Source organism: Sorghum bicolor, chromosome 5 (assembly GCF_000003195.3).
Source record: "Sorghum bicolor cultivar BTx623 chromosome 5, Sorghum_bicolor_NCBIv3, whole genome shotgun sequence".
In the NCBI taxonomy this organism is placed as follows: domain Eukaryota; kingdom Viridiplantae; phylum Streptophyta; class Magnoliopsida; order Poales; family Poaceae; genus Sorghum; species Sorghum bicolor.
Genome location: NC_012874.2, coordinates 5,730,394 through 5,802,482, shown reverse-complemented (window position 1 = coordinate 5,802,482; position 72,089 = coordinate 5,730,394). Strand labels below are relative to the sequence as shown.

Below are 72,089 nucleotides of genomic sequence, written 5' to 3'. Positions count from 1 at the left end.
AGCATAGACATTGCAGTTCAAACAAATTTAAGTTTTAGAAAATTTTGCGACATTAAAGCCAGGTGGTCTTGCAGGCATTGTGCCGATGCTAGGCATGTGCGCTGAAGACAGTCTGGCTGAAGGCACGTCCACAGCCTCCTAGACCTTGCATGAGCAGGTGCTGCGGGGAAGGGGAGTGGGATGGGGAGGGTGCTCACCACTACCGGTGCAGGGGGCCCACCCGCCATACCTGGTAGGGTACGGTGTGCGCCATCACCGATACGGGCCCCGGGCACATGCACCGTTGTCGGTAGGGACCCGCATCAGGATGAAAACGGTCGAAAAACTCCTAAATTGTTTTCTACTTTTACATTTGAAATACGAAAACGAAAACAAAAACGGTAAAGTCGGACACGAAAACGAACACGAACTTACGAAATATCGAGAATTTCGAAAACGAACCAATTCGATCGGATTTATGTCGAACACGGTCGATATATGAAAACTCAATACGAAATACCGATATATAGTACCAAGTGCATGACTAAAAGTATAAATAGGATCAAGTTCAAGTGCATATAATAATTAAAAAGTGCATACTCCTTAGTCTTAGGTATTTAATACAATAGCCCACATATAAATACAAGTCTAGAATAAGCAATTAATAGCTAACATGAACACAACTAGCCACTAGTAGAAAGAACGCAGATGCATGGTGAGTAGTCTATAATTGGGCTGTGTGACTCTACAGTTGGCTAAATTCGGTTTAAACCAAATTTTGAATTCGAAATATTTCATATTAAAAGTAGAAAAGTAGAAAACGGTCGAAAAATGTCAAAACCGTTTTCTACTTTTATATTTAAAATACGAAACATCTAAAATACGAAAGCGAAAACGATATAGTCGGACAAAAAAATACGAATTCGATCGGATCAAATATAGAAAGCGGTTCGGTTCGATTCGGGATATTTCCGTTCCGTTTTCATCTACCCCTGCATGTGCTGTCCGAAGCCATCCCCGCTTGTGCTGCCTGGAGTAGTACCGTCTGCACCATTGTTCTTGGCACAAGGAGGTGAAGGCACTCCAGCCAGATCTGGAGGAGAAAGAGGGATATGGTGGCGGAGAGGCGAGAGAGATAGGATAGGAATGGGTGACACAGTGCGTCCATGAGTGGGCACGGCCAGATCCAGATGGGAGGGGGACGAAAGACTTAACTCTTTAGTTTAGCAATATTTGATAATTTTTTGGGTCCGATATCTTTTAGGAGTGACATGTTTCCTCCCAACGAGTCTCTGGTTACCAGTGACACGTTGTGGAGAAGAGTCTCTAATATGTTGTCATTAGTGACGCATTTCGTTTCCTTACCATAGATGACACCTAAATGACGTATTTAGTTTACACGCGTCACTGATCTGACATAAGTGATACGTTTCAATTGAAGGTCACTGATTTAGGCGTCTCCTTTGTGCTGTTTTGTTATAGTGTACTCAGTTCCTCAACGATCACATCTTTTCGAACCATACTATAAACTGTGTATTCTGGATGCCGCTGCAAGCGCTGTTTCTTTATGTTTCTGATGTTAAATAATTAGACAAATTCCAGATTAATTTTCAGATTAAAACCAGAACATAAAACATGACTAGATGATGAACTAGATTAAGCACGTAAAGAATACTAGCATGGCAGATTAACAAATCACACATACTAGCAAAACAGATCATGATATCGCATAGCATGAACATGATGACTAGTGTAAACATAGTTCATACACTAGATAGATTGGACATATAAATGACAAGATTAGATCACTAAGATTATACCTGCTAGCTGTAGAAGTACTTGGTGGTGGAGATGCAGACGAGGATGGCGTAAGATTGAGGTTGTCGAAGGCGAGCTCGATGTCGTAGCCATCGAAGGCATGGTCGAGATCGTTGACGTTGATGAGCGGCGGTGGAAGACTTCGCTTGAGTTGACGACGAATACGCCGGGATGTACCACCGCCTGACATGGATGGAAGATGGCCCATGGTGAAGGTTGGGAGCAGTCGCGCGAAGAGTGCTTCCTAAAAACCTTATTCGCCTTCTCCCGCTGCAGGATTGCAAAGACGAGGGTTCCGAAGACCTGCTCTACCGGTCGCTGGTGCATGCTGACGATCGGGATGGAGAAACTACAGCGACAGTGCAGTAGCAAGAAGAGAAAAATACTATTTTACTATGTTAAGATTTTCTAATTGAAATTCCCAATTGTAGTTTTTGGTCTGTGTTTTTCCAGGAGGATCGGTACGTATATATGTGGAGGAAAACCCTCTATCTCTACATCAACTAGCAATATGATACTAATTGATGTTGCACCTCCCACCTTTACTCATGGACTTAAATATTAAAGCCCATTAGGGAATACATGTATTAGGCCTTTGAGATTTATTAGAATTTCTTCATATGGAATTAGGGGTATTATCCATATAAATTCTAACATCTGATACCTTACCATGTGGTTGCTTCTTTCCACGCTTTTCCTTTGGACAATAAAGCTTCCGCGCATACTATTTATTATTCCTGCTTTCAGAAAGGCGAATATGTTCCTTGCTTGTCCATTGCATCCACCTCAAATTAAATAAAAAAAATCCACCTCATACATTAGCTGTTCCTTGCTTGTCATGCATGGCATATAGTTCGTCGACGAGCGTGACCATTGTTTTCTCTGCAATCACCTCACCTCTCATTTCGTATCTTGCATGCATCGATGTACAATCTTCTCAATAGAAAGTCACAGGTTGATGCCAGTTCTCGTCTGAATCCTGCAGGTATGTACCACTTCCGTGACTCATTGTTCAAGCTAGAGTTTTTTTGTTTGGTACTTTTGACTCATCATCTATATATACTATCTTGGTGATAGATGCTGAGCTCGGTGTTCTATGTGGTGTTCTGGACTTAGCTATGGTGGGTGTTTACCTTTCATAAAACAATATAGCGGTTTCAGCATTATGAAATCTTTTCCTCAGCAGAAAGTCGCAATGCCAGTTCTCGCGTGAATCCAGGTACGTCCACTTCATTGACTCATTGTTCAAGCTACAGAATTTAACTCATCTAGTTCAAGATAGACACCAATATTAATGTCTGTGTTCTTTGTGTTGTTCTGGACTTGATTATGCTGTTGTTATAGATTCCAAAAAATAGGATAGCTTGTGATTACGAATATGGAGGGATAAAATGCATGTAGCAACTACTGTCCTCTGTCCAGCAACGGTTGTTCCTCCACCACCCCATATAACAGCGCCCTCACTATTATCCTGCCACCACTACTATACTCAGCACTTTCAATTGTACACTGCTACAAAAATGATTTTCGGAGACAGCTCCTTTTTACATGTGAGAAAATCGATTGTACCACTACTCACCAGCTCCAAGAAAATCACCACCAAAAATAATTCTGAGATGGACAGTATCTAGAAATTGATTTCTCAATGCAGGATTGAAAAATTATATTGTTTACATACACAATGTAATTTAGTAATTACCCAATGTTTCATCAACTGCATTTAGAGCATCTCCAAAAAAAAAATTAACTCATCATCTGTACCATTATTTAGAGAGCCATTTAAATGAAAATCACTATCTATATCTCTCCAACAACCTTTCTATATATCTTGTATGTACTCTGGAGCACCATTTTCACTCTCCGTGGGTAGCGAGAAACTCAGAATAGAGAATAGCTATTTGGAGACTAAAATGAAGAAGCTATTGGCTTTTTTCACCAATCACCAAAATCTACTGTGCATCGGTTATGGTGTCCTCAGGTGTATTATATGTTTAAGTTGAGAACATAGCTTCAATAAAAATGTGATATATCTTTTGGACTTGTTAGGCACAACACAACTTATTTTTAAACTTGTGTTCAACCTCTCAAACCGTACCCTTGTGGTTCAGAAAAAATGGGCTCGAGCCTTCTGTGGGTCAGTGGGGTAGATAGTAGGTTAATGGAACAAAACATATCACACACGGTTTTTCCCATTCAGACTGTGTGGGATTATTCTTTTCTTTCCGAATCTTGCGTTTTTCTCCGATAAAAATTCATAAAATTCCTACAATTTAAAAGCGCGCTGTACGGAAAAAAGTCTCGAACAGTGTGCCTACTCTGCACGACAGCTGGCCAGGAAAGCACGTCTGTAATGACTTTTTTTCATAGTGCGGCTAGTACGGGGCTGGTGGGAAAGATTTCGAACAGCAGAGGGCGCGGGCGATTCAGCTGCAGAACAGGAGCCGAGGATGATAGTCAATAGGGAGGATTTGGGAGGATGTGGCCACATATGCTTTGGCCGTTGGGCTTTGCCTGCAAGGCCTGATGCAGTTTTGCTAACTAGATCAAGATGGCAACAGGGCCCCGTTACCTGATTTCCTACGAGGAATTCCCCTATTAGGGGATGGGATCACAATACTCCCCACGGGGATTCTCACGGTCCAAACATTGTCCCTGTCGGGGATGGTGGGGACTGGGATGGTTGTGCAGTCCCTGTCCCCATTCCCCGTTCCTCGTCCCGCTTCAGGTGTCTACCGGTGCTATCTAGCTAGCGAGCAAGGCGAAGGCCCATTAAGGGGCCATCTACAGACAGCATGTATATATACGATGAAGAAACACTAACCTCATTACTTCACACTTCCTCCTCCCATGGCACACCACATGCTAGCCGCCACTCTGTGTCTCCATGACTCTACTCCCCTAGCACGCTCCATGGCTGCGCGTGAGCCACCAAGTCCACTCCTGTTGTCTTGCTGTGCCATCTTATGACAGCCGCACTGCCGCACTGGTTGGTGATGCCCACCGACCGGCTCTCCTGCATCCAGCAACTCACAAGCTAGAGGCCATGGTACCCCTCAAGCAAGTGCAATCTCGTTGCCATCGATCGGTTGTTGGCACATTAAATTGCTAGATCCGAAAGTGACCCCAATGATTGTTTGGGTCAAGGTACCAAGCGCTAGATCAATTCCATTCCCTGTAGTCATTTTTTCTTTCTACTGTATTTTCTTTGGATTGAGAGAAGAGAACTGGCAATTGTTCTTGTTCTGTGTATTTTTGCAGATGAGGACGAGCGGTGTCTTTTTTTTCTTTGGATTATGTGAGTTTTTAATTTGATTTACTTTTATTTTTAATTAACTTTTGCTCTTGCTACTCTAAAAAGTGCAGTTTTGTTACGGAGACAGAATCTCCGTGGGGATAAAATCCCCGTGCGGGGACGGGGATGAGAGGAAAAATACCCCCGCAAGTGTTGACGGGGACGGGGATGGGGAGCAATTCACCGACGGAAAATTCTCCGTTGCCATCTTTATAACTAGGGGCATAGAGCTGAATGTTAGTATTGCCGGCTGTCCTCCAACGGCATATGCAAATAATTTTGACTTATAATAAGCATGGAAAACTTTGAATTACCCATTATTGATGATTTATCAGTAATTGTTGACTTTAAAGAATGATTTTTGGAAAAATATAAATACATAATTTATAACTTAATAGTATACAAATCATGGGCTACTTTAAGTTATACTATTAAAAATAGCAGATATGAATGATTTAGATCTAGATTTATTGGATTATTAGATTATTGCAACATAATTTAAATGCAAAGCTAGGGTTTACTCTATGTTATCTTTTTGTAATGGTGGAGATTCCCTCTATGATAATTTATATTTGGCTTCAGCATTGGCCTCTAAAATAGGGCCCCAAGTTTCTCAGTACATATTCCCTCTACTTTCTGGACTCTATTTTTAGGACCAACAATAGTAAGGGCTCCGACACCTGAACCAGTGGCGAAGCCACGTACAAGGCAGTGGGTGCACATGCACCCACAAAAAAAATTAAACACCATTAAGTAAATCAATTTTTCACTATAACTATAGCTAGAGTTTATGTTTTTATAAGAGAAATGCACCATCCTTTTATTTGCTCTAGCTTCGCCACTGACCTGAACCCCTATTTCATTCTCTTATATTTAAATGTGATCTCAAACTTACAAAGGAATAGTAGCCAAATTCATGATTTTAAATAGTAAAAACATAAATTTCAATTTCAATTTGTTGAAATATTAAACTCGTATAGGTACATAGAATTGTCTATCACACCACATTGTAATAAATTACAACAAAACTATAATGGATGAGTGTATTTGCCCTCCCTCTTGAGTGCCTTTAGACTATTAGGTTCTGAACCAGGTTGGGTACCACAGTTTTTAGATAGAGGCAAAGATGGATGGCTGGAGGCAGTGGCATGATGGGAAGGAGTGAGGCGCATATCCGAGAAGCATCGGATGTAATCGCGCAAGGGCTCGTTTTTTCGGTCCCTTATCCTCTCGAGATAGTACTTGTTTCCCGGCTACTCGCAGGTGGCGATGAAGTTGTCGATGAATGTCTGCCGCAGTTCTTCTCATGAGTCGAATGAGTTTTCAGGCAAGCCGAGGAGCCATTGGTGACCAGCTTGGTCGAGGACGACCGGGAAATAATTTGCCATGACATGCTCGTCCCCTGTTGCTGACCGGACCGTGATCTCATAAAGGGTAATCCAGTTCTCGGGGTTTTCCTTGCCGTCATATTTTTTGAGCTTCTCGAGCTTGAAATTGTGCGGCCAGACGACTTGCAGGAGATGCAAGGAGAACTGTTTTAGGCCAGGAGGACCGTGAGCTGCATCGTACTCAATGCGGCGCACGTTTTCGTGTGCCGCTTTATCATTGATGCGTCTGTTGATGCGCTCTCGGGCGTCCTTGTGATAGAGGTTATGTCGTAGATCACGGTTTCTTCCCTGGTCTACCTCCTGGTCGTGTCCGCGTCTTTGCTCGCGGTTGCGGCCAGCGTCCCGACCACGGTCGTCGCGATGAGCTTCCTTCCTGCGGTCATCGATGAGCGAACTGCTGCAGTGATGCCCGCCAGGTCGTGTAGGAGATGGCTTGAACTCTTCTAAGGAGATCTGCAGTCTGTCCCATTGCAGCAATTAAGTGTGCCCGTATGTTAGTCCGAACACCCTAGTATTCTGGGGTGTCTGGGAGTCGGTTGAGGTTTGCCATGGCGACAGCCACGTTAGCGCTTGGTGTCTTGAACACTTGCTGGTTCCCCACCATGTCGAAAGCGTCGTCAAGGTTATTTGGGACCAGCTGCCGCAGTTCTTCATCTGCTCGTCGTTGAGCACGATCAGCATTGCGCTGCTCGCGCTGCTGCCTTTGCTCATCATTTTCTTCGTCGATGACTGGTTCGTCGTTGCTGATATTGAAAACCAAATCTCCTCGTCGAGGTGGAAAAACCGGGAAGCGGCCGGAGGGTAAGGCAGGAGATCCAAGTCGTGAACTTCATCCTCGTGGCGTAAAACCTCGGTAGGGACAGAGCCTGTACTTGAGTTTGTGCTTGCGGTGTTGTCTTCTGGCAAAGTACGGACAGAAACCATATTGACGAAGTGGCGTGCTGGGTGCATGGGTTGTCGTGATGACAGGTCCATCTTTCTGAATAGGGACTGAGTATGGCGTGAGACCTGGTCGGCCGCGTTACTCAGACCATGAGGAAGACTCCCGTTTGGAGAGGTTGTCTTGAACTGAACAGTTCGTCTTTCGGGAGTGGCTGTTATCATCAAAAACGTCCCTAGCCGTTCGTGCGTGGTGGCACGAGTTGGTCAACGGGAGTCGAAAAAATTCGGTGTCGGTGCTCGAGTGCTCTGGTCTGAAATTGAATCCATCAGATCGGAGACTTCAAGAAGTCTGTGGTTGGCGCGATCGATGGCTTCAAGTAGATCGGAATTGTCGTCGTTTTCCCTTGTAGCGAGGAAGCAGAAGTCGAGTTGTCGGAGTCGTAGTGATCGTGGTCGGCGTGATCTGGACCACCACTTCCGCCATTTCAGATTGGATCTGATTCTCTTCTAGAGTCATGGTCGTAGGGCCACCAGCGTGAGTTGTCCAGGTGATCTAGTCGACGGTGAACGTGAGGCCTTCGGCCACTGCAGCGGAAGCGGGGACGATGACCATCTTGTTCGTCTAGAGAACTGTACGCACACCCCCTACCTGGCGCGCCACTGTCGATGAAAGCTAGTCGGTAGTCTGCCTTGGGGTATACCCACGGTAGTAGTTTATCGGCAGACAGGTGCGCAAGCTACGAATTCGATGGTGACGCAAGACATAGACAAGGATTTTATCCAGGTTCGGCCGCCATGTGGGCATAATACCTACGTCCTGCGTCTGACTATATTGCTGTGTGTTGAATTGAATTGTCTAAGGGGGTCTCTTGCCTCTCTTTATATAGTCCAAAGGGCAGGGTTACAGATTTGGAAACTAATCCTAGTCGGTTACAATTGCCATAGATAATACGATATCAATTCCTATTCTAACCGACGAGAATCTTGTTTGATCTCCATGTCTTGTTTCCTTGCGCGAAACTCCGAGCAGTTGGATCAAAGCCTCGAACTGTCTCGTGATGGGCCAAATCTCCTGGCCCAAGTCCGTAAGGGTATAGGGTTTTATACCCCCACAGCGGCATAAGAAGGAACGACTAGTAGGAAACATGGCTTCAATATCGGTTTGGCAAGGGCCTTTAGTCCCAATTGCTTTAAACCCAAATCCAGACTAAAGGTCCGTGGAGACTTAAAAAATAATGCCTCACACCCTTGCGCCTCGTGGGATTTGAACTCCACATGCACTACTTCGTGCGTATCTTTCCAACCCACATACGCAGCACATGTGACTCTAGATGGGATGCTTCTATTTTGAACTAACCCATTAGAGGATCTTTTGTCCAGGTTGGTAACAATAACTGGGATTAAAGGATTTTTTAGTCTAGGTTGGTAACACCAACCGGGACTAAAGGGTCTACATTAGTTTGGGTTGATGTTATTAACTGAGACTAAAGGGCCAAGGCTCTTTAGCCCAGTTTGTAACACCAACTGGGACTAAAGGTCCTCTGATGCCTAAGAAACTTGTAACCAGTAGAAATAATGCTCACATTAGTCCCGGGCCCAATTCGAACCGAGAGTAATGTGCTGAACCAAAAGTTTGTTCTCTATTAGTGAACAACACAAGAAATGGAAAATACAGCGCGGGAAAAAATTTCACCTGGAAAAACTTGTATAGTAGCAAGCTCAACACAATCCTAGCAAAAGGGGCAGTGAAAGATCTGGACAGCCATAAAGAAAAATTAGAGACTCGAATTGAGACTAATGAACTATTTTTTGGGACCCTAACAAGTAGAGCACTATCCTATTTTGGGTCTATGTTTGAGATGCTATGTTATAAGGTCCTATTTAGATAGACTAGGACCTTTATTAGTCATGGCTCAAAAATAGCTAGCTAAAAATTATATTTACCTATTTGGATCTTGGTGTAACATAGGGAGAGAAAGGAGAGAGAATATAATATAGAGGTAACTTTTTGATACTTGTAGCACTTTTAGACCCTATTAGTTGGCTTTGAAGGACTAGTGAACTAACAACTTATTGAGACTTTGGCTAGAATTTAGTCCACCCATTAGCCCTCCTGTTTGGATCTTCAAGAGCTAAACTTTAGCAACTAGCTGTTATCTCATATGATCCAAACAGGACCTAAGTCATTCTTCTCTACCTTTAAAACCGAACCCTTGTAGACAGGACCTTTTTGTGAGATGGGTATGTACTTCCAAATTTTATATTTTTCTAAACCATGCTTTTTCTCTAGCCTTTTTCTGACCTCTGCAAACATATCTTAGATGTTTCATCAAAGAACAGATCGAGATATCTGTTATCTCAATTTATTTAACCACAAAAGATAATTAGATCTATAAAGAAACAAAAAATTTTATGATTCAGAAAACATTTCAGGACAGATGAAATTTTTATACAAGATATGTTACTCCCTCAAGTACATATACGTAACCTTTTTGTAACACCCTAAAGTTCTTCTTTGAAAATAGAGATAATTTGATTTAATTATGTATTTTTGTGCTCATAAAATATAGGGAAAATAATATTTTTTATTAAATTAAAATTTACCCTAAAGTTTAGCAACATTTGTGTGCATTCATGCTGGTGCATTTGTATTTTTGAGATGAGTGGTTTTGACTAAAAATTGAAAATGTTTTCAAACTAATTTTAAAAGTAGATTTGAAAATTGCTTTGGAAATAAAAAAAAGAAAACCTTGCTCTCTCTGGTTTTTGGCCTGAGTGGCCCAACTGTTCCTCCCGGGAGTTCGGCCCAGCGCGCGGCGTCGGCCTAGAAGTCTTTCCCCTCAGTCGGCCCCGCGCGCGAACAGAACAAATCAGCTCAGCTGGCGGCCCAGCAGGGAGCCACACGCGCAACAGCAGGCCACCCACGGCCCGTTCTCGGCACAAGCTGCGCAAACCTCCCTCCTCCTTTCCTCTCTCATTGACCAGCCAGGCCCACTAATCAGCCACACCCCCTTCTCCTACCTCACGCCGTGTGGGAGCAGGACTCTATCTGGGCATCAAATCCGCCTGATCCCCATTTTTGCAGGATTCATCGCATGGGAGCAAGCCCGGCCGCCATTTAAAGCTCCGTGACCCCCGTCCTTCGTTTCATCTATGCGCCATTTTCTTGCCCTAGCTCCGCCCTAGTTGTCGTTCGGATCTTGCCATGATCTTTGTCACCACTGGTTCTTTGTTGCCGAGCACCACGTCGAGGTGACAAAGCTCATGGTGCATTCCACCTCTCTATTTTTCATCTTATTGCTCATGTGTCATGGCCATGGTTCACAGGAAGGCACCGAGCTGCTCCATCAATAACCAGGACTTCTCTGCTTGCTCCGAGCCAATGTTAATACCCTCGGTGACTTTGCCTTAGTCTTCTCTTTCTCCCTGTGTCCTTCCCGTGTTGAGTCGTGGCCTCTAGGGCCGAAATCACCATTTCCGGTGAGCTCCTTTCCTCTCCGGCAATGGTGCCGCCGCCAGGGGCACTATTACGGCAGCCAAAACTCTCCCCAAACCGCCCCATCTGTCGGATCTCAAACCAATGAACGAGATTAGAAGTTACCTCTTCGGTCGATGTTTTTGTAAAAAAGACCCTGCACTCTTTTATAATCAAACCCACCGTCCTTAGTGCTTTTCTAGAATACGCTAACTGAGTTTGAAAACATATTCCATCCCGGTTTGATTTCAAAATACGCTTTCACAAAATTACAGAATTGCCACTAAGATTCTTTTGGTCATAAAATGCTCATTTTAACTCTGATTTGACCCATTCAACTAGGTTCATTTTCACATAAACTATGTGTTAGTATCACTGTTCAACCAGTTTGAAACTTTTTAATTTTGTGACCCTATTGAATTAATTACTTTTTAAAGAAAATCTTAGAAAATTCATATCTTCTCTGTTTTAGTTCTGATTTTCATAATCTTTAAATCTTAGAAAATTCATATCTTCTCTATTTTAGTTCTGATTTTCATGATCTTTACGTCTATGTAATAGTAGGGATGCGTAGAATAATTTTATAATCTTTTCACCTTGGTTTATTACTATTGGTGTACCGTTGTAATCATAGCTTTGTTTGCTTCATGTATGTTTGGCTCTGGTTTGTTTGTGTGTTGATGTTTGGTGATCGATTATAGATGGTGAGCAGTATTTCGGTGATCAAGACTTATACCATGATGAACAGTAGGTCAGCAAGAGCAATTTGATCAATGCAAATATGGCATTTGGGTTTTCTTTTTGTGACCATGATCTTGTGACTTATTAATGTTTAAGCAACAAACGATAAAAGTGACCTTTTAGGAACTTGAGGATTTTATGTGTACGTGATCACCCAGGATTGACAGTACAACCATGAGGGTTGTATGGCTCTGGCTTTAGCTTCGTATGAGGATCTTTTCTAGCTTGTTAGCGGTTACTTTAAATGGCGTAAGAATGGCTAGACATGTTGGGTATAGTGCGGCCTCTGTCCTTGTGTATAGGCTACGTGTTACGTGCCATGGAAGGAGGGCTCTATATCTGCCTGCCGAGTGAATCTAATGGCCCTAACTTGTTAGACGAACCTTTGAAAGGCTTCATAGTGAACCCTGCCGGCTTTCCTTGGTAGTGAGCTAAGAGGTTAAAGGGCCTCGGGCGAAAGGGTAAATCATGACTCATGAGTAAAGATGTACAACCTCTGCAAAGTGTTTAATAAACTAGTATACTAGCCATGCTCATGGACATGAGCGTTCTTCGGGACATTTACATGAAGGATGATGATTCTTGTTATGTTAACATGCTCATTGTTTTTTATGCTCTACATTATTTATGTCACTTTGATCATGAGTTTTTGGGATGTATACAACCTTGTTGCTATATTTGTGGAGTTCGACATGGACTCACTCTTGCTATTTCCTCGCAGGAGGAGTATTAGACTTGTGATCAACCAGTCAGTTTGGATCTGAAGTTAATACCCGAAGTTTGGAGTTATCTTTCATTGTTGCTGCCTAAGGTGATCTCTGATTTACTAAGTATGTTATATAATTTATGCATTGTCTGTCGATATTGTCTCTTATTTGTAGCTATATGTGATATTTGACTTCTAAAACTCACATATAGCATATATATGATTTTCTCCTTAAAATCGGATATTACAGTTTTGGTTGTCGTGAGTCAGCAATTTTAGAAATTAGATTCATATTACTTGATGTGCTGCCTTTTGATATTTGAAAATTGTAACAATTGAATTAGTCTCGCAATTTAGTTTTATCAGGAGTAGTAAAAAAAGTTACATGTCAAGATGATGTCAATGTCCAAAATGTAACTTATTTTCAATTAGGGTAAACAAAGCGATTTCAAACCATGCCGCAGCTATGGGAAAACGTTCTAAGTGGAACATATGTGTAGCACTAGCATTTTATCTGTATAATTTTTATATACAGATGTGTATGCAATATATTTATTAGATAATGTTTTTTTTTGCAACTTCCAAGCATACTCGAATATTATTCATGATCTTGTTAATCGTTGAATGCACTTTTTTAGAGAAACAAAGTAAAGATGGAGGAAATAATGAAGCCCAGGATTATAGGGATACAAAATGAAGATGCCTTTATATTGGTCGACCGTCTCATCAATTTCCCTGGATATGGCTGGTACGTGATCACACTCATTGTTCTTGCCGCTGCATTTATATTTTCTCAGACTGTGTGAAACAAATGATATAATGCTTGGACGGATTCCTCCTCGAAACATCAACCCAGGTTCAGCCTACCGCCATGACACAAACTGACCGGTAGAAACGAGAAACTGAAAAATTGACAAAATTCTGGCGGAAACTTTTTGAACATTGTGGAATTTTGACTTCATTTAAAAAATCTGAATGAATCCATGTGAAAAAAAAAGAATACTGTTATATATATTTACTCGAAGTCACTGGTAGGACAAAAAGTCAATGAGAATTATGAAATAACCTTGGTCCGAACATTGAGATCACATAAAGGCTACCTTAAGTTAGATTACATGTATGTCATTATAGATGTCATATCTATAAGATTTGCCACTATACGCGTTTTTTTTACACGCGCGTGTAGTTACTCTCATCTATATATCTCTAGATTTAAGGTGTATATGACCGAACGAAATGTATATAGACAAAGTATATGATCATACTAGACCATCTAGAGTGATATATATGTTAAGTATGCATGCATACATAGAGTATATGGTTATACTTATTGTATATAATATAGTAGTGGCATTTTAGTAATATATTTAAAATATAATTTTTTTTGAAAAAAATTCGCGTGGTAAGATCTAGAGTATCTTAATATGAGTATATAAACATACTCAAACCGATAAACAAGTATGAATACATACACAATGTAGTTTATTGAAGATGAGAGTAACTACACATACGTGTAGAAAGGAATTTCATATATATATATATATATATATATATATATATATATATATATATATATATATATATATATACACACACGCTGCTGAAAGTTGCCAGCAGCATGCAAACAAAATTTGCTTTGCTTGAATTTTTTAACCTCTACCAGCAGCAATTTTTTCACATCCCACGGAAAATGATAATGACAGGTACTATTTGCTCCCGGCAAAGACTCTAGATCATGAATTAGACAATTTCATCATATAGTGTAGTAAACAAAAATAAATGGAATCCAGCAATTAGGTAGGGACACCATCCTGAATGGCAGCATAGGTACACAGGCATATCTTGACCAACCTGTGAATCCACCACGGTCCCTATATCTACGATGAAAGTAAAATAGATTACTGCCATTCTTAGCCTATCGGAAAAGAAAAGGAAGCTAATATACACACATAAGCTTCTTACAAGAATACAGCAACACCAGAAAGAAGCTAATGAACTTAACCACCGTAATGATCTTGGAGAAGAGAGAGGAAAGCAGATGTACAGAGGCGGCAGCGCATTCACGAGAGATGGTAGCTGCGTGAGGTGCTCCAATTCTGGGCGCTGTAACGGCGCTAATGATCTTGGAGAGAGGGCGTGGGCATGGGGACTGGATATGAACAATGAGCGTTGGATTTGGCTGAGTAAGGAGAGAGAATGGATGAGGGATGATCTGATGCGTACGTTGGTATGGACCTAGCTAAGATCATATCTGTAGAACAGGTGTGGATATCGAATATTTCTATCTAGTATTTTACAGGGGTAGAGTGAGAGATAGAGATAGAGAAGAGATCAATATTAGCAAGGAGAGAGAATGGAGGTTGCTATGCTAGCTTTGAGCAATGTTCTGTATGATGACGAAAAACTTTTCCTCTCCTCCTGCTGCTGCCACAGCGGCTTCATAACTCATGATAAACTGGCAAGGGTCAACACTTTCATCATATTTTGGTAAGTTTTCAGGGTTGTATGCTGGTGGCTAGCTCTTCGTTTGCACCGTTTGGGTTAGTGGTGACCTTGGGTCGTAGGTCATTGGCAGGGGTTGGTTTCTTTGTGCTTGAGGTGAGTTTCTTGGGTAAATAACTTTTGGGTGAAGTTGGTGGAAGCGAAGGTTTGGTTAGGGCAAAGGTGATTGTGATGGGTTGTTGACCAGCGTCGGACCATGTTGGTCCGGCTATGGTGGCTGGTACAGTCCCTGATCAGTTAGGTAATTGGGGTTGGCTTCGGCGGCAGCGGCGAGGTATTTATCCATCATCCTGAGTTGTTCTCTAGCCTTATTTTCTTTCTGCCTGGAGACCCTCAGGCGCGCCTGCTTCGCGAGAGCTTCGACGTGATGTTTTTTCTACTAGAGTTCTTCATGCATTTGATTCAGGGCACTAAGGCCTCTTTCCTCAGCCTCCACATCGTCATCCTGCGGTATATTTCCTGAACCGTCGTCTCCCTATGAGTCGGGTTGGGTTTGGGGTCGGGGTTAGTCTCAGCCCCAGCTGTGAGTGCCTTGCCTGGCTCCATCGTGACCTCCGATAGCTACACAGAAGGTCAGGTCACCAAGAGCCCTCTAGCCCCATCGATGGAGGTTCCTGCCAGTGTAGCGGTCCCACACGGGGAGTGGTGGGTTCCTAGGGTTGGTCCTTCTAGTAGCTGTCATTGTTAGGTGAAGTGGTACAATGGGGTCCCCACGCAGGTCGCCAACTGTGGGTCACTCCTAGCCTCCCACCCTCGCTAGTGGCTAGGCAAGGGGAGGCCGAGGGTTTCCTACTGTGATTTGGAGAACTGTAAACCAAGGGTATCCCAACGGAGAATGTGGAAAATAAATGCAGATTAAATAGCCATTAGATTGCCAAAAAACTCTACCTGAACAACAACGCCTCTGGGTATTTGTAGGCCATAACTAGGGGCACTTGTGAAATTACATAAGGGTTGCTCAATGGTTTACAATGTTAATACACTACCTGAGGGCACGGAGGTAATCCTCCATGTTCTAGCCAACTACTTCGAGCCCTAACGTTGCTGTCGCCAGCATTGAGGGAAGCTCTACTTCCCGCCAGTGCATCTATATATTCTTCTGCCATCCTCAAATCCTCATCATCTGTTACCTTGACTTAGTCTCCACCGTAGGTACCTGAAAGGAGGGAGCAGAATAGAACCCTCAGCGCGATGGTGTCATCACACGCAAGCGAAGCGTTAATATGGACCCAAGGGAGGCCGAGTGCCAGGCGGGGTGTCCTTCTGGGGGCGCCTTCCCCCAAAATAAGATGTGCTAGAACAAGAGCCAGCATACTATAAGCTATGTTTTCAATTAATGCATGTTGAAGATACACATAGGTGCCATGCACCGAGAAAAACTATTGATATGAATGACAAAAATTAGTAATCGGTAGTGTTTCAGAACTAGATAGAAACTACACAGTATCCATCATGCTTATTGTGTCACAAAATGAGGAAAGAGAAAACACATACAACTTAATATAAATAGTTTTATTAGTTGAATGTACAAACCAATATGATTCTGACCCGTGATATACCACCGGTTGATAGAATAGTCAAGTAAATACTTAAAGGTCATGGTGATTATGCCAGGTACTCCTCCAATATGTTGTGTGCCAATTGCGATCGATCCTATGCACCGGTAGTGTCATCTAGTGCATATTGTTATGCCTACTACCCTAATGACCAGTATTATTGGTTAGTTAGCAAAACGATGTCTGTCCTAGTTCATAGGAGCACATGATTTTGCTAATTTCTAACAACACCTGTGCGTGTTGGGCATCAAGTCCAAATGAGCAGAAATAAAGAACGTTGTTCAGTATGAATGCACTGACTAATATCCAATTTTGCTGTTGGTAAACATCGCAAGATGAACATCTTTTTGAGAAATAAAATAGAAGTACTAAACACTAAAAGTTATGTGTTGATTTAATCATCGGACTCAAGAGCTTCTAAAAGAATTATCACATTTCTATGTACATGCTAATGTTGAGGGAGCACTGACCAAGCCTATTAAAAGCAGGGGTGGTTCGGCATTCTCCGAGAGGCTCGACCTTACTATTGACTGGATACGATTACCAGCGTTGCAAGACAGGGTGGTGGAGTGGAGCAAGGAGCACCCGATGATATGGAACACTGGAATTGGACCTGCAGCTTCCTTTTTGCCCACTCTTACCAGGCTCTTGTTCGAGCGCACCAAGGACATCTATGGTCCGTATGACAACATTACACGCGTGAGGCTCCCACCGCCATGCGCCTCGGCAGCAAGGAGCACTAGCAGAGACCAGGAGTATCGGTTGGCGTTTGATGTGCTCACAGAATTGGCAAGAACCCTGCTGGAGACATCGCTGCCAGAAGACGTCAAGCAGATCGCTGCGGAAGAGAGCTACTTTGGCTACAGCAAACTCTCTGACTACCTGATGCTCCAGGCTTTTGGACAGAACTCCATTTTGTGGATTGGGTTAGATTATTCCATACGGAGTGACCCTATCTTTGAGCTCCAACCTGTACTTTCTCCAATAGTAGAAAGGATCAGAGAAGCGTTGGAAGGGAAGCGGCATCTGTTGCTCGTGGAAAACCTGCATGTTCCCGTCTCATTGGATGTGTTGGTTTCCACCATGGGCGACCGGCGGCCCTCTGTATTGAATAACCGGCGGTGGCTCATCTCAACCACTTCCAAAGATGTCTGTGAAAAAAGCAGAGGTGATAAAGGATATGATTTCTGGGTCTATCATTTAACTCCGGAATATTACTATGCACCATCTTTTAGTGATCTCCGTGAGAGAGACTGGGCTGTGTTGATTAAAGAGGCCTTACTGGATGCAGCCAGATCCATTTATAGCACACTCGAGGACAAAGGATACCCTGTCAAGTTTTGGCTCCACGTAGCTCAGCAATGCCTGTACTATGGTATCCTCTACCATAAACTGCAAGAAGATGATGGAAGCAAGGCAAGCAACGCCTCCTCTATTACTTCTGATGAACTAGTTCGCTGTTGGGTAGCTGAGGACCTGCTTTTCTCAACAACAGTCTCCACCAATACACAAGAAGCCACTGTCAAGGAACAAAGCAACTACTACAGGTCTGCATATGAAGCTGGGAAAGTCGTGATTGAAGCCTTGCATGAATATTCATTACTTCCAATATACTCAGTTTCCACCTCAACAGTAAGCAATTCATCCCCAATAGATGTCAACACTGGTGTGTCAAAGTTAGCTGGCACTGTCCCACGTCTCAGACAAGATGAACTCAATACTCATGTGAAGAAGAGCAACCAAGATGGGTCTCATTTTTGAATGATGATGGTAGGCATGTAAGCTGGAATTGTTGGCCGAGGGAAACAAGAGGAGATATAAAGATGACAACCCTGATTCTGAGAGGCTGTTCAGATATGTCAGCATTTCGTCTTGATAAACTTCTCACCCCACACCTCCATGTCCTTGATTTGTCCTACACCCCTATAAATTCACTTCCTCTTTCATTTTCCAATGTACTCAATCTCTACTTGCTCTCGCTCAGAGGCTGTTCTCAGCTAAAGATCTTGTCTCCAATACCACCTAATTCTGAAAAACAATCATCACCACTTGCTCATCTCGAGAACCTTGCAGTCTTAGATATGAATGGAGTTCCCTTGATTGAGCTAATACAACAAGATGGCAGCAACAAGAGAAATCTGCACTACCTTGACCTATCAGGCTCAAAGTTTTCCACCCTGCCTTCTGAATTCTTCTGCGAAATGTCAAGCCTCGAGGAGCTCATTTTCGGTAATTGCACCAATCTCAGAGAGTTACCTCTTTCCATGGCTCAACTGTCAAATCTATTAGTTCTTCATGTCGAGGGGACTCAGATTACAGCTTTTCCAGATCACATGTTCCAAAACATGCAAAGCCTGCATACACTGAAGCTAATCAATAACATGGTATTGATATCACTACCGATGTCCCTGTCTGAAGCCAACAGCCTTGAAGTGCTACATCTTAGTAACTCCATTAGCCTAAGGTCACTCCCATCATCACTGTCCAAAGCCAAATGCCTCAAAGAGCTACATATCTCTAACTGCATTAGGCTAACACTTCAGATTCTTTGGGAACTATTACCATTCCTTGAAAACCTTTATATACAAACATGGGAAGCATTGGAAGATATCAAGATCCTTGGGCATCCTAATCTGAGAACCTTCTCACTCTCCAGACCATGGGTTAGGTGCCTGTCCTTGTCTGGGTGTAGCAAGCTCAAATCTGTGAACTTTGGTGATGATGTTAGAGCATTGGAGGATGTTGATCTTTCTGGAACAGCCATTGAGGAGCTCCCTCACAACCTCCCAAACCTACCACAACTCAAAATGTTACTTCTTGTTGGCGTCCCATGTTTCAGGAGATTCCCATGGCATCAGTTGGTCCGGTTTCCTAAAGTTTTCTATTTGGATCACTGTGCAAACGATGATAGTCAAATTCAGCAGATGTTTTACCAGAAGAAAACTTGTGGAGATGAAAATCAGCAGAAAGAGGTTCCATAGCTTCAATGAAGATGCTTCTAAAAGGTTAGTCAAGGAAGGACAGTTTCTACAGTCATTCAATGTCCAAGTTAAACCATGCAATGTGACAGGAAAGAAGCCACAGAACAATGAAGCTGAGTTATCTACCATGATCCAGAAGAATTCAACTTATCATGATGTCCAGTATTCTAAGCCTGCTAGTGTTGTGTCTATGATGAAGCTTCAGCCAAAACAACGTCATGTTGAGATATCTGCAGTGAATCAGTACCCGAATGGCTTAAGGCATATTCTTTCTGTGACAAACTCAATATTCATTACAGATGATAATTTCGTCAGTTGCCTTACTGACCTCAGTAATAGTCTCATGACACTAGAAGAATGCCTGCTCCTTGACTGCAATCAAATGACTGTTGTATTCAGAATGAGACCACCGGTCACAGAGGTATTAGAATCCCTAAGGATACTGCAGGCCTCCTGCCTTAAGAACCTACTATGCATTGTTGAGCCTGTGCGGGATTGGAGAACTCGCTATGACTCTGTCACTTTGAAGCTACTAAAACACATTCACCTTGAGCACTGTCCCCGATTGGAGAAACTTTTCCCATATTCAATGTCGTTACCTGCGTTGGAGACTCTGGTCATTCTCTTCTGCTCCAACCTGAAGACAATTTTCTACTGTGGACCTTATTATGCGGTACAACTTTCTCCACTCCCAAACATCAAAAGCATCTACCTCCAGGAGCTTCCACAACTGCTGCACATCCATGATCTTGTTAAATTTCAGTTTGAAACGCCAAAGTGGGAGAAGCTCTTTGTCCGGGGTTGCCAATCCTTTCGCCATCTCCCATTCCTGAAGAAGAAATATCCAAAGTACAAGGTGAGAGTCAACGGAGAGCGTGAGTGGTGGAACAGGTTGCAGTTGAAGCTACCAGAGCAGAGTTACTACTACTTGCATGTGGCGCCACCAGAGTTTGTATCACGCAAGAAACATATCATTGAAAGCTACCTCAGGTGATCAGTTTGGTTTCAGATACAAAGCTCTGCGTCAAGCACACAACTCAGTTGGCCTCTCCATTTATCCATCACAGTGTTTTTCTAACCTGTTTTTTATGACCGAGTATTATTTTTCGTCTGGTAATGTTCGCTGAGGGACATGTTGTCATTGTGCTGGTTTGCTCAATCTGTTTGGGTTTAATTTGTAAGTGTTGTAATAATTGGTGATTTCGGGTTGCCACAAAACCAAGCTTTGTGTGTATGAAGTTATGAACTGGTGTGCTGAGAACAAATAAACTTGTACTCTTTGCAATTTGGAACTATACTGTTTGTAATTTGGAACGGTTAATGTACTTTGCTTTTGTACTTCTATATGTTCTGGGATTAATTAATGATTACTCCTGCGGCTCTTAATGTAATTTTCTCATCTTCATCATTGTTTGGTTGCCTGGGAACTCCAGTGAACAGTGTGGCCTGATGGTGGGGCTTTTCTTTTGACACAGTATACTGTCACATTCCACGTAGACAATGGATCCCCACTGCAGGTTGCCAGGTTGTCTGAAATATGCAGATGAAGCGATGAACCATTCCCTCTGTTCGAACGCCGATTGCCTACACAGTACATACACAATTTTTCGGTTGTCGGGGCCAGGACGCCGCGGGAGTCCCTACTCACTGCGAACACAAGGTCGAGAAGTACTCTTGTGGTACGTTTTGTGATGAGTGATTGTCAACGTGATCCATAAATAGGTTGAGTTGGTAACTAACATTAACATGGCGAAAGCTATGTGTGCGACATGTCTCTTGGCTTGTGGTGTTCAGCTGTGGAGCTCGGAGGCGGTGGTCGACGGCGAGGTGAAGGTCAAGTAGAGACGTGCCGTGCTGATGGACCTGGAGCGGTGAAGGACGAACGTGAGGCTTGGACTGACGGACCAGGAGGCCGGGTGACCAACCGTAGTGGCTGACATCTGGGACATCGACAAGTGCAAGTGTACATGGAAGTGACCGTGTTGACCAAGTCAAGACGGCGGACGCGAGTCGAGCGAGGCTCAGGAGGACTTAGCGGGCTGGCCGGTCGAGGACGGCGGTGACACGTGTCGAGTGGCGGGGAAGCGTATGGAGTACGCTACTCGCGGCGGGTTTCGCGGGGTTGGGCGTCAAAACCCGGGCGGAGGTCCCGATGCGGACGGATGGCACGTGGCGGCATCGGTGAGATCGCTTCGGAGCGAGGCTACCGGTGAAAAGGCGCGGTGGCCGTCGGATTTAGGTCATGTCGAGTTGGACTAGAATGCCCCTAGGGCTAGCTAGTTCGCTCAAAAAATATCTAGAGGCATTTAGGAAATATGTAATATGCCTGATAAATAAATCGGGAGAGTCCCCAATTCTCCCATCTCTCTCCCACCTCTCTTTTCCATCTCCATCTCTTTCCTCCTCTCTCTTCCTGGTTTTGGTTTTGTTTAGTAGAGTAGGCTATGAACTGAAATTTTTAGGAGTGTTTTGTACTGGTTTTCGAGTTGAGAATGGAGGCCCAAATCCTCCAGTTGTCCTCCGGGATTCAATCACTTGTGCTTGTGATTTTCGTCCACTAAGTTTTTTGTTTTTCTCCTTTTTCGTTTTTGGCTACGATCTGATTTTCCCGGAGTTTGGGTTAATCCCAAACAATGATTTCTTGGGGATGAGTTCGTGCTAGGTCGAATTTTATCTGTGCAAAGTTTGGGAGTGATTCTTTTTGTTTTGACTGAGTTCTATTCGATTTTGTGGTTGCTTCTTTTTCTGTTCGTGAGTAGCAGTCCTGTTCTTGTGTTCGTGTGACGTTTCTGTAGGGGGTTTGATGGCAGGTGCTTAAGTGTGTGCTGTTGGCTAGTGCTTGAGTGTGTGCTGCGTGCAGACCAGCAGCATCCTTTGGGTCACGAGCTCTGTCCAGCAGGGAGCAACCCCTCTGCTCGTTCTTCCATTCTCTGTTCTTGCTTTGGAGCAGTTTTGTTTGTTCGTGTTCAAGGATGGGATACAGGAACAGCACTATAAATGCCTAGTGCTTTGTGCCCTGTAGTTGGGATTTGATTCAGGCGGCTGCTTTCTGGGTGCAGTTCGTGGAGCACCAGGCTTAAATCTAAGTCACCAGTCTTGACACCGGTCTCCACCAGTGAGTACAGATTTTCAATTAGCAGTTCGCCTCCTTCCTGTTCGTGTTTGTTTACTACCTATGTTCAGAACTTCCCTCGGTGCCGTGTCCAAGTCTGGCCTGAGCAGTTTTTGTTTTGCTTCCTGTTAGTTTCATCGTAGAGGTCAAGCAGGAGTAGCTTCTCTCCTATTCTGTTTTCTTGGTTTTTGGAGATGTCTCAATCAGACAGTAGTGTTTAGTTTTTTTAAAAAAATTCTCTCTCAAAGCTTGTCTTTGCTCTCCGTTTGGCCAAAGTGCTTTGAAGCTCATCAGCTTTTTGCGTGCTTTGCTTGTAGCAGGAATTACTCCCCGCCGACATGGTCATCCTTGTTCTGTGATTGTTTTCTGTAGTCAGTTTTGTGTTACTCTGTGTCTTTCTTGCCTAATTTTTCAGGGTATTTTCTGGATAATTTTTCAGACTTTGATTTTCTGTTTCGCTAGTAGTTTGGTTGTTTGTACTCCGATTCGTGTTCCGTATGTTGCATTAGCTTCCTACTGTTCTAAAGAATTTTTCTAGATACTCTTGTCACTAGTTGGCTTGAGTATTTCAGTTTTAGAACGTGCTCGTGTTTGGTGGTGAATTTGGGACAGCGGCTAAATATTTCGAAAGAAATTTGAGGCTCCCATTCACCCCCTCGCCATTTTCGGTCCTTCACTCACGCAGTCACCCAAAGCTGCCAGGACGACGCCGAGGGAGTTGAGTCCGTTCCTATTTAATAACGTGCCAAGAATAGGTCTGAGCGGTGGTTGGGATTGGATGACAGGTACATGACGTGGCAACTTTTCAACGTAATAGACAAAAAATAGCTAGTCTTTTGTCGACCATTTCTTTTTGGAGAGTTTTTTTATTTTACATAATGGCCAAATTAAGCAATTTGGCTATTGGTTTTAGTCATACTCATGGAGTTGTTATCTTTGGAGACCGCAGAAACTCTAGACACCACAATGAAACCCTAGCCCCTGGCGGCCACTGCACCGCCGCCATCTCAAACAACTCCCTCCTGCTCTCCTCCATCTACTCCGTCGTCTGCCCCTCCCCTCCTGTCCCGCGTGTGGAACCATCATCCGGCTGAGGCTCTGTGTCTGCCTTGCCAGTCGTAGTTTGCGCCGCCAACTGTCCGATGATGGCAACCACACCTGCTGAAGCCCGCACCATCGCATCTTTGTTTGGCCACGGCTCCGCTCATGCCTCATCAATGATAGGCCACATCGTCGCATCCTTGTCTGGCTACGGAGCCGCGCTCGCCTCACCAACCAGACAATGTTTTCATGTCATCCTCTACCACCAATGCCCCTCCACCACCAATGGCTGATGCCACCGCCGTGGCTAGCCTATAGCCGAGCATGGAGTCGGATCTAGGTCTCCATAGTCCCCTAATGCTAGGAAGCACATGGCTCAACCGCCACTGCTCCACTGGCGTCCCCCAGCCAGATACTCTAACCTCCCCCAAATCCTCCTCCCTATCACCGGACACGGCTCCGTTCTACCCAAGTTGCTTCTCATAAGGGTGCACAAAGCAATGCCCATGAGCAGACCACAACGGGGAGGATTTCGATGATGATGACCCCACAACATACCTAGATATTGCTCGTCATCTGGTGAAGCATGTAACTACAACCCTGCAGTGCGCCCAAACTCATTCAATTGTGTTTCTATGTTGTGGCGAAATGGACATAGGGCGGCAGGAACCTAGACAAAGCTAGAGGAAACGTAGCCGGCCATGCCCCCAACTGGTGTGCAGCTTGCCTGCTCGGCCTATGGATGAGCGTGTCCCTACCCGCTGATGCCTCGGTCACCGTGGATAGGTCTCCGCCTCCAATGTGGATGGGTGGCGAGAGATCCTCCACTGATAAGAGACGTGACCCGTAGCTACTGAATTTGAGCCTCATTCAAAATTGCTCCAGCAGGCTCGGAAGATCCCATAGAGCTTTCATGACAGGTGTTTCAACTATCTGTCCAAGCACCGAGTAGTGACTTGTTGGTCGCCACAGTGTTGCCTATCCTGCCACAACTTTCACCACCTTGCCATGAATTGCAAGTGGCCCAGGTCTGCTACAATGACAGTGGCTAAGGGTGCTGACCTGCCATGATACTACTCTCGTGGCGACTGACCACCGGCCTCCCCGCACGCACCCCACAATGGTCCACCGAGCTTGGACGGTTCACGTAGGGTGTTAAGGGGTGCAGCAGAATTCGACGATGACACTGGTGGCGAGAGAAGCCAACGAGAGACACCAATGCCACTCCCTCTGCTGCTGCACACTGCTCCAGGCTAAATCTAATGGTGATGCAGTTGTATGCCAGTGTGGGGCCTCCCACGTGGGTCAACCCAAAGCTGAAGGAGCTCGACACTTTGCTCATCGTCATCCGGCCAACAAGAGCACCAAGCCTGGGTGCTCACCTACTATGGTGGTTGCCACAACAAAGGCTTCTCACTGGACGACGGACTTGCTTCCGTTGTTGACAGTGCATGGCAGCCACAAGCCACGACACCACCATGGGGTAAAGCCAGGTATCATGGATGCCGAGGCATGCCCAAGCCACCAAGGTGTGGCTACGACCACTCCTCTCCCTGGCCCATGAACCTAGCACTAGCTAATGCCAATGTCAGGCCCACCACCCTAGGAGAGACGCAACGATCATGGCTACGATGGATGATGTCAATCGCACTCCTTCACCTCAAACGACCAACAAACACCACAAGCATTTCATGGAGCAAATCGCAAAGAGGAGGCAACCGCCACTTCTAGAGCTGCCCGAAGATGATACGGCCATCGGCAGACATGCACCTCTCTTGCTCCTCAAGCGAAGCAGGCTGATAACGCATAGAGCATAGCTTATATCCCAAAAGGATGCTACAATAACTTGATTCATAATTCATAAGTTTTTTCTTTGTCTTTTCTGCACATTACAAAAGGAGGCCTACATAAGAACGAAGCATTCTACATTCCTACTCCCCTAATCTCGATAAAATGAATGCAGTATTTTTCTGAGACAATATATAGTGACAAGATCAAGAACTGCGTATGCATGTGCTTGACTGAAGTCAGAGGCCAGAGCTTATCAAAAAATGACATAAACTTTGCCTTAGCCTATTGAAATTAACTGAAATCTGATCCCAGTCTGAGATCCCAGTCTGAGATCACAGCAGTTCCAAACTGGGGACTGGGGTGCCTATTCAAACGCATTGTCAACAACACAACAGCAGTTCCAAACTAGGGACTAGGTGCACCGACGAGTACGCTCGCCTTCGGCTGGCGGGTGTCGCCGTTTCTGACACACGCACGCTGATCCTCGCGTACAGCACTAGTGCCGCCATCACCGTCATGGACTAGGGCGGGGGCGGAGGGGTGAAAGGTCCAAATGGCTAGAGGGGGGGTGAATAGCCTATTTAAAATTTCTACAAACTTTAACTAGACAAGTTGATTAGTAAAACAAAAGGCGACGCTATTCTAGCACTAGCACAACTAAGCTATGCAAGCCACCTACACAAGTCTAGCAAGAAAGCTAAATACAAGTTACAACAAGAAAGCACAACTACAAACTTGCTACACTCCTAAACAAGAAGAGTAAACTAAACAAGCTAAACAACTAGCAAGATAAACAAGTAAGTAAAGGAGTGGAGAGTGATTGTTATACCAACGTTGTAGAGTAGAGATATATCCAACCAATCACTCACAATTACAAGAAATACCTCGGCAAGAGATGACACAAGATTTTTTACCGAGGTTCACTTGCTCCAAGACCGCAAAAGCTTACATCCTCCAAGAGAAGTTCTCAAGCTTCAAGATGCAAGACGACCAAAGTGTGCCGGAGATGTTTCACCGGTTGCAAGTTATTGTGAATGAGCTCAAGGCACTTGGGGAAGAAGTAAAGGATAGTCAATTCTCTATGAAGTTCTTGAGAAGCTTGCCCAAGATATTTGACACTTTGATCACCGTGCTAGTCAAGACAACACTTAGTGAATCAACTCCCCAACAAGTCTTCCAAGAAGTGATGCCCGATGATGCTTATAGAGAAGATGATGAGAAGGATGAGTTGATCAAGAAGAAGAAGGATGGTGAGAAGAAAGATGATGAGAAGAAGAAAAGTGTGGCATTAGGCCTCCACATCCAAGGGCAAAGCCAAGCAAGAGTCATCAAGTGAAGAAGAAGCAAGCTCTTGTGATAGTGATGAAGATGAGGAGATGGCTCTTCTTGTCAAGAGATTTGGCAAGTTTATGAAGAAGAAGGGCTATCGGGCAAGAAGGAAGAAGAGCTCCTCCAAGAAGAATGACCACTCCATGAGGTGCTTTAGATGCCATAGCAAGGATCATCTCATCGCCAAGTGTTCTTATGATAGTGATGATGAAGATGCTATCAAGAAGGAAATAAAGAAGCAAAAGAAGAAGCAAGAAAAGAAGGAAGGCTCAAACAAGAAGAAGGGTGATGCCCATGTTGCAACTTGGGATAGTGATGACTCCTCAAGTGATGATGAGAGCACCAAGAAGAAGGCGCATGCTAGCATTGCAATTCAAGGAAAAAGCTCCATCTTCGACACTCCGTCATGCTTCATGGCTAAGGCCACTAAGGTATCATCCGATGATGAGAGTGACCATGATAGTGATAGTGATAGTGATGATGATGAACCAACTAAAGATGAACTAATCACTATGCTAGAAGATTGCACTCATCACTATAAAGAAACTAGAAAGGAGTGCAAGGCCTTGCTTAAGGATAAGAAAACCCTTGAGCAAGAACTTGATGAGCTTAGAGCATCTTATGAGAGTCTAAAGGAAGACCATAAGAAGCTTCAAAAGGCTCACACTAAGCTTGAAGAAGCTCATTCCTCTCTAGTTAACAAGTGTAAAAATGAGCCAACTAAAATTGAAAAAGCTCAAACTTGCAACATAGGCATAACATGTGATATCTTGAGTAAGCCTATTGTTATTGCTTCTACTAACCCTTCATGTAGCACATCTACATCATCCTCATCTAGTAGTGATGGTTTCACTTGTGACACCACACTAAAAGTTGAGAATGAAATTCTCAAGAAGGAGGTGAAAGAGCTCAATCACACCTTAGCCAAGGCTTATGGTGGTGAGGACCGCTTGCTTATGTGCTTGGGTAGCCAAAGAGCTTCTCTCTACAAAGAGGGATTGGGCTATAACCCCAAGAAAGGCAAAGCCGCCTATGCTCCTCACAAGACTACTTTTGTGAAGAACAATGGCCGGTATTGCAAAGCTTGCAAGCAAGTTGGTCACTTAGAGCAACAATGCATGAACAAGAAACCCAAAGCTCATGTATCCTCAATTAAGCTTAATTCTTTCTATGTACTTACCAAGGATACAAAAGGTGTTCATGCTAAGTTCATTGGTGCACCATGGATGGGCTCAAAGAAGAAAGCCATTTGGGTACCAAAGAGCTTAGTTGCTAACCTTGGAGGACCCAATCAAGTTTGGGTACCTAAAAAGAATTGATCTTGTCTTGTAGGTCAATTACAAAGCCGGAGGAAGGCATTGGGTGCTTGATAGTGGGTGCACTCAACATATGACCGGGGAGTCTTGTATGTTCAAATCAATTGATACTAGTCAAAAAGGTGGCTTTGATTCAATTACCTTCGGCAACAACAAGAAAGGCAAGGTCAAGGGGCTTGGTAAAATTGCTATCTCAAATGACATGAGCATATCAAATGTGTTGCTAGTTGAAAGCCTTGACTTCAATCTCTTATCAATTGCACAACTTTGTGACCTTGGTTTCAAGTGCATCTTTGGAAGTGATGATGTTGAGGTTGTTAGTATTGATGGATCAAACTTGATATTCAAAGGATTTAGGCATGGTAGCTTATACTTGGTTGATTTCAATGATAGTGACACTCAATTGACATCATGCCTAATTAGCAAATCAAGTTTGGGTTGGTTGTGGCATAGAAGGCTTGGTCATGTTGGAATGAAACAATTGAACAAACTATTAAGGCATGACTTAGTTAGAGGCTTGAAAGATGTCACCTTTGAGAAGGATAAACCATGTAGTGCTTGTCAAGCCGGAAAGCAAGTTGGAAATGCACATCCTAAGAAAAATGAAATGAGCACATCAAAGGTATTTGAGCTATTGCACATGGATTTATTTGGGCCAACAACATACACTAGCATTGGTGGCAACAAGTATGGATTTGTGATAGTTGATGACTACACTAGATATACTTGGGTGTTCTTCCTCTATGACAAGAGTGATGTTTGTGATCTATTCAAGTCTTTTGTCAAGAGGGTGCAAAATGAGTTTGAAACCACTATCAAGAAGATTAGAAGTGACAATGGTAGTGAATTCAAGAACACAAGAATTGAGGAATTGTGTGATGATCTTGGCATTGGACATCAATTCTCTCCAACATACACTCCTCAATCCAATGGTGTAGTTGAAAGGAAGAATAGAACCTTGATTGATATGGCTAGATCCATGCTTAGTGAGTACAATGTTAGCCATTCTTTTTGGAGTGAAGCCATCAACACGGCTTGCTATTGTAGAAACCGTCTCTATTGCCATGGGAAGCTTGGGAAGACACCATATGAGCTATTGAATGGAAGAAAGCCCAACATTGCATATTTTAGAGTGTTTGGTTGCAAATGCTACATTCTCAAGAAAGGCACTAGATTGAGCAAGTTTGAGAAGAAATGTGATGAAGGGTTCTTACTTGGTTATTCCACCACAAGCAAGGCATATAGAGTTTGGAACTTGGCAAGTGGCACATTGGAAGAAGTCCATGATGTTGAGTTTGATGAAACCGAGGGATCTCAAAGTGAAGCTCAAAATCTTGATGATGTGAGAGGAGATCAATTGGCAAATGCAATGAAGAGCATGGATGTTGGTGACATACGGCCAATGCAAGTTGATGATGATAATGACATTCACATGATCAATCAAGAAGTGCAAATTGACACAAATCAAGCAAGTACTAGTGGCTCTCATGGTGATGATCAAAATCAAAATCAAGCAAGTGGAAGCAATCAACTTCCAATACTCCAACCTACAAGCATAGCAGGGGATCATCCATTGGATCAAGTCATTGGAGGAATTCAATGTGGTGTACAAACAAGATCAAGGCTAGCATCCTTTTGTGAGCACTATTCATTTGTCTCATTTGAAGAACCAAAGAGAATAGAAGACGCATTGAGAGATTCCGATTGGGTAAATGCCATGCATGAAGAATTGAATAACTTCACAAGAAACCAAGTGTGGGAGCTTGTTGAGAGGCCAAAGAACTACAATGTGATTGGTACCAAGTGGGTCTTTAGAAACAAGCAAGATCAAGATGGTGTGGTTGTGAGAAACAAAGCAAGATTAGTAGCACAAGGCTACACTCAAGTAGAAGGTCTTGACTTTGGTGAGACATATGCACCGGTTGCAAGATTGGAGGCAATTAGAATATTATTAGCCTATGCTTGTGCCCACAACATCAAGCTCTATCAAATGGATGTGAAGAGTGCATTTCTCAATGGATACATCAATGAGTTGGTTTCTGTTGAACAACCTCCCGGTTTTGAAGATGACAAGAAACCCAACCATGTGTACAAGCTCAAGAAGGCATTGTATGGTTTGAAGCAAGCACCTAGAGCATGGTATGAGAGATTGAGAGATTTCCTTCTCTCTAAAGGGTTCAAGATGGGAAACGTTGACACTACTCTCTTCACCAAGAAGCTAGGCAATGACTTGTTTGTGTTGCAAATCTATGTTGATGATATCATCTTTGGTTCAACCAATCAAGACTTTTGTGAAGAGTTTGGAAGAATGATGGCAAATGAGTTTGAGATGTCCATGATTGGAGAGCTTAGTTACTTCCTTGGTCTTCAAATCAAGCAAATGAAAAATGGCACTTTTGTGAGTCAAGGCAAGTACATCAAGGACATGATCAAGAAGTTTGGATTACAAGAAGCTAAACCAATGAGCACACCTATGGGCACAAATGATCAACTAGGTAGTGATGCAAGTGGCAACATGGTAGACCAAAAGCTATATCGGTCTATGATTGGAAGTTTGCTCTATGTCACCGCATCAAGGCCGGATGTGATGTTTAGTGTGTGCAAGTGTGCAAGATACCAAGCTTCACCTAGAGAGAGTCACTTGAAGGCAACCAAGAGGATATTGAGGTATCTTAAAGGCACTCATGATGTTGGATTATGGTATCCCAAGGGGTCTAACTTTGAATTGATTGGATATTCGGACTCCGACTATGGTGGATGCAAGATTGATAGAATGAGCACAAGTGGCACTTGTCAATTGCTACGAAGATCTCTAGTTTCATGGTCATCAAAGAAACAAAATAGTGTTGCACTATCAACCGCCGAGGCCGAATACATTAGTGCCGGTAGTTGTTGTGCACAATTGCTTTGGATTAAAGCTACGTTGAGTGACTTTGGAATCAAATTCAAGAATGTGCCTTTGCTATGTGACAATGAAAGTGCAATCAAGATGACACAAAATCCGGTTCATCATTCAAGAACCAAGCACATTGACATAAGGCACCATTTCATAAGAGACCATCAACAAAAGGGTGATATTAGCATTGAAAGCATTGGCACCGAAGATCAACTAGCCAACATCTTCACAAAGCCACTTGATGAGAAGAGATTTTGCAAGCTGAGAAATGAATTGAACATACTTGACTTCTCCAACTTGAGATGAGTGCACCCCCACATTTATACATGACATGCCTCTCCTCCAATAATGCAAGGTAAAGTTGGTTGACATAGCATTCATACTTGATAAGGACATGATTAGAACATATAGACATGTTTGCATGACAATAGGCTCATTCATGAAAATCAAAAGATTTTGATGTATGTATGGTACCACTATTGCTTCTATGTTTGATTGATCTAGTGGTAGCATATGACATATTTGTGAGCTTGTGAGCCTAGTGTTGAATCTAGAATATGAGCTTATGATGTGTAATTCAACATGGTCAAGATAACCCTTATACTTTATGAGGTGTGAAAAAGCTTGTCCTTGGATCAAACCGAATTACATGTTTTAGGCAAGTGTTTTAGATTGAACCATAATTTGACCCTCACATTGATTGACTTAATTCTCACTAAAATTTGAACCTTTGTGGTCATTGATGACAAAGGGGGAGAGAAACAAAGATAAAGTCATTAAGGGGGAGAAAAGTGCTAAAGGCGGAGATGCTAAAGGGGGAGACATAACCTTTGAAAATTGAAATGGATAAATCAAAACTTGAGCACACAAATAGGGGGAGGAAGCTCATGAACCACTTGTTGCATTTGAATGTGCACTAACATAGTGTTGTGTTGCATTGCAAGGTTAAATTCACTATTCTTGTTTGATTGGTGTTTGCTAGAAATAGAACATGAATGATGCTTTGAATTCTAGCATAAAGTTTTATTTCTTATGGTATCTAGACATTTATTGTGATCTCACGAGGTATCTTGAGTTTTTGGTGTATGTCTAGCCACATTGGTGCTAAGGATGGTATATTGGCAACTCCGATTGGTATCACGCTTCAAAGGTCCATTCTATATACCTTAGCATCATTTTGGAAGTAATAAATCTCCCAAAATTCCATTTCATGCATATGTGCAAACTTGAACCAAACTCATGGAAGCACATATGTAGGGGGAGCTAGTACTACCAAAACCGAATTTGAAATGTTTGTCCAACCTTGTCTCATGATAAAAATGCTTTGGACAAGCAATTCAAGTTCATTATGATTTCATTTCATATCTTTGTGATGGTTGTCATCAATTACCAAAAAGGGGGAGATTGAAAGCCCAAGTTTGGTTTTGGTAATTAATGACACCAAGTTGCTAATGCCTTTTGTTTAAGTGACTTGAGTTAGGCATAGCAACACATGTGATGAAGGAGCATGGTGGCATGGAAAGATGGCCACATGATCACAAAGGGATGAAGCATGAAGTGGAGATCATGGTGATAGACGAGGAGCAAAGTTATCAAGGCAAAGGTATAAAAATAGGGTTTTACTTTTGCCGGTCTAAGATGAGTAGAGAAGTGATTGACCGGGTTTAGGATAGATAGCCGACTATCAAGAGGGGAAATCACGGTCATCTCTCGAATCAAGTGCTACTAGGTTCATATCTTGAGCATATGCATTAGGATCTAGTAAAGTGCTAACTTAACTCCTTTGGCGAAAATGTTTGTGAAAAGCTAACACACTTGCACTTTGGTGGTGGACACTTGTTGGTGTTAGCACATTTGCAAAGGAGGTGGAGTTCCTAGGGTTGAGAGGGGTTTGGGATTCGGCACTTTTGAGAAAAATAAGTGTATATTTTCTATTGCGCCGGTGGGAAATTTTTGAGAAGTCGCGGGAGTGTTTTCTCACTGAGAAACACTCACCGAACGCTGAGTGCGGAGGCACCGGACGCTGGCCTCAGCGTCCGGTGTGCTTGACCCTGCTAGGGTTGAGCACCGGACGCACTCTGAGAGCGTCCGGTGGTTAGCGTCCGGTGTGAGGAGTTTTTGCAACCCTCTCTGCGCACGAGTCCGGTGAGCACCGGACCGTCCGGTGCCCAGCGTCCGGTGAGGTCGCGAGTTTGACACCCTCTCTGCGCATGAGTCCGGTGAGCACCGGACTGTCCGGTGTGGACTTGCAGAGCGTCCGGTGTGTTGCAGGTAGCCGTTAGGATCTGACACGCGAGATTCAAAGAGGACACGTGGTCAACTCCAGTGCACCGGACGCAGGGAGTCGAGCGTCCGGTGCTCACTTAGTAGCGTCCGGTGCCCCCGTTTTCAGCCCAGTGAAAACAGCCAACGGCTAGTTTCTTTGAGGGGCTTATAAATAGAAGGTGGCCGGCTTTGGGAGGTTAGTTCTTGCACATTTGATTACTTGAGACATACATTGAGCTAGAGAATACTCCCTCCACTCATCTCCTTGCTTGATTGCTCATCCTAGTGAGATTGAGTGAGATTCAAGTGCATTGCTTTGAGAGTTGCATTTAGTGGCACTTGATTCTTGAGTTTGCTGCGGATTTCTTGTTACTCTTGGGTGTTTCCCGACGCCCTAGACGGCTTGGAGCAGCGGTGGTGTTGAGCTCGTGATTGGAGATTGTTTCGAGCCTCACCAAGTGATTTGTGAGGGGTTCTTGAGCCTTCCCCGCGGGAGATCGCAATTGGCTACTCTAGTGGATTGCTCGTGGCTTGGAGGATCCCCATCTTGTGAGTGGATGTGCGGCACCCGCTGAGGGTTTGGCTTTGGATTACCAATTAGCTCGTGATCCATCAAGTGGGTGTATCGCCACAACGAGGAGTAGCCTGCCGGGAAGCAAGTGAACCTCGGTAAAAAATCTTGTGTCATCTCTTACCGAGGATTCTCTTGTGATTGTGAGTGATTGATTGGATATATTTCTACTCTACAACATCAGTATAATAATCACTCCCCTCTCCTTTACCTTTGTGTATACCTTGCTAGTTGTGTAGCTTGTTTAGCTTAGCTTTCTTGCTAGACTTGTGTAGGTGGCTTGCATAGCTTAGTTGTGCTAGTGCTAGAATAGCTTCGCCTTTTGTTTTACTAACTCACTTGCTTAGTGAAGTTTGTAGAAATTTTAAATAGGCTATTCACCCCCCTCTCTAGCCATTTGGACCTTACACCATCACAAAGATATGAAATGAAATCATAATGAACTTGAATTGCTTGTCCAAAGCATTTTAACCATGAGACAAGGTTGGACAAACATTTCAATTTCGGTTTTGGTAGTATTAGCTCCCCCTACATATGTGCTTCCATGAGTTTGGTTCAAGTTTGCAAATATGCATAAATTAGAGTTTTGGGAGATTTATTACTACCAAAATTATGCTAAGGTATATAGAATGGACCTTTGAAGCGTGATACCAATCGGAGTTGCCAATATACCATCCTTAGTACCAATGTAGCTAGACATACATCAAAAACTCAAGATACCTCGTGAGATCACATTATATGTCTGGATACCACAAGAAAATAAAACTCTATGCTAGAAATCAAAGCATCATTCAAGTTCTATTTCTAGCAAACACCAATCAAACAAGAGTTGTGAATTTAAACTTGCAACAACTCATTATGTTAGTGCACATACAAATGCAGCAAATGGTTCATGAGCTTGCTCCCCCTATTTGTGTGCTCAAGTTTAAAGGTGTTTTCTCTTCCTATCTTTGTTTCTCTTCCCCTTTTTGACTTTATCTTTGTTTCTCTCCCCCTTTGTCATCAATGACCACAAAGGTTCAAAATTTTAGTGAGAATTAAGTCAATCAATGTGAGGGTCAAATTATGGTTCAATCTAGATCACTTGCCTAGAGTATGTAATTCAGTTTGATCCAAGGACAAGCTTTTCACACCTCATAAAGTATAAGGGTTATCTTGACCATGTTGAATTACACATCTTAAGCTCATATTCTAGATCCAACACTAGGCTTACAGGATCACAAACATGTCATATGCTACCACTAGATCAATCAAACATAGAAGCAATAGTGGTACCATACATACATCAAAATCTTTTGATTTTCATGAATTAGCCTATTTGTCATGCAAACATGTCTATATGTTCTAATCATGTCCTTAGCAAAATATGAATGCTATGTCAATCAACTTTACCTTGCTTTGTTGGAGGAGAGGCATGTCATATAGAAATGTGGGGGTGCACTCATCTCAAGTTGGAGAAGTCAAGTATGTTCAACTCATTACTCAACTTGCAAAATCTCTTCTCATCAAGTGGCTTGGTGAAGATGTCGGCTAGTTGATCTTCGGTGCCAATGCTTTCAATGCTAATATCACCCTTTTGTTGATGGTCTCTTATGAAATGGTGCCTTATGTCAATGTGCTTGGTTCTTGAATGTTGAACCGGATTTTGTGTCATCTTGATTGCACTCTCATTGTCACATAGCAAAGGCACATTCTTGAATTTGATTCCAAAGTCATTCAAGGTAGCTTTCATCCAAAGCAATTGTGCACAACAACTACCGGCACTAATGTATTCGGCCTCGGCGGTTGATAGTGCAACACTATTTTGTTTCTTTGATGACCATGAAACTAGAGACCTTCCTAGCAATTGACAAGTGCCACTTGTGCTCATTCTATCAATCTTGCATCCACCATAGTCGGAGTCCGAATATCCAATCAACTCAAAGTTAGACCCCTTGGGATACCATAATCCAACATCATGAGTGCCCTTTAGATACCTCAATATTCTTTTGGTTCCCTTCAAGTGACTCTCTCTAGGTGAAGCTTGGTATCTTGCACATTTGCACACACTAAACATTACATCCGGCCTTGATGCAGTGACATAGAGCAAACTTCCAATCATGGACCGGTATAGCTTTTGATCTACCATGTTGCCACTTGCATCACTACCTAATTGATCATTTGTGCCCATAGGTGTGCTCATTGGTTTGGCTTCTTGCAACCCAAACTTCTTGATCATGTCCTTGATGTACTTTCCTTGACTTACAAAAGTGCCATTCTTCATTTGCTTGATTTGAAGACCAAGGAAGTAACTAAGCTCTCCAATCATAGACATCTCAAACTCATTAGCCATCATTCTTCCAAACTCTTCACAAAAGTCTTGATTGGTTGAACCAAAGATGATATCATCAACATAGATTTGCAACACAAACAAGTCATTGCCTAGCTTCTTGGTGAAGAGGGTAGTGTCAACCTTTCCCATCTTGAACCCTTTAGAGAGAAGGAAATCTCTCAATCTCTCATACCATGCTCTAGGTGCTTGCTTCAAACCATACAATGCCTTCTTGAGCTTGTACACATGGTTGGGTTTCTTGTCATCTTCAAAACCGGGAGGTTGTTCAACATAAACCAACTCATTGATGTATCCATTGAGAAATGCACTCTTCACATCCATTTGATAGAGCTTGATGTTGTGGGCACAAGCATAGGCTAATAATATTCTAATTGCCTCCAATCTTGCAACTGGTGCATATGTTTCTCCAAAGTCAAGACCTTCAACTTGAGTGTAGCCTTGTGCTACTAATCTTGCTTTGTTTCTCACAACCACACCATCTTGATCTTGCTTGTTTCTAAAGACCCACTTGGTACCAATCACATTGTAGTTCTTTGGCCTCTCAACAAGCTCCCACACTTGATTTCTTGTGAAGTTGTTCAATTCTTCATGCATGGCATTTACCCAATCGGAATCCTTCAATGCATCTTCTATTTTCTTTGGTTCTTCAAATGAGACAAATGAGTAGTGCTCACAAAAGGATGCTAGTCTTGATCTTGTTTGAACACCACTTTGAATACCACCAATGACTTGATCTAATGGATGATCTCTTGCTATGCTTGTAGGTTGGAGTATTGGGAGTTGATTGCTTCCACTAGCTTGATTTTGATTTTGATCATCATCATGAGAGCCACAAGTACTTGCTTGATTTGTATCAATTTGCACTTCTTGATTGATCATGTGAATATTACTATCATCATCAACTTGCCTTGGCCTTATGTCACCAACATCCATGTTCTTCATTGCATTTGCCAATTGATCTCCTCTCACATCATCAGTATTTTGAGCTTCATTTTGAGATCCCTCGGTTTCATCAAACTCAACATCATGGACTTCTTCCAATGTGCCACTTGCCAAGTTCCAAACTCTATATGCCTTGCTTGTCGTGGAATAACCAAGTAAGAACCCTTCATCACATTTCTTATCAAACTTGCTCAATCTAGTGCCTTTCTTGAGAATGTAGCATTTGGAACCAAACACTCTAAAGTATGCAATGTTGGGCTTTCTTCTATTCAATAGCTCATATGGTGTCTTCCCAAGCTTTCCATGGCAATAGAGACGGTTGCTACAATAGCAAGCCGTGTTGATAGCTTCACTCCAAAATGAATGGCTAACATTGTATTCACTAAGCATTGATCTAGCCATGTCAATCAAGGTTCTATTTTTCCTTTCAACTACGCCATTGGATTGAGGAGTGTATGTTGGAGAGAATTGATGTCCAATGCCAAGATCATCACACAATTCCTCAATTCTTGTGTTCTTGAATTCACTACCATTGTCACTTCTAATCTTCTTGATAGTGGTTTCAAACTCATTTTGCACCCTCTTGACAAAAGACTTGAATAGATCACAAACATCACTCTTGTCATAGAGGAAGAACACCCAAGTGTATCTAGTGTAGTCATCTACTATCACAAATCCATACTTGTTGCCACCAATGCTAGTATATGTTGTTGGCCCAAATAAATCCATGTGCAAAAGCTCAAATGCCTTTGATGTGCTCATTTCACTTTTCTTAGGATGTGCATTTCCAACTTGCTTTCCGGCTTGACAAGCACTACAAGGTTTATCCTTCTCAAAGGTGACATCCTTCAAGCCTCTAACTAAGTCATGCCTCAATAGTTTGTTCAATTGTTTCATTCCAACATGACCAAGCCTTCTATGCCACAACCAACCCAAACTTGATTTGCTAATTAGGCATGATGTCAATTGAGTGTCACTATCATTGAAATCAACCAAGTATAAGCTACCATGCCTAAATCCTTTGAATATCAAGTTTGATCCATCAACACTAACCACCTCAACATCATCACTACCAAAGATGCACTTGAAACCAAGATCACAAAGTTGTGCAATTGACAAGAGATTGAAATCAAGGCTTTCAACTAGCAACACATTTGATATGCTCATGTCATTTGAGATAGCAATTTTACCAAGCCCCTTGACCTTGCCTTTCTTGTTGTTGCCGAAGGTAATTGAATCAAAGCCACCATTTTGACTAGTATCAATTGATTTGAACATACAAGACTCCCCGGTCATATGTTGAGTGCACCCACTATCAAGCACCCAATGCCTTCCTCCGGCTTTGTAATTGACCTACAAGACAAGATCAATTCTTTTTAGGTACCCAAACTTGATTGGGTCCTCCAAGGTTAGCAACTAAGCTCTTTGGTACCCAAATGGCTTTCTTCTTTGAGCCCATCCATGGTGCACCAATGAACTTAGCATGAACACCTTTTGTATCCTTGGTAAGCACATAGAAAGAATTTAGCTTAATTGAGGATACATGAGCTTTGGGTTTCTTGTTCATGCATTGTTGCTCTAAGTGACCAACTTGCTTGCAAGCTTTGCAATACCGGCCATTGTTCTTCACAAAATTAGTCTTGTGAGGAGCAAAGGCGGCTTTGCCTTTCTTAGGGTTATAGCCCAATCCCTCTTTGTAGAGAGAAGCTCTTTGGCTACCCAAGCACATAAGCAAGCGGTCCTCACCACCATAAGCCTTGGCTAAGGTGTGATTGAGTTCCTTCACCTCCTTTTTGAGAATTTCATTCTCAACTTTTAGTGTGGTGTCACATGTGAAACCATCACTACTAGATGAGGATGATGTAGATGTGCTACATGAAGGGTTAGTAGAAGCAATAACAATAGGCTTACTCAAGATATCACACGTTATGCCTATGTTGCAAGTTTGAGCTTTTTCAATTTTAGTTGGCTCATTTTTACACTTGTTAACTAGAGAGGAATGAGCTTCTTCAAGCTTAGTGTGAGCCTTTTGAAGCTTCTTATGGTCTTCCTTTAGACTCTCATAAGATGCTCTAAGCTCATCAAGTTCTTGCTCAAGGGTTTTCTTATCCTTAAGCAAGGCCTTGCACTCCTTTCTAGTTTCTTTATAGTGATGAGTGCGATCTTCTAGCATAGTGATTAGTTCATCTTTAGTTGGTTCATCATCATCACTATCACTATCACTATCATGGTCACTCTCATCATCGGATGATACCTTAGTGGCCTTAGCCATGAAGCATGACGGAGTGTCGAAGATGGAGCTTTTTCCTTGAATTGCAATGCTAGCATGCGCCTTCTTCTTGGTGCTCTCATCATCACTTGAGGAGTCATCACTATCCCAAGTTGCAACATGGGCATCACCCTTCTTCTTGTTTGAGCCTTCCTTCTTTTCTTGCTTCTTCTTTTGCTTCTTTCTTTCCTTCTTGATAGCATCTTCATCATCACTATCATAAGGACACTTGGCGATGAGATGATCCTTGCTATGGCATCTAAAGCACCTCATGGAGTGGTCATTCTTCTTGGAGGAGCTCTTCTTCCTTCTTGCCCGATAGCCCTTCTTCTTCATAAACTTGCCAAATCTCTTGACAAGAAGAGCCATCTCCTCATCTTCATCACTATCACAAGAGCTTGCTTCTTCTTCACTTGATGATTCTTGCTTGGCTTTGCCCTTGGATGTGGAGGCCTTGAATGCCACACTTTTCTTCTTCTCATCATCTTTCTTCTCACCATCCTTCTTCTTCTTCTTGATCAACTCATCCTTCTCATCATCTTCTCTATAAGCATCATCGGTCATCACTTCTTGGAAGACTTGTTGGGGAGTTGATTCACTAAGTGTTGTCTTGACTAGCACGGTGATCAATGTGTCAAATCTCTTGGGCAAGCTTCTCAAGAACTTCATAGAGAATTGACTATCCTTTACTTCTTCCCCAAGTGCCTTGAGCTCATTCACAATAACTTGCAACCGGTGAAACATCTCCGGCACACTTTCGTCTTCTTGCATCTTGAAGCTTGAGAACTTCTCTTGGAGGATGTAAGCTTTTGCGGTCTTCGTACCTTTGGTGCCTTCAAATGTTTCTTCTAATTTTTGCCATGCATCATGAGCAACCTCAATGTTCTTGATTTGCTCAAAGGTCTTGTCATCAAGAGCTTCATGAAGAGCACTAATTGCAATGTCATTGCATTGAAGCTTCTTTTCTTTAACTGGTGTAGGTGCATTCTCATTTGCAACCTCAAACTTTGTTTCGGTCACCTTCCAAACTTCTCTATTGATTGACTTGAGATGGGCGGTCATCTTGACCTTCCAATAAGCATAATTGGTGCCATCAAAGTAAGGTGCCTTCTTAGTGTTGTTGATATGCAAACTAAGAGCCATTTCTTCACCGTAGGTTGTTAAGCCTCAAATAAACGGTGCCTCGACTCCGATACCACTTGAAAGGTCCAAATGGCTAGAGGGGGGGTGAATAGCCTATTTAAAATTTCTACAAACTTCAACTAGACAAGTTGATTAGTAAAACAAAAGGCGACGCTATTCTAGCACTAGCACAACTAAGCTATGCAAGCCACCTACACAAGTCTAGCAAGAAAGCTAAATACAAGTTACAACAAGAAAGCACAACTACAAACTTGCTACACTCCTAAACAAGAAGACTAAACTAAACAAGCTAAACAACTAGCAAGATAAACAAGTAAGTAAAGGAGTGGAGAGTGATTGTTATACCAACGTTGTAGAGTAGAGATATATCCAACCAATCACTCACAATTACAAGAAATACCTCGGCAAGAGATGACACAAGATTTTTTACCGAGGTTCACTTGCTTCCCGGCAAGCTACTCCTCGTTGTGGCGATACACCCACTTGATGGATCACGAGCTAATTGGCAATCCAAAGCCAAACCCTCAGCGGGTGCCGCACATCCACTCACAAGATGGGGATCCTCCAAGCCACGAGCAATCCACTAGAGTAACCAATTTGCGATCTCCCGCGGGGAAGGCTCAAGAACCCCTCACAAATCACTTGGTGAGGCTCGAAACAATCTCCAATCACGAGCTCAACACCACCGCTGCTCCAAGCCATCTAGGGCGTCGGGAAACACCCAAGAGTAACAAGAAATCCGCAGCAAACTCAAGAATCAAGTGCCACTAAATGCAACTCTCAAAGCAATGCACTTGAATCTCACTCAATCTCACTAGGATTAGCAATCAAGCAAGGAGATGAGTGGAGGGAGTGTTCTCTAGCTCAAAGTATGCCTCAAGTAGTCAAAAATGCAAGAGAGAACCCCCCAAAGCCGGCCACCAACTATTTATAAGCCCCTCAAAGAAACTAGCCGTTGGCCACTTTCACTGGGCTGAAATCGGGGGCACCGGACGCTACTAAGTGATCACCGGACGCTCGACCCCCAGCATCCGGTGCTCAGGGATAGGCCACGTGTCCTCTTTGAATCTCGTGTGTCAGATTCTAACGGTCACCTGCGGACCACCGGACGCTCTGCAAGTCCACACCGGACGCGTCCGGTGCTCACCGGACTCATGCGCAGAGAGTTTGTCAAACTCGCGACCTCACCGGACGCTGGGCACCGGACGGTCCGGTGCTCACCGGACTCGTGCGCAGAGAGGGTTGCAAAAACCCCTCACACCGGACGCTAACCACCGGACGCTACCAGAGTGCGTCCGGTGCTCAACCCTAGCAGAGTCAAGCTCTGACAGCACACCGGACGCTCGGGCCAGCGTCCGGTGCCTCCGCACTGAGCGTCCGGTGAGTGTTTCCCACTGAGAAACACTTCCGCTACTTCTCCAAATTTCCCACCGGCGCAATAGAAAATATACACTTAATTTTCTCAAAAGCGCCGAAACCCACACCCCTCTCAACCCTAGGAACTCCACCTCCTTTGCAAAAGTGCTAACACCAACGAGTGTCTACCACCAAAGTGCATGTGTGTTAGCTTTTCACAAACATTTTCACCAAATAAATTAAGTTAGCACTTTACTAGATCCTAATGCATATGCTCAAGATATGGACCTAGTAGCACTTGATTCGAGAGATGACCGTGATTTCCCCTCTTGATAGTCGGCTATCTATCCTAAACCCGGTCAAACACTTCTCTACTCATCTTCGACCAGCAAAAGCAAAACCCTATGTTTATACCTTTGCCTTGTTCACTTTCTCCCTTGTCTATCATCATGATCTCCACATCATGCTTCATCTCTTTGTAATCATGTGGCCACCTTTCCATGCCACCATGCACCTTCATCACATGTGTTGCTATGCCTAACTCAAATCACTTAAACACGAGGCATTAGCAACTTGGTGTCATTAATTACCAAAACCAAACTTGGGCTTTCAAGGGGGAGGCTCGTCTCCAGCGAGCGGGTCTAGAGGCTCATCGGGAGGGACTCTGCTCTAGGATATGGAAGTGTCTTAAGCAACTTCCTTCCGATGCGAAGCTTGGCCGTGGCTTCAGAGGGGAAGGTGGGGAAGGTGGGGGATGGTACCTTGGAGGAGGAGGAGGAGGAGGAGGAAGGAGAGTATGGCACCGGTCGTCCTGTGCTCTTGTCCATGGTAGCCTTCTTCTTGACTGCTGTTGTGGATGGCGCCGGCGAGCGGGAGCAGCGGATGTCGCGGGAGGGAGCAGGGGACGTCGTGGGAGGGAGCAGGACATCGAGGGCCGGCGCCGGCGAGCGGGAGCAGCGGATGTTGCGGGAGGGAGTAGGATGTCGAGGGCCGCTGCCACCGGACGCACGGGAGGCAAGGAGCGGATCGAACCATTCGATCCAAAGGTTCGATTGATTTCGAGCCACTAACCCTAATTGAGTTGTGGATCAGAAATGGATCCCATTTGGATTTTTTTGGGCCGGTTCAAAGAACCTTTGGGCCGAACCGAACCGTCCCTATTTTTAGGTGAGATCGGGGCGTTTTTTTTTGGCACTGTAAACGAGCAAAGAAGTTCAGCTCATAGTGACTTAGTCATTCTCATAGACGCAGTACAGCCTCATCTTTGTTATAAATTAAAGAAAGTATTTTTATTTTGTTCAATGCAGTTATTGCACTGAGTTGATTACAAAATTCTTGAGATCATTTTGGATCTCTGCATTTAAAATGCACGCGTACAGCCCAGTACTGAATAATAGACACACTACACAATCACCAGACCACCTACTGACCTACCAGTCTTGTGCCCAGAAAAAAAAATGTCGTTGGCCACCTTCATCAATTGTCTCCTTGCCACAGCTACCAAATCCTATGAGCAATGGCTTCTGGAGTACAAACTAGATATAGAGCCAGTAGATTACCATGTAAAATAACCTGCAACAAAGATTTTGTTACTCGTTTTTCATATAGTTCCTGCATAACTTTATAAAGCGAGACTAACATATATATGCCATGGAGGCATGGACTAATTTGATGTGGACTGGCATTCAGCGTATATAGTTAACTGAAACAACAAAAGATATTGAGCTTCAAGCATACTCGCTCGAGAGTCATATGCACTTGTTGGCAGCAGAAATTTCTAATTACTTTCCAAATGTATTGTCGATATATGGCAAATGGTAAGGAAAAGTAACAGGCATTGTGTAATGTATGTTCGTGGATACATATGCTATATAAAATTCTACGTTATGTTCGACAAACACCTCAATTAATAAATGATCACAATTCAGAAGACAGCTTTTGCAAGTTGATTTTGAGACCCAAAAAAAAGCACTACCTCCATGTACTTCACACACTTGTCAAACCATATATAGGAACAATAATCTTTGGGGATAAATTAACATCCAAAGTGCTGACGGGTCAATCTTCGCTAGCCTTAATCTCCATCAACAACCAATCCTTCCTCAGATTCGTCAGTAACCTTAAAAGAGATTTGAACCGGCGGCAATTGTCACGGCTAAGAATTATATACACTTTGACCTCATCATGATCCAATCCATAGCTAGGTATCTCTTGAAATGCCTCAAAGATCTCTGATGCTTGCACAGAAGGCTCATCAGTGAACAAAGCAACCGGTTGCAGCGTATAATATATGCTTTAGTACGAAGTTTTTGTTATAAAGGTTTTATCTTTTTCTTTTTTATTTATTTTGGCTAAATCTTTGAAAAATCATACTCCCTCCATTCCAAATTGTAAGTCATTCCAAGAATCTTGGAGAGTCAAACTTTTCAAAATTTGACCAAATTTATATGATAAAATAATAAGTATTATGATACCAACTAAATATCATTAGATTCATCCTTAATTATATTTTCATAATATACTCACTTTACGTTATAAATCTTAGTATTTTACTCTATAATTTTGGTCAAACGTGAAAATGTTTTGACTCTCTAAGATTCTTGGAATGACTTACAATTTAGGATGGAGGGAGTAGTAAATTACAAAAAAAATCAGAAAATAGGAAATCCAATTTTGTTAGACTTCACTTGAGCATATGAACACAATAAATATATAATATAATATACTTTAGTATAATTTTTTTGTTGTAGCTTTAGATCTATGCTTTTCTGTAATTAATTGAAATAATTCATAGCTGCAGCTTCTATAATTATTTTGTTAGACTAAGGCATACTCATATTATATGTGTGTGGTGTGTATATATACTCATGTGGAGTCAAAAAAACTAGATTTTCTATTTTTTATGCTTTTCTATGATTTACTATGATTTTTCAAAAATTCAGCCAATTAAATAAAAAAAGAATAAGTCAAAACCTTTATATCAAAAACTTTGTACTAAAGCATACCATATTATATGTTTAGTGTATAGATCTATTTATGTAGAGTCCAAAAAATGGATTTTCTATTTTATGATTTTTCTGTAATTTACTATAATTTTTCAAAGATTCAGCCGAAATAATTTAAAAAGATAAAACCACCGTCACTATAGCAAAACCGTCTTCGAAACCACTCCACGTAGGTAAAATGCACGATTTGAAAAGCTGAAGGAGGTGATTTGCTCGGTTTTAGAGTTGAGGGAGGAAAAAACGAACTTTCGTGAAAGTTGAAAGAGAAAAAATAGACTTTTTCGAATAGAAAAGGATAATAATTTATGTTATTTATTTTGCTCCGCTTTCTTTATTTAGTTAGATGTCAATCGAAGACAAATGAAAAATCAAAGTCCTAATTTGCAGCTCCTTCTTCTTCTTCTCTAATAATCAAAGGGCAAAATTTCTGGTTATTTTGGATTTTGGTCGAACCCAACTACTCGCTTGTTTCGGTCTAAAATTGGTTTTAAACTCGTGTTAAGCTTCTGAGTTAGATTCAGCACATAATTTTCCCTTTTTTTCCCTAACCCAATTGGACCAGGAGTCCTCGTACCATAAATAGAAAATAAGCTAAAAATAATAGGAAACCAGATCCGAACGAAAAGAAGCATTATTTAATTAATCTTTAGACCGGTGGATATATAAAAAGATACGGTGGACTGAAATTTTCATAATTATATACTAGAAGAAAAAGATTATTCATATCTGTTTGAATGAAGGCCGGTCGTCATGAAATCCAGCCCAGCCCAATCCTTTCTCGCCACAACGCATGAGGCCCAACATTTACGACCCACGCCTATTTCTCGGCCCACTTGAGGGACAAACGCTCGCGCTCACGCGGCACACGCCGGTTCCAATTCTAGCCGTTGCGACCCCCCGAACCGAAGGTTCCAAAATCCAAATCCGCCGCCCGGCTCCCCAGCCGCCGCCTCCAACGTCTCTCCTCCGCCGGCGCTCATCCCCCTACACATCCCCCCTCCCCCTCCTCTCCCTCTCCAAGCCTTCAAACTCGCAGAGATCCGCAGTCCGCACCCCGTCTCCTCGACCTCACCATCGGCCGCCCAGCCACGCGCACCGAGAGATCCCACGGCATGGCGGCGGCGGCGGCGGACGGGGACGCCCCGATCGCGGCGTTCGCGGTGGCCAAGGGCGGCGTCGTGCTCAAGCACATCTTCCTCAACGCGCCCCCGCCGGAGGCGGCGACGACGCGTGGACGAGGGGCGGAGGACAGCGAGGACGAGGAGGAGGACCCGCCGGTGATGGTGGGGCGGCACCCCGACTGCCACGTGCTCGTCGACCACCCCAGCGTCAGCCGCTTCCACCTCGAGCTACGGTGCCGACGTCGACAGAGGCTCATCACCGTAACCGACCTCTGCTCCGGTGAGACTGCCGGCCGCACTGTTTCCTTTTTTTCGCCTCTTTGTTCATTGCGGATTTGGGTTCAGACTTTGTCCCCCATCGAAATTTCCTACAGAATAATTCTAGTGTCGCAGTCTTCCGATTTCGATTGAGACGATGTGGAAGTTAACTCGACGTTTCCCCATCGTTGGGGTCTTCATTTGATGCAGTGCACGGGACATGGGTGTCGGGGCGACGGATCCCACCCAATACTCCGGTGGATCTGGCCACCGGTGACACGCTGCGCCTCGGGGCCTCTAAGAGGGAGTATAGGCTGCTCTGGCTATCGCTACGTGAGGCATTTGAGATGGACGATCTGATGTATATGCCATCGCTGCCTGAGGAGGACAAAGAGGAGCGGGAGCCTCATGCTTATAAGGTAGCAAGTAGCTAATTCTCCTCGTAGACGAAATTTCTGACACTTACTGTTTATTATATTCCCTGTGGTGTACTGGTGTGTGGTTTAAGTGTTTGATGAATTGCGCAGGAACCTAACAGCCAGTTAGTGCCTGGGCACAGGGATTCAGTGGGCATGGAGACCCATCAGGTTTGTTCACAGCAAATCAATATTACTGAATACTAGAAACATTGTATGAAATGCTATTGTATCTTTAGAGCTGCAATCCATGTTTAATTGTTTATTGATTTGGTAGCCTGAAACTGCAAGGTGGGCAACTGATGCATTTTTTCGGTATATGACCTTCTTTGCATCTAAGTAATGGACCTGCTAGGTTGCAAATTCAAATGCAGCAAGATATATTTGTTTAATGTGGATGGCCTCAATTGTTTCTAACATTTATGTGGTGACTAGTTCCTCCGCTGTAGTAGCGCTACAGGATTTCCTACATACCACTTGAACTAGACTGCAGTTAATCGTCACTGTTCAATCAACATTCTCTTCTTAGTTGTTTATACTGCATTGACGCTCCCATTTGATGGTACCCAGATGCCTATTTCCTATAAATATTATCACCTTTTTTCCATGCCTTGTGAATGTCACCTGCCTGCCTAGTGCTAAATGCCTAAATTTGATTGAAATGATTCTGTTGCCTAAATGGAATTTGTCATGCTGTACTGCTGTAGATTTCTTATTATTTGGACACTTCATGCCAGTCAAAATATATTGTGCATGTGCATAGAGTAACTGCAAATCTCTATTTGCTACATATTATTTTCTATGCTCCTGATTCTATTGTGCTAAGTTAAATTTCTCTGAGATAACATTCCAGTCGTTGTTTGCTTAGTTTAACAAATGATTTTTTTAAAGAAAAGCCTGGGGTGGTTTATCCTCTTGGGCCTGAGTTTTTTTCCTTAGCTTAACAAATGATATTTTTTATGATAGGTGTGCTTAATTTGCAGCTTGTGTCAAGCAACCGTTTGTGCACATATGAATTCGCCTGTCTGCTTCTCTGAATGTTGTATTTCATAAGTTAAACACTCTGTTCTTGCATTTATTTTGTATGTTGAAGTCAAAGCATATCAACACTTAAATGGGCTATCCATTATATAAACCAAATTTTGTGACCTTAATTTGGTGTAAACCAAGTCAACTATAGATTGCATCAGCGAATTATGTGATGAGCTGACAATGTATCTCCATTATCCAATTCCATTTGTAAACATGTATGTCAGTTCTTTGGTTTTCAATATCTTTGGGTGTTACTGTTCCTTTCATGTCTTCAATTGTTTACATGAGTTATATTGTTCTGTTGTTTTCTTCCTTTTTTGTCACAGAAATTTTCAATTTGGTATCCATTTTCTGGAAATGATTGCTAACTGTCTGATCTAATATCCAGGATACAAGTGAACAAATTGTGTCAGAAGACATTACATTTCCAGCCAAAGTGGCTCCCTCAGCACCTCCATTGTCTGACTTTGTTCATCCCTTTTTGGCGGAAGAGCCTTCACTTTCCCAATTTCATGAGAAAATAGATGGAGTGACAGAGGAAAAGTTGGTTGAGAAGAATCAATTTTCAGAATCTTTTGGTTCATTGATCATACAGGAAATGCCAGGCACACTGACAAATGCTGGAAAATCAATCCATTCAGACAAGAAGGATGCCTCAAACAAAATGTCCAAGAGGTCTAAGTTGAGGTCAGTCAAATCACTTTGTGTTGACACAGGCAGGAGCAGGGATAGAAGCAGCACTCTGATCCATAGCATTCGGAAGGGAGACCAAAATGAGATCCTTGTATGTTCTCAGAGCTGTGGAACAGAATGCACTGCATGTATAGCTTTATTTGGTATTTCTGAAGTTGAAAGAGCTGAAGAAAAGGAAGAGTTGATTGCTGAAGATAAGGTTGACATGAATCCCCCAGCCAGCATGATCATGGAGGGAACTATGAAAGAGAGAAAACCTGAGAATTATATCCCACAAGATCCAGTTGATGCAAAGCTGCAGAAGAAAGTAGGCTTGTTAGATTCTGCTCTCCCTTTGCATTTCAAAGATGATGCATTCACTGACAAAGAAATTCCAGAATGGAACGGTGCTACTATTGATACAGAATCTGTGCTTGTTTCAGAAAATCTTATAATGCCAGAAATGAAGCACGATGGTTTGAACCATCTTAACTTGGAGGGAGATCTCTCAGAAAACGAAAATATGGACCCAAATAACGTTGCTGAGGGACCTGGGAACTGTAATCTTGAAGGCACCATTTGTGGGAATCTATTTGACAATTTGGATACTGAAGGAATTGAAGAAGATGAAGAGATCTGCCCAATGGACAAGGATGAAATCACGCCAAATGTATCAGGTAACATAATAATGGAGAGGAGCCATATAGGTCTGAAGCCTACCATTTCCCAACAGTTGATGGATTCCATTTCCCCTCTCAATTTAGATCATGATGACTTTTCTGAAAATGAGAACTCCAAGCTGTACACTGGAGATCAGATGAAATCAAATGAACCTGTCTCTGAGAATCTTAACCCATTAATGCCCATTTCACATCTGGAATTCAAAGATGACATCCTTCTGGATATGGAAAACTCAGTGCCGGCTCTGGAAAAGTCTGAGGCTATGGCGGTGAGGCAGGAAAATCTCTTCTCAGAAAAGGAGAATGTGACTCCAGCCTCTAAGGTCAAGACCAATGTTAGGAGAGTTCTTGGTACAAGGATGGATAATTCAATGTCAGCAGCAGCTGATTCAAATAAGAAAAAAGTTCTTGGGTCGAGAGTGGATAATTCAGTGTCAACAGAGAATAGTTCAAATAAGAAGCAATGCAGTGAATTATCATCAAAGTCTGAAAAATTCCATACAGTAGATTTTGATGTTTTCTATTCAGATAAGGAGAATTTGACCCCTATAGCTTCAGGAGGCATGAAAGCAAGGAAGTGTTTTCCCAATGACCTCTCAGTCGACTTAGATCAAGATCAGGAAGCATTCTGCTCAGACAAGGAGAACTTGACACCACTATCTTCTGCAGCTCGGAAAACAAGGGATATGTCTGAAAACCGTGCACGTGTTGAAAGTGCAATCACGAAGAAAAGGGTTGCTGATAGGCTGCCCTTCCAGACTCTTCTGTCAAATTCTCCTTTGAGACCTGCTAGCTCGCATGATTGTACCTGTGCTGTTGCTGGGCCAACTGACATTACTGCTGGTGACTTGGTGATCAAGTTGGAAGATAAATTTAACAATCTTTCAGTAAGTTGTTGGAGTGATTATATCTGTACGCTCTATATGAATGCCTTTTCATTTTAGTATACCGCATCTGACATGACCGATCTTTATGCTGGGCAGTGTAATAACCAAGAATCAGGTAGTGCTGGACAAGGTATGAAAACCTGGACCATGGTGGCTAATACAGACAGTCTTCTTGATGACGAATCCAGGAAGGCTATCATGCTGTTGAAAGGCCTAAAAGGAACTCGTCTGTTCATACCAAGGATTGGTAAGTTCAGAGCAAATACAATCACCAAATGTTTTGAATCTTGAACAAATGCTTGCTTGCACGCATCATTTATTCTGTTGTTTGCTTGCTTACTGTTGATTATGATAGTCAATACTGCATGTGAACACTCAACCTATGCTTATAATGTTATCAACTGAGGGATGCTCGGTTATGTGTTTTTTTTTCCCTATCTGAACTGTCCTTTCAGGTTGCTAACTGATGTTTCATGCGCTTTGACTGCTAATTCCTCACATTATACTAAATTGTTTTCATCCATCTTGCCTGTGATATGTTCCCATGAATTCTGTTGGTAGCCTATGATACTCGATATTCAATCACAACAGTCAGCCTATATATACTAATAATGTTAAGAGCATTATTTACATCTTAACTGTCCTTTCAGGCTGTTAACTGATGCTTCATGCGCTTTGAATGCTATTTCTCCCATTTTACTAATTGGTTTAACCCATCTTGCCTGTGATATGTGTATTGTGTGCCCTGTTCGATTGTGGCACATATCTACTTGCCCTTGCTGGCTGAACTACTTGCAGTTGCTAACTGAAGTAACTACGCTTCTCTTTACTTATCTCCACAGTGATCAGGGAGCTGGATTCCATGAAGCAGCGGGAAGGTCTGTTCAGGCGATCAACAAAGGCGACCACCATCCTGCAATGGATCGAGGAGTGCATGGCGACGGAGAGCTGGTGGATCCACGTCCAGAGCTCGGCCGACATGTTCCCGGTAGCGGCACCAACCCCGCCCGCGACCCCTTCGGCGCAGCGCATCGACGAGGAGATGGAGATCAGCTCCAGCAGCTCCACCTTCAACCCGATGGCGTCCTTCTTCTCCCCGCGAAGCTCCCCCGCGCTCGCGGACATCGTCTCTCCCAGGCCCGAGGACCGCGTCCTCGACTGCGCCATCCTGGTCAGCAGGCTCCGGCGGAGCGGCGAGAAGGTCGTCGTCCTGTCCCACAGCGTCTCGCTCAAGATCAAAGCCATGGCAGAGGTACGGTACCGTCATGTCTGCTGCTCTCTGCTGGGGGCATTGGAAATTGGAACTGAAAGTGCTGCTCTGTGTTGGACTTGGACGCGCAAGCAGGGATTGCCATGCGAGGGGGCGAAGGAGTTCCGGGAGTCGTTGATGGACCCGTCGTCGAGGCGGTTCATGTGGGCGGCCAGCGCGCCGCGGGGTGCGGCGTGCTCGTGCCTGGACGCGTCGGCGCTGGCGGAGAACTACTACAACAGCCACCACCACGCCATGAAGCGGAGCGGGGTGGTCCCGGCGGCGGCGGCGAGGCCCGCCCAGGCCGCCAAGGGCCTCAAGCTCATCCTGCGTCACAACTCCCTGTACGCGCAGGCCACCACGGAGACGCCGCCGCTGCTGGCATCGGCGCTGGCCTCGGTGTGAGTGAAGAGTCAGTTGACTAGTTAACGAGTGAGTGTGAGGTGTCACCCTCGGGGCCGGGGCAGTAGTAGTTTCGCTTGTGGCGGGATGACTTGGGGTTTATGGAGGTTTGCTGGCCTGGCGGCATGATTTCCATGCCGAGCGGAAACTATGGGCCGTGCAGACTTTGAACAGGACACTGTCACTGGAATGGTTTTGGGCCATAAACCTGCGTGTCCGGGGAAGATTGCAAATTGAGAGTTGAATCTACCTGTCATTTAATTGTATTTTTTTTTCCATCTTGCTCAAAAAAAAATTTAATTGTATTCTTTTAAGTATTTTCTACCGTAATAAAAAAGCGTTGCAATGGCAAGAGCTGGCGCGGCGCACGTGGACATGTCTGTACGGTTTGGTTGTGACGAGGACTTAGGACGGGCACGGGCGACAGTAGAATAATAATAATAATAATAATAATGAATTTGGTCCGGATATCTTGTTGCTCCGTGCAGAATCTTACTGTCGAGGAATGTTTTTTCCGGGTAGAAAAATGTGGCGTGCCATGCCTTCTTGAGCTGTACTAGTAGCCTGTCGCGGGGGGATCACGTGAAGCACCGCCAAAGCTGGACGCAAATCCCGTGCGTGATTTTATAATTAAAATCGCGTGAATCAAAGAAAGTCTGTGGTGGATCACTGGATCGCCTAGTTTCGTCCCTACCAAAGTGTTGTTGGTTGATGTTGAATGGGTAAAAAAAAAAAAAGAAAAGCAGCACAATTGACACGCAGCAGCGGCTAGCTAGTGAGCTGTGCAGATATGACGCGAACCAGTCAGTCAACCCTTGATCCATGAGTCTGCCATCGCATTCGCATTTGTAGGCAAGCTCAAGCTCCTGCTCCTCCTCTCATGCCCATGCCACTTGTGAATTTCGTCAAGGAGCATGCAGGAAATTAGTGCTACGTTGTTGTTATCAATTGTCCGATTAAATATGAGGAAGAATGAGAAGAAGAAAGACTGGTAGTTCCATGTGCGTGCTAGTGCCCTGTCTGGACGCTGTAAGGTTTCTTTACGGTCTTTTTTTCTACGCATTTAATAGTTAGTTTATCACTATTAATATATGATCTACTTGTCTCTTTCATAAACTTTCTTGGTTCTTGTGTCTGAGCCGGCTGTAAGCTTACAGCCCACTTTTACTCATCTCTTCTTCTCTCTCCTCTACCTCAGTATTTAGCCGGCTTACAGCCTAGTATAATAGTTGCTCTACACACCCATAGCACGAATCTTGTAGCAGTAGGAGGAGAGTACCCTACCGTGCCGGTAACAAAAGTTTGACAGCTTGCCTTGCCAGCCCAGCCCCCATGTAAAAACTTGGATGGCGGTCAAAAAGCTGCGAGACCGGCCAATGAGAGAACCGCAGTAAGGCTTTTTTTTACTTTGCGAAATTTTTGGTTTTGGTTACTGTAACATTTTTATCTATATTATTTAATTATAGACTAACTATATTTAAAAAATTTATCACGTAAATTATAGACAAACTATACAATTAGTTTTTATTTTCGTCTATATTTAATGTTTCATGCATATGTTCAAAAGACTCGGTATGACGAGGAATTTTGAAAACTTACTAAACCAGGCGTTTGCTGGTACTAGCAGTAATAAGGCCAGTCTCAGTGGACTGTTTTAATGCACTGTTTCCAAAACAAATCTGTTGACAAGGCATCAATGAAACGAATAATGAAACAACCTCCACAATGCATGAGTTTCATCTTGACGTTTTCTAGGCTGGGCAAAGCATTTAATTACTACAAAATGATTGGATCACATACAAGATGGTGAAACGATTTAGCCCTCAGTGGGGATTTCATCCCATTTCACCGCGTGGGAAACAACGCCCGTGGAGTTTCACCATGGTGAAACTATTTCCTTCTCTCTCTCCTCTTCGTTTCATGCAAAAAAAGTGTAATTTTGTTGACATGACGCTCTAATAAATGTGCATGACATCCTGGTGAAACCCACACTGAGACTGGCCTAACCACACTAATACATAGTACTCTCTTTGTCCCTGTAAGCTTCAATTTCTAGACTTGTCTTAAATTATTTTAAAAAAAATTTGACCAAATTTAAAAAAAAACGCTTAGATTTATAGTACTCCCTCCATACCAATAAAGAAAGTCGTTTAGGACAACAACACAGTCTGCAAAGCTAAACTTTGACCTCTTGTTTTTATAAAAATATTTATCAAACACTGGTATATGTATACTTCTATGAAAATATTTTTCTAGACAAATCTATTCACATGGTTTTCATATTTCCAAATTCAACATCTTAAAAAGTTATTTATGATTTATGTTCTCAATGTTTAACTTAGAACTTTGTTCAAAACGATTTTATTTATGGGTATGGATGTAGTACCAAATTAGTATCATTAAATTTATTATAAAAATATATTTTTATTATGTCAATACTCTTTTTTATAAAGTTGAAATTAGCAGTGATGTATTGTAGTAGTAGTAGTACACACGGTTTTGACTGTGATGAGGGACCGCGCTGGCGGACAGCTATGCATGGAGCGCTTTCTTGGCCAACGCTTCCGACGACTTGACTTTGGAACGAACGTCTCTCTCCGTTTCCCACTCGCAGTCGGTTGTTTTGACGCAGTCTCGTGTGGCACGCGACGCGGAAATCGTACTAAAAATCGATCGATCGATCGATAGGTCAGCGGTCAGGCCCGGAAAGCGCGCGCTCTGAGGCTCTAGATTCTGTTTGCTTCTACCCGAAAAAATTTATCATCCGGGACATCGAATATTTGGACACATATATAGAATATTAAATATAGACTATTTATAAAATTAAAAACACAGCTAGAGAGTAATTTGCGAGACGAATCTTTTGAGCCTAGTTAGTCTATAATTAGACGCTAATTGTCAAATAAAACAATAAACTTTAATAACCCCAACCAACCCGAATCCCTGTCGAAACTTCTGATGATGATCATACTAATGTCAGGAGGTGTTTGGTGGAGGCGTTAAAGTTTAAATAGTATTTTTTATCATATTTGATAATTTGTGTCCAATCATAAACTATAGCTTAAAAATTCGTCTCATAAATTACTCTTTATATGTGTTTTTAGTATCATAAATAGTATATATCTAGCACTCCATGCATGTATCTAAACATTTGATGTGATGGGAGTTAAATTTTACCAACAGCCCTAAACCCTAAGCCCTTAACCAGACCGAAGGCAACACGTTAAATTGTACGAAATGCGCTAGAAAAAAGATAAATCTTAAAAATTCTCAGAATAATGAGAAATATCTAGCCTTTAATTTAGTGCACTCTAATCGTCATTATCGATATTAGCCATCAGATCTATTATAGTTTATAAAAAAATAACCACTACTAATATTATGAAAAATACATAAAGTAACCCTCTAATTTTGTATATAAATTTTCCACCTATGCCATTACAAAACACACTTCAAAATAACCCCCTATGTTCATATATAAATTACTCACATCTTCTATTATGAAAATAATTCAAAATAACTCCCTAAAATTTACCTCTAAATTACTCACCTTAGCCATTATGAAACATAATTTAAAATAACCCCCAAACGTTGCATCCAAATTATCCAGTTTTGTCATTATGAAAGATAATTTAAAATAATCCTGGGACTTTGTGTCTACATGACCATCTCTAACATTATGAAAGTTGAGTTTCAACTTATGTAGTATAATATTGAACACATATAGTCTTGTGATATAAAAAATCAACATGTTGAGTGTCGAGATGCAAAACAAGTTTCAATGTATGTGACAAACAATACTACTAGGATATATATAGTATTTTAAGTTAAAAAATAATTTTGAATAAAAGATAAAGAATACTATCTAATTAACATGTGAAATTTTTGCAACAACTTGATTATTAAAAGCTAAAAGCTAAACTATAGACTTACAAAGACACAAAAATGGTTGAATTTATCTATCTAAAGACTAGATTTCAACTAAATGCATATCACACAAGAAAAAAATACTAAAATTATAACTAGAGGTCCCCACTAGAGCCTTCATGTTAATCCTCACAAGACTTGATTGTAAAACAAAAGATAGATCTAGAATTGATCTCTTATTATGAGCTATAATTTACATAACTCAATTTTCATTTTATTATTAGAAAAAATAAATACACCCTCAAATCTAATCTAAATTATCAACATATTACATCACAAAAAATTTGTTTGGATAATAAGCACAAGTATTTCAATTTTACTTGGGGAGAGAAATAAGATTTATAGAAGTTGATAAGAATTAAATTTGAAACCATCAAAATTTAGATTGCTAACTCATAAGATACATGTTGTAACAAGAGCCACTATGATTGATGGTAATGTTTCAAAGTAATTACATATTTAAAGTATACATAAGTGTCATGCAAAGAAAAAATATGAATATAGATAAAAATATATAGATTAGTTCTTTAAAAAAATATTAATTAATAAGTTTATGGTAACTAGACTTAGACTACCGAGTATCTATTATATCTACTATGTTAGAAAATATAGATAGAGAAAAATAGTAGTTCTTTATTAGTTGGGTGTATTCCCTCCATTCTAAATTATAAGAAGTTTTGAGTTTTCTAAATATAAAGCTTTTGGTAAGGTACATGTACTGTATAAATACATACTAAAAATAATATATCTAGAAAAGCTAAAATATCTTATAGTTTTTAATGAAAAAATTATTAAACAATATATAAGACTTATATTTCCTAAAATTTTGGTCCATACGAGAGAACATGTTGATGGACTAGTTGTACAAATTGATGGAACCCTTTATTTGTACAGACTACAAAAGCCTTGTTTAGTTCCTCACAAATTTTGCAAAAGTTTTTAGATTTCTCATCACATGGAATCTTGCAGCACATGTATGGAGCATTAAACATATATTAAAAAATAACTAATTGTACAGTTTGTCTATAATTTACAATATGAATCTTTTGAGCCTAGTTCGTGCATGATTACGTTCCCAAAATATTTTGCAAAATTTTTCACATTTTCCATCACATCAAATCTTGCGGCACAGTTTACCTATAAGTTACGAGACAAATCTTTTGAGCGTAGTTAGTCTATAATTAGACAATATTTGTCAAATACAAAAGAAAGTGCTACAGTTTCTATTTAAAAAAATGAAACTAAACAAGGCCAAAATACGTACTATCTGATATGGTGCATTTAAGACGGCGGCTGACTCAGGCCTTGTTTACTTCACGAAACCAAAATTTTTGAGTTTCAGATCAAATATGTCATAAGAATATCGAGAGTAGTTTTTAGATATTAATAAAAAAATAATTACATAGCTCGTTTAGAAACTGCAAGACAAATTTATTAAGTCTAATTAATTTGTCATTAGCAAATGTAGGTTAATGTAACAATTATGGCTAATCATAGACTAATTAGGCTTAAAACATTTATCTCATTATCTACAACCAAATTGTGCAATTAGTTTTTTTTGTCTATATTTATACATGTGTCCAAAGATTCGATAGGATGGGTGAAAAGTTTTTGAGTGGAGAACTAAACAGGGCCTCAATGCAATCAACAAAAAAAGCATGTTTTTCCTCGTCTCTATTCCCTCCACCCCAAATTATAAGACGTTTGATTCTTTGCCCTAAATTTGCTCACTCATTTTATTCAAAAAATTTATGTATAACATAGCCAAATTTAAATCATTCTTGAAAGAAGTGATATTTTACACAAATTTGTAAATAAGACAAGCGGTCAAATTTGGTGTTAAAAAAGTCAAACGTATTGTAATTTAGGATGAATTAATATTATTTTTTTGGTCTTTGAGTAATAAAAATTTACCCTCTAAGAAAATGCAATCAACAAATGATCGCAATTTTGCACACTCTATTCTCTTGTTGCATGTGACAAGTTATTGCAAGTTGCAACTTCTCATAGAAGAGAAGGCACATGGCTAAGGCCTTGTTTACTTTGCGAATTTTTTATGTCATATTGGATATATCAAAACACATTTAAGTATTAAATATAGACTAATAAAAAAATTACATAGATTGCTAGAAAACTGTGATACAAATGTATTAAGCCTAATTAATTTGTCACTAGCACATGATGGTTACGGTAGCAATTATGGCTAATTATAGACTAGTTAGGCTTAAAAGATTTATCTCGCGATTTACAACTAAACTATACTATTAGTTTTTTCACCTACATTTAATGCTTTATACATATGTTGAAAGATTTGATTAGGTGAGTGAAAAGTTTTTGGACAAGGAATTAAACAAGGCATAAAACACATGCATGATGCTCTCGTGCTCGTCCTAGCTAGTACATGTACGTCCTACTAGTTGACAAAGCCTTGTTTAGTAGTTTTGGACACTGCAGTATTTTCATTTTTATTTGATAATTATTGTTCAATCATAGATTAATTAGATTCAAAAGATTCATCTCGCGATCTATAAGTAAATTGTGTAATTAGTTTTTGTTTTTATCTATATTTAATGTTCTATATATGTGTCGTAAGATTTGATGTGACAAGAAATCTTGAAAAGTTTTTGGTTTTTGAGGTGAACTAAACAAGGCCTAAACGCTAGGTTAGGCGGGTGCTAAGGAAATTAGAGACAATGAAGCATGTCTAACAGTAATTAACACCCACCTACCCACCCTGATTAACTGATTATTACACCTTTTTATTATCTCCGGTCCGGAGCCGGAGCCGGAGCCCGGAGGAAGGTTTGGTGAGGGATGTAAGGTGGGTAGCTAGCTGCTGACGGTGTGCATTCGTCACGAAGGCGACAGCGACGTGCACACGCACTAGTCTGATGCATATCCTCTAAATTTGAGCATCCAATCCAAAGATTTGGCCTTGTTTACTTCTAAATTTTTTTCCAAAACAAAAATAGTAGCACTTTCGTTTGTATTCGACAAATATTGTCCAATTATAGATTAACTAGACTCAAAAGATTCGTCTCGTCAATTCCGACCAAACTATATAATTAGTTTTTATTTTTATCTATATTTAATACTCCATGCATACGTCTAAAGATTCGATGTGACGGGAAATCTGAAAAATTTTGCAAAATTTTTGGAAACTAAACAAGGCCATGTAATAAGTGAAAAGTTTTTGCTTAGGCCTGTTTAGTTCTCAAAAATTTTGCAAAAAGTTTCAGATTCTCCGTCACATCGAATCTTGCGGTATATGTATGGAACATTAAATATAGATAAAATAATAACTAATTGCACAGTTTATCTGCAATTTGCGAGACGAATTTAGTCTATAGTTGGACAATATTTGTCAAATACAAATAAAAGTGCTACTATTTCTATTTTGTAAATTTTTCGTTCGCAAATTTTTTTGGATTTCAATACTGTAGCACTTTCGTTTTTATTTGACAAACATTATCTAATCATAGAGAAACTAGGCTTAAAAGATTCGTCTCTCAATTTACAGATAAACTATGTAATTAGTTTTTGTTTTTATACATATTTAGTATATCATGCATGTGTCGCAAGATTTGATGTGATCAGAAATCTTAAAATTTTTGGAAACTAAACGGCCTTAATCATATCTGCCACTACTTTTTGGCGACAGAACAGTAGTGATTTGTTTCTGAGATAAATTACATGCGTTGGGAATCTTATCCTTCCAAAGTTCCAAAGGTTAACAGGTTAGGTAGGTGCTGACAGCGTTCTTCGTCACAAAGTAGAACGGATTCGATGGATGTCTGAACACTTGAAGAGAGAGAGAGAGAGAGAGAGAGAGAGAGAGAGAGGGAGTGAGTGCCCTGCCATCTCTGATCTCAAGGTGCCTAACTGCATTCTGCACCCATGCACAGCACGCCCACTTGTTGCATTTTGGATTTTGGGGGGCATCATGAGATGGGATGAGGTCGATCCCCTTTTCTCCGCGGCCATAATTGGGATCCCCCTATTTTCAGCTGACTCATCTCTGCATCCCACCAAGAATTTCAGCACTCGGCTCTCTCTCTCTCTCCGATCACCCTTGACATGTAAAGTTAGCAACTTGCAGCAATTTTGCCCAACATAGTTTAAAAATGTTGTTATCACTTTTTACCACCACACGATTTGGTACCTTTCCATTTATCTCATTCTATTTGATTTAGTTCTCAAAAAATTTTACAAAAAAATTTAGATTTCCCGTCACATCGAATATTACGCCGCACGCATGAAGTATTAAATATACATAAAAATAATAACTAATTGCACATTTTTCACCTAAAATTTACGAGATGAATTTTTTGAGTCTAGTTAGTCTATGATTAGATAATATTTGTCAAATACAAACGAAAGTGCTATAATGTCCATTTTATAAAAATTTTAGAACTAAACAAGGCCTTAATTATCAACATGATCAAATTATGAGATAGAAAATAAGTTAGAACCTGCAGCTTTAAGTCGTCGTTGGGTCAACCCAAGAATTACTACAATGTCATGCCACGTAGTTAATTTATGACTATGTTTATTTGAACTTATCTGTCGAATCTATTAGTCATTTAACGGTATTTTCTTTTATAATAAATTAGTGAACGTCGGTCATGGATTTTCAGCCAAGTAAAAAAAAGCTAAAATGGCAAGACAGCTCACTTTATCAGCCGAAATGGAATGGCATATTGTATCTCTACTTTGTATTGCCTTTCTTCTTCTTTTTTCTTAAAAAAAATACACAGAGCTTTTGCCGTTCTTTTTTTTAAAAAAAAAACATACATGCTTACACTTGTATATATTGAGCGCCGCACGAAATGCTTCTGCCAAGCTGCCGATCTATACATGTTCACATTTTTTGAATTGTGACCTCACTTTGCTAGCATACAGTACTGTTGTACTACTTACTGTAGTTTTTTTTTTTAACTCAGAGAGCTTTATAGACTATCAACTCCAGGCAAATCGCCGGAGACCAGATCAGTTACAAAGCTTGGTGCCTGGTACCAGAACACATCCCCTTCATCAGGAGAGATTGCTACACCATGATTGGCCAAACCATCAGCCACTCTATTACAGATTCTAGGACAGATTGAAATTGAGCAGGACACAAAGTTGTTTGACATCATTACACGGATTTGTCTAAATAGAGCACCTTCTGGGCTGTTATCTAAGCATTCCAATGTTAGTGCCTTCCTCAGATTTGAAGCATCCGTTTCCAGTTGCACCCTAGTCATTCCAATATGTGATGGTCTGCTTAGGCTATCTCCAACAGGAGACCTATTTGGGAACCCAAACTCAAAATAGGTCTCCAACACAATACCTATAGCCTCCAACAGAGTACCCATACAGAAGACCCACTTTGGGTATCAGGAGAGGCATAACCCAAATTTGGGTATCCTCTCTCCTGGAGACCCATTTGCAGAGAGTGTTGTCTTTTAGGTCTTGTTGTTGGAGAAAACTAAAAATAGGTATAGAACCTTTTACCTGTAGCACTACCAAAGGACAAATGGGTCTTATATTTTGGGTGACGATTGTTGGAGATAGTCTTAGGCCTTGGTAGGCAGCCATAGCTTCAGCATGCAAAGCACTCACTACCTACTGTAGTTGATTAGAAGGACCACCAATGCTACAAAGATACAACCGTTGCAGCCACTCGTTGGTCCTCCACCGGCCCCCCATGGAGCGCAATGAGGACGAGAACAGTGCCAAATTCCAGCAAAGACGTCTTAATTAGGGATTTAAAGATAGATAGATTAAAGGGGTGTTTGGATGACCGCCACACTTTACCAGCCCAATTTGCGGCGCGCCACAAATGAATGGCTGTTGTTTGCTTTAGCATTTAAGTGTGGCCGCCACAGTCTTTTGCAGTTTAAAAAGTTGCCGCAGCTTAGGCGGCCATTTTGATCGCCACAAGTGAGTTGCCGCCACACTGCCCGTGGCAGTGCATGGCTTGCATCCAAACGCGCCCTAATACTACTCCATCCAAGACAGGAAGCAACGTTTTATAAGTTTAGTCAAAGTCAAACGGTTGTGAGTTTGACTAAGTTTGAAAGCATATCCATATTTATGGTATTAAATTAGTACCATTTAATTATAGTATATAGTTGCACCTATTTGGTGTCATTAGTTTTATCTATGAACTCAGTCAAACTAATACTCCATAGTTTAACGTTGACTTAAAATTTTAAGTTCTTTCTTTTTGGGGGAAATGCCCCTATTATGTATTGTTCTAGTTTTCAAGAGCTATGGAGGATTGATGTGGGGAGTTGATTTTGGTTCCTTGCTACATACTCATGTATCACCTCTCATCAAGAACTAAACATGTCCTTAATGTACATGGCCCCCATTAAGTGTTAGAATAACATATTTTGTGGGATGAAAAATTATAATCATGGAATGCCAACATGATTTTGTGGCAAATCCTTTTGCCTCTTTTATTATCTCTATACTTTATGTATACAAACAATTAGGCAAGCTACCTACTACTCCCTCTTTTCCAAAATAAATCAACTTCTAGAGCTGTTCAGACAATTTAAAGTTTGACCAAATTTATAGAAAAGTAGATCAACATTTATAACACCAAACTAGTATGACCAAATATAATTAGTATGACCAAATATATCATCAAGTACATTTTCATAGTATACTTATTTTAGTGTCATAGATGATGTTACCTATTTTTAATTATGCAAAATTAATCAAATATAAGATAGTTTGACTTTACGTGATACTCAAAATTGATTTATTTGTGATGGAGGTAGTAGTTCGTTTTTTCTATTAGTTACCCATCCTTAGTTCCATATTTTTTTTGGTGACATGATTAGCCTTTCCTAAGCTTCACATAGCTCTTATTGGTTGTTTCCCACTCATATAATATCGAAACTTGAGTTTTGTTGCTAGGATAGTCCAGTTATGACTATTTTAGGTCAACCTCTTTTGGCGGTTGACACAATCATGTTGTTTGTATGCTTAAATTTTTCTTCTTAATACAATGATACATAAATCTTTTGGGTATTTGAAAAAACAAAGTAAGGAACAATATGCTTGTCTCCTTAACCATCATTAGAGCAACTCCAGCAGGGTCCCTACTCAAGCCCCAATAGCTAAATATGGGTGCCCAGGCTAAAAACATTACTCCAGCAGGGTCCCTACTCAAGACCCCATATTTGGCTGGGCACCCATATTTCTCCCCCAGACCCCATTCATGTTGGCCCAACAGGGCAGCCCCCATCCTCCATCGCGTGTCCTAGCCCCAGCACATGCTCCCTCTCTCTGTACCCTTGCATGTGTATGACACCCTACGGTAACCGGCTCGATGCTCTAATTGTGTCTATGTCCAAAGGAAGAAGAAAGAGGAAGAAGAAAAAAACACTGACAAGTGGGTCCCTTCTGTCATTCTCTCTGGAATAGGTTTGGGGGCTTAAATTTGAGTGCTACTGTTGGAGTTGAAGCAAAAAAGTTGAGCCCCAAGAAGTAGGGGGAGCACCCAAATTAAAAGTAGAGGTCTAGTTTTGGGGGCTACTGCTCGAGTTGCTGTTACTGAAGTTTGGCTATGCAAAACAGGGTGCTCATGTGCTGAAAAAGATGCATGGTATATTAAAAGTGCAAGTCCCAATGAATATGCCTTTCTCTAATAATTTGTCCAACGGAATGAGTCACGGCAGGAATAAACAAAGTCCACGAGGTAGAACGTAGAAAACAACCAAGTGCTTGATAATTCCAAAGAAAACGTTTGTATTCTTCTCACTGGCGTCCTTGTCATCCGCTGGCTCTTTGTTTAGTTCGTAAAAATTTTCAAGATTCTTCGTCACATCGAATCTTTGGTCGCATACATAGAGCATTAAATATAGATAAAAATAAAAACTAACTGTACAATTTACCTGTAATTTATGAGATGAATCTTTTGAGCCTAGTTACTCTGTGATTGGACAATGTTTGTCAAATAAAAACGAAATGCTACAGTAGCCAAAAACAAAAATTTTTACAAACTAAACAAGGCCTTATGAACGAAACAGTGAAACACACACCCGTGAATCCATATGTTTCCTCTCCATTTTTCAGCTGTTAATTGTAGGATGAGATCATAGAAAGCCAAAACCTTCAGCAAATCGCTTTTTGCCTTTTGAGAGGAAAAAACACTTCTCTCAACATTATATTACTGTCAGTAGCTTCTTTGTTTTTTTGCGAGGACTACTGTTAGTAACCTTTTCAAGTCCCTGAACAAAATTTATAATACTGTTGGTGACTAGGAGTAAACCTAGTGGCGGAGGCTTTTATGTGTTCATCCAATCTTGGTAGTGGTATTATGTTTACATTGTTGACAATTAAAAGAATTATTAAAAATTTGAGCACTTCAAGTCTAAAAAGCAAATGGAAAAGGACTACTCCCTCCATATCTATAAAGGAAGTCATTTTAGACAAGGTTTGAGTCAAACATTAAGAATATAAATCATGAATAGCTTTTAAGTTATTGAGTTTGAAAATGTAAAAACCATATGAATAGATTTATCTTGAAAAATACTTTCATAAAAATATACCTATACAACTTTTTGATAAATATTTTTACAAAAATAAGGAGTCAAATTTAAACTTTGAAGACTGTGTTGTTGTCTAAAATGACTTTCTTTATGGGTATGGAGGGAATATACGTTAATTATATGGTAATTACTAGCTTATGCTACAATATTAAGATGCATCCATTAGTTATGAAATACTGGTGGGGAAAATTTTTCATGGCAGAACATCATTTCTAAATAAAATTTCATGGTAATTTTTAGCATTTTAGGAGCTGTATATGTAAGTAAGAATTCTTAATTATAACAAGGGTGGTTAATTTCTGTTGTCCTGTAAGTGCTCTTTTGACTAGTCTTACCCAAGAAAAAAAAGGCACCAAGTATTTGTTTTTATGTGAAGACAATGTCAGTGTACACGTAAAAGGTGTCATGTCTCATCTGGCCAAACTTTTTCTAGCCAGAAAGTTTGACTCTGTCTAAGCCAAAAAAGAACATTTGTTTTTTTGGACCTTGCACTAAATCCGAGTATCCGACGTATACGTTACGAACACCATTTCATTTTTAAGAAGCAACATAAAGAAAGTAAAATCAGGCAGTTTTTCTTTTTATTGAAAGGAGTAAAGCATATCCTAGGGTGTTTTAAAGTTTTGTTTAGAACATGATCATTGAAGTCTCTTGGAATTATAGGTTTCCATTATTAGGTCTTGTTTAGATGTAAAATCTTTTTGGATTTTGCTATTGTAGCACTTTCGTTTGTTTGTGGCAAATATTGCCCAATCATAGACTAACTAGGATCAAAAGATTCGTGTCGCGATTTACAGGCAAACTATGTAATTAGTTTTTGTTTTCGTCTATATTTAGTGCTTCATGTATGTGTCATAAGATTCGATGTGATAGAAAATCTTGAATTTTTTTTGAATTTCGGGTTAAACTAAACAAGGCCTTAGTGGGTGTTTGGTTGGGTATAGTAAAATTTAACAAGCATATTTATAACTAGAGCAATCAGTGTCCAATTATAAATTAATTAGATTTAGAAAAACATCTCACAAATTATTCTCTACTTGTGTTTTCAGTTTCATAAATAATCTACATTTAATATTTCATATATATATATATATATTCAAATATTTAATATGATAGATGGTAAAATTACTAGCTTATATTTAATACTTTATATATATATATATATATACATACGGCAACGCTATTCTACACTCTAGGTGTAGAATATTATTCTACACCGCAAGTCAAAACTGTGTAGAAAAAATACTGAGCAGTACTAGAGAGTGTTCAGTATCATCTTGTCCAACACCCAGAACCACGAAATACTGAATAATTCTGAAACACGAATACTGAACAATACTATTGCAATTTGGTGTAGAATAGTATTCTACACCTAGAGTGTAGAATAACACTTATATATATATATATTCAAATATTTAATATGATAGACGGTAAAATTACCGGCTCCACAAACAGGGCTTTACTTTGCTCGAAGACGTGAAGACTTAGGCTTTGTTTGGAACGCCAAAATTTTGCACTATTTTGTGTTTTTTCTGTAAAAATAAATTGATTTGTGTAAAATTCGTGTGTAATTTCTATAGATTTTTTTAATGTTTCAAATGAACCCTTAAAAGCTTTTAATTTCCTTGCAACTTAACTTGTGTTTCGTGTTTTTTTTAAAAAAAAACTGGTGTGTTTCAATTTCACACCGGTCACTGTACAGAATTTTTACCAGAAATGGACCGTTGCGTGATTTACAATTTACAAAAGGAGATAAGTATATAAAAATAATATAAAAAAACGAAAAAACAATGGTGACAGCGTCGTCGTCTCCTTCCTCCCTCCTTCCTGGTCGGGGTCACCCATGGAGAATTCCTTAGATACGACCGGGACCTAGCTGCACTGCGCCAGCCCCCGCATTTCCCTTCCCCACAATCCTCCCCTCCACCAACACGCCCTCCCTCCAGCCTTGAATTGCAAATCAAAACGCAGATATTTGAGCTCGCACCGTCATCACCATCATCTCCTCGCCCCCATTGGAAGCCGCCGCCGCCTCCGAAATTCCTATAAAAAATATATATGGGTGGAGCCATCACCCACGCCGCCAAGATCCTGTCCTCTTCCGCGGCCAGCTTGTAGCTCCACGCCGGATAGATAGAAGAGGCTAATCTTTTTCTCATCTTTTCCTCCCCGCTTGCTCCCCCTTCTTTTCTTTTTGCACATCTTCCCCCATGTGACACCTGAGAAAGTGAGAGCACAGATTTCTTCCTCCTCTTGCTCCTGCTCCTGCTGCTGCTGCTGCCGTTTCTCGTTCCTGTTCCTCTTTGCTTGTGGGTTTGTCGCAGATAAACCTCGCATAAAGCTTCGTTCGTTCCTCGGTTCTTGATCTCAATCGGCCGGGCTCCTCTGTTTCCCCGCTCCAAGATCTTCCCCGGCCCTGTTCTTCTGTCTGCAGCCAGCCCGCGGAAATCCTTGGAGGAGTTGCAGAAATTTGTAGCGAGAGAGGTGGATTTCTCTTCCCTTTTGAGTTTTGACCGGTTCGTCATCGCCGTGTCCCCAAATTTCTCACTCTTTCTCCGTGTTTTCCGGTTTCTTGTCTCTCCAAGAACAGGCTTCCGTTTCCTGCGGCGGCGGCCTCGGTGCGGTTCTTGATCCGGGGGAGCGAGCTCACCTGGGTCGCGCCAATGCAGCCGGACCCGAGCGGCGACGCCGGCAATGCGAAGGCGAAGCTGCCGCTGCCGCTGCCGCAGCCGGTGACGGCTCCGGCGCCGTCGTCGGGGCGGCCGGCGTCCGTGCTGCCGTACAAGACGGCCAACGTGCGGGACCACTACCGCATCGGCAAGAAGCTCGGGCAGGGGCAGTTCGGCACCACGTACCAGTGCGTGGGCAAGGCCGACGGCGCCGAGTACGCGTGCAAGTCCATCCCCAAGCGCAAGCTGCTGTGCCGGGAGGACTACGAGGACGTGTACCGCGAGATCCAGATCATGCACCACCTCTCCGAGCACCCAAACGTCGTCCGCATCCGCGGCGCCTACGAGGACGCGCTCTTCGTGCACATCGTCATGGAGCTCTGCGCAGGCGGCGAGCTCTTCGACCGCATCGTCGCCAAGGGCCACTACAGCGAGCGCGCGGCCGCGAAGCTCATCAAGACCATTGTTGGGGTCGTGGAGGGATGCCACTCGCTCGGCGTCATGCACCGGGACCTCAAGCCGGAGAACTTTCTCTTTGCCAGCACCGCCGAGGAAGCCCCACTCAAGGCCACTGACTTTGGGCTCTCCATGTTCTACAAGCCTGGTATGTGTGTTTCTTTGATTTTACATTGTTCAATTTGGTAGGTCAACTGCTGCTGTTTACTGTTGCCATTGATGGTTCTGATGCAAGGTATAGTTAATTGCTGTGTTAGAATGACCTTTTTTTTAGTTTGTTATTAAAACAACGGCACTTGATATAATGTCGTGGTCAAGTCTGATGGATTTGGCATTAGTGCTTTCTGCTCGTTTGTTTTTCACAGAATGAGAATGCTATCTGTCATATTGATGACAAGTTGATATTATTATTTGATTTTACGAGAATGGTAGGAGAAAAGATACAAAACTATGTTGAAGCTCCCAGTTTCATTTTGGAATGGGAATGAGTTACTGAAACTGTTAATAGAAGCTTACAAGAAGCCATTTGTGTTTTTGAGATAGTGATTTATGACCTTCTACTTTGATGTGTTTGGTACAATGGTACTTGCAATTGTACTCGGTTTGACTCTTGTGTTGCTAGATGTTCTCACTTCTCAGTGCCCCTTATGCTAAGATTCTTGATGATGCAAGCTGCTCATTTCCATTTCCCCAGGTGATAAATTCTCTGATGTCGTTGGAAGCCCTTACTATGTCGCACCAGAGGTACTTCAGAAATGCTATGGTCCAGAAGCTGATGTGTGGAGCGCAGGGGTAATTCTGTACATTTTGCTTTGTGGTGTCCCCCCATTTTGGGCAGGTAATGTATCTGTCATTCTCATTCAAACCATGAAATTCGTTTGTCACTGCAAATTCACATGTTTTCCATTATGCTATATGATTTTCTTCTTTCAGAAACTGAGGCTGGAATCTTCAGGCAGATTCTGCGAGGCAAACTTGATTTTGAATCTGAACCCTGGCCTAGTATTTCTGATAGTGCTAAGGATTTGGTCCGCAATATGCTTACTCGGGATCCTAAAAAGAGATTTAGTGCTCATGAGGTTCTCTGTAAGTGCATTCCTTCCCTCATCTATCTCATGTAGCTGGGTTGTGGATACATTTCCTGGGTGCTATATGGGATATCCATTTTTATTCCCTCATAATAGTAGCATTGTCTATGCCACTATGTCAGGCCACCCATGGATTGTTGACGATGCTGTGGCACCTGATAAGCCTATTGATTCTGCTGTTCTGTCAAGGCTGAAGCATTTTTCGGCAATGAACAAGCTCAAGAAGATGGCGTTAAGGGTATGGATATTTACTTGTCCTTATTTGATGCAATATCTGATTCTACACCGTTTGGTTTTATGTGGACCCTACTAGTTAAGGCATGGTATATGTTACTATCAGCATGGGTCTCTATTTCTTGATACCAAGACCAACTCCATACATCTCTATTTTCCCGTTCTTTCTGAGAATCTTACCGTTTATCTGTAGTGGATCCTCAATTATGATCAATCTGAAAGCGGTGCTCTGTTGTGTGATCAAATACAATCTAGTAGAATGGGATGGATAATCATACTCATATGTCTGACCTCATGCTTATACACCCCTGCTTTCTTCTCTGTGTCACATTGCTCACTATGTTCCATCCAGGTTTTCTGATTCTTGCTATCAAAGCAAAACATTATAGATATTGGATATGATGTTCTGGATTGCCTTTGCTTTTTCGCCCATTTTGCTTGGTAATTAGCTACAGAAAATTTAGTAATTTGGACTATTGCATCACAGGCAGAGTGCCTCTAATGCTCAGTACATAACATGAAACTTGCAGTGACCATCTTAGAAAAATGACACACTATAGGCATCTTTTCAATATTCAGGTTATTGCAGAAAGCCTGTCTGAGGAAGAGATTGGAGGCCTCAAGGAGTTGTTCAAGATGATTGATACTGACAATAGTGGGACTATAACATTTGATGAGCTCAAAGATGGCTTGAAAAGGGTAGGCTCTGAATTAACGGAGAACGAAATCCAGGCTCTAATGGAAGCAGTAAGTTCTCCTCCAGCCTTTTACTTTTACTAGTTCATCATAATTCCTTGCAGATATGCTCTGCGGATATTGATTTTTTTCTCCTTTTGGTACATTTGTTTCAGGCTGATATTGATAACAGCGGAACCATCGACTACGGTGAATTCATTGCAGCTACGTTGCACATGAATAAGCTGGAGAGGGAGGAAAACTTGGTTTCAGCATTCTCATTTTTTGACAAAGATGGAAGTGGCTTTATAACCATTGATGAGCTGTCACAAGCATGTCGTGAATTTGGTCTTGATGACGTCCACCTCGAGGATATGATTAAAGATATTGACCAGAACAATGTTAGTCCCTTTTTATATTTAATCTACTCTCCCTGTCTCTATGTTTTAATTGCATTCATGAATCTTGGTTTTCCACTTCAGGATGGTCAAATTGACTACAGCGAGTTCACGGCAATGATGAGGAAGGGCAATGCTGGTGCAACAGGAAGGAGAACCATGAGGAACAGCTTGCACTTGAATCTCGGCGAACTCTTAAACCCCAGCAAAACCTAGCTCATATTGGAAGGCCTTGTCGGGGTACATTCTCTTGGCATCTGAAGTTTTTGGATGCGTTGTCGATCTGCGATCTGCTGGCCTATTGAGATGTTGAGTGGTTGTCCTGTGGTAGTACTAAGATGCTGGAGAATTTTCGTAGTACTGGTGGTATCAGCTAGAGAAGAGGGATGGTACAATGTGGTTACTATGATCAACTGGTTATATATGTATGAGTATCGATGTAGATTGAACATGGTCTAAACATTACTTCCCTAGAAGTATAACTTCTCTGCTGTCAAGTGTCAGTTTAGTTGATATTAAATGGCGATTTCTTTCTCTAAATTCCTTGATAACTGATTTTTAACATCGGTAGATAACACAAGATTAACATTTCTAGAATTCTTTATTGTAAAAATTACTACGATATACAACTCTTTTGATTTATGATAACATATATTTCTATAAACAGTGTTGGTCAAAGTTAAATGAAATCTATTTTAGGACAAACTTAGATGGACATGAACTTGTGATGGGAGGAAATATAAATCTATATATTGATCAGAAAATTAGAAGAATGGGTATAAAAATGTGACACTGAGAACAATAACCAGTAAAAAGGAAAAAATGGTATTCCGAGATGAATCAGATATATAATATGAAATAATTAATTCAACTGTAATTGTTGGGGAAAAGCTGCATCCTTCCCCCTGGTAGCGCCGGAGGTTGTCCTTCACCTGAGGAACCTCCGACACCTGAAACGTCGGAGGATATCCTTCGACGGGAAATGCTAATGTTGACAACTCGTCTGGTCGTGCAGTGTGTGTGCAGGGACTGAGACATCGGCGGGGGTCCACGAGCGAGGAAAGATTGGAACCTCCGACCCTCCCGGGTCCGAGGATGGCGGGAGAACGCAGCCAGGCCAAGGAACCTCCGACTGGACCAGGCTAAGGAGGAACTCCCAGGGTGGCCGGGTCGAGCAACCTCCGACCAGCCGGACTGCGGAACCTCCGACACCAAAGCGTCGGAGGATCCGCAACTGGGCGGAGGATCCAAGCCTCCGATCTGCTGAGGCCCCAGTCAGAGGATGAACGAAGGGTTTGCAATGTGAAATTACGCAAGTGTATTAGGGTCAGTAGACTGCGATGAAAGGATATACCGGAATATTCCCCCACCGTCACGGGGCATTTATGTAAATGTCATTGGGTTGGTTTCCGGGCCCTATATAAGGGGCGTGATACCACCGTTAATAGCAGAGAGCATTCACTGTATTCACCTACCGTTGAGCCCACTGCCCGTTGGGGCTCAGACCTCTCACGGCACCGAGTGAGAAGGTTCACTATTCACCGTACTGCTGGGGAGTGCGGAGAGCATCTTCCCAACATTGGCGCCCACCGTGGGGCCGAACTATAACCTGCGATGGCTGGAAAGAGAACAAGCACCACAAGACCTCGGGGGGAGCCCTCCAGGAGAGGAAGACCAAGGAGGGCCGTGCGGAGCACGTACGCGACCATGGGGGGAGAAGGTTCTGAGGGCGAGCAGCCAGAAACACGCCAGGAACCTCCTCCCGCCGCAGACCCGGTGCAACCCTCGGCCACGCAAGAGCTCCAGCAGCTGCAAACACAATTGCAGAACCTTCAGCAAGAGCGAGACCGGATCGCTGCTGCCTACGCCGCCAGCCAAGAGACAGCGGTAGCCGCGACGCAAGCGGCCGAGATCAGGCAGCAGCTTTCGCTCCTGCAGGCAGAAATCCTTAGCATGCAACCTCCAGCTCAGCCGACAATTCAGCCCGCTGTTCTGAACAGCGCCGGCCCAACATCAGATGTGCAACCGACAAACTACGGCGGCATGCGGCGGGGCACGATGGACCCTCGTTCCCCTTTGTCCGAAGGATTGCAGGCCTCGCCTTGGCCAACAACCTACAAACCTATCACGCTCCCTAAATTCAGCGGGAAGGCCGATCCGCGCCAATTCCTGATGAGTTTCGAGGCAGCCGTGGCCTCAGCTGGAGGGAACGAGACTGTTATGGCAAAATCCTTCGTGATCGCAGCCGAGGGAGATGCCTTGGCATGGTATTCGATGTTGAGACCCGGGTCGATCTATTCATGGGAGAACCTTCGAGACAAGATTTTAGCGAATTTCCAGGGATTCGCAGTTGAATCACTAACCTCCACGGACCTGTTCCAGTGTCGCCAGAGTCAAGGAGAGGCACTGCGGGAGTACTTCCAAAGGTTCGTGCAGACTAAGGCAAGAGCACCTGGCGTGCCGGAGGAGGTTGCCATTGAAGCGGCCATCAAGGGTCTTCGCATAGGGCCCTTCGCGGCTCACTTGGCCAGAGAAAAGCCAGCATCCATGCACGAGCTGTATCACGAGTTTGAGAAGTATTGCAGATCAGACAACGACTACCGCAAAAGGTTGGAAGACCAAAACTCTCAGAAGAGGCAGAGCAATGATAGAAATTCACAAAAGAAGAACCTCAGCCAGGATGAACGC

General features: G+C 42.1%; 3 protein-coding genes across 3 annotated transcripts; all 3 read left to right on the top strand.

The window, feature by feature from the left end:
* On the top strand, positions 2,635-18,128 carry LOC8073653. The gene is made up of 5 exons (XM_021460866.1): positions 2,635-2,782; positions 2,875-3,016; positions 12,297-12,386; positions 12,920-13,029; positions 16,828-18,128. The coding sequence occupies exons 4-5, from the start codon at positions 12,935-12,937 to the stop codon at positions 18,098-18,100; spliced, it is 1,368 nt and encodes a 455-aa protein (XP_021316541.1). The 5' UTR covers positions 2,635-2,782; positions 2,875-3,016; positions 12,297-12,386; positions 12,920-12,934; the 3' UTR covers positions 18,101-18,128.
* LOC8073651 (FHA domain-containing protein PS1) lies at positions 45,565-51,719 on the top strand. Its single transcript, XM_021460882.1, has 7 exons — positions 45,565-46,089; positions 46,278-46,486; positions 46,595-46,654; positions 47,904-49,754; positions 49,851-50,001; positions 50,597-51,006; positions 51,100-51,719. The coding sequence occupies exons 1-7, from the start codon at positions 45,801-45,803 to the stop codon at positions 51,406-51,408; spliced, it is 3,279 nt and encodes a 1,092-aa protein (XP_021316557.1). The 5' UTR covers positions 45,565-45,800; the 3' UTR covers positions 51,409-51,719.
* Positions 65,710-69,921, top strand: LOC8073650 (calcium-dependent protein kinase 24). Its single transcript, XM_002450340.2, has 8 exons — positions 65,710-66,365; positions 66,472-67,154; positions 67,701-67,844; positions 67,940-68,092; positions 68,217-68,332; positions 68,908-69,075; positions 69,180-69,404; positions 69,486-69,921. The coding sequence occupies exons 2-8, from the start codon at positions 66,545-66,547 to the stop codon at positions 69,615-69,617; spliced, it is 1,548 nt and encodes a 515-aa protein (XP_002450385.1). The 5' UTR covers positions 65,710-66,365; positions 66,472-66,544; the 3' UTR covers positions 69,618-69,921.

What these genes read in the sequence shown, in the direction of transcription:
- LOC8073653 (XM_021460866.1), top strand. Translation starts at nt 12,935, where the DNA reads ATGGAGGAAATAATGAAGCCCAGGATTATAGGGATACAAAATGAAGAT. An exon ending in AATTTCCCTGGATATGGCTG is followed by an intron (nt 13,030 to 16,827) that starts GTACGTGATCAC and finishes TATTAAAAGCAG; the next exon opens with GGGTGGTTCGGCATTCTCCG.
- LOC8073651 (XM_021460882.1), top strand. Translation starts at nt 45,801, where the DNA reads ATGGCGGCGGCGGCGGCGGACGGGGACGCCCCGATCGCGGCGTTCGCG. An exon ending in CGTAACCGACCTCTGCTCCG is followed by an intron (nt 46,090 to 46,277) that starts GTGAGACTGCCG and finishes CATTTGATGCAG; the next exon opens with TGCACGGGACATGGGTGTCG. An exon ending in ATAAATTTAACAATCTTTCA is followed by an intron (nt 49,755 to 49,850) that starts GTAAGTTGTTGG and finishes TATGCTGGGCAG; the next exon opens with TGTAATAACCAAGAATCAGG.
- LOC8073650 (XM_002450340.2), top strand. Translation starts at nt 66,545, where the DNA reads ATGCAGCCGGACCCGAGCGGCGACGCCGGCAATGCGAAGGCGAAGCTG. An exon ending in TCAAGAAGATGGCGTTAAGG is followed by an intron (nt 68,333 to 68,907) that starts GTATGGATATTT and finishes TTCAATATTCAG; the next exon opens with GTTATTGCAGAAAGCCTGTC. An exon ending in TCCAGGCTCTAATGGAAGCA is followed by an intron (nt 69,076 to 69,179) that starts GTAAGTTCTCCT and finishes CATTTGTTTCAG; the next exon opens with GCTGATATTGATAACAGCGG.